Source organism: Heterodontus francisci, chromosome 14, assembly GCF_036365525.1.
Source record: "Heterodontus francisci isolate sHetFra1 chromosome 14, sHetFra1.hap1, whole genome shotgun sequence".
NCBI classification, from domain to species: domain Eukaryota; kingdom Metazoa; phylum Chordata; class Chondrichthyes; order Heterodontiformes; family Heterodontidae; genus Heterodontus; species Heterodontus francisci.
This window is the reverse complement of record NC_090384.1, coordinates 45921401-45992629: the sequence shown is the minus strand read 5'-3', so window position 1 is coordinate 45992629 and position 71229 is coordinate 45921401. Positions and strand designations below refer to the sequence as shown.

At 45.5% G+C, this 71229-nt stretch overlaps 2 protein-coding genes across 5 annotated transcripts; both read right to left on the bottom strand.

The window, feature by feature from the left end:
* Positions 1–1096: 1096 nt before the first annotated feature.
* Positions 1097–10926, bottom strand: LOC137377013 (transmembrane protein 80-like). 4 transcript variants are annotated; one of them, XM_068046134.1, is made up of 6 exons: positions 10857–10907; positions 8887–8903; positions 5946–6039; positions 5760–5852; positions 3181–3382; positions 1599–1695 (listed from the first exon to the last, which is right to left on the bottom strand). In XM_068046134.1, exons 1-6 carry the CDS (start codon positions 10882–10884, stop codon positions 1683–1685), a joined length of 447 nt encoding a protein of 148 aa, XP_067902235.1. In that variant the 5' UTR covers positions 10885–10907; the 3' UTR covers positions 1599–1682. The 4 variants fall into 4 exon arrangements, with proteins under 4 accessions (XP_067902233.1, XP_067902234.1, XP_067902235.1 ...); XM_068046132.1 differs by lacking the exon at positions 3181–3382 and having other exon boundaries at positions 1097–1695; XM_068046136.1 differs by lacking the exon at positions 1599–1695 and having other exon boundaries at positions 3177–3382.
* Positions 10927–41399: 30473 nt separating this feature from the next.
* Positions 41400–70990, bottom strand: LOC137377290 (transmembrane protein 216-like). Its single transcript, XM_068046847.1, has 7 exons — positions 70895–70990; positions 70654–70794; positions 61413–61429; positions 61000–61093; positions 58673–58765; positions 45149–45350; positions 41400–43719 (listed from the first exon to the last, which is right to left on the bottom strand). Exons 2-7 carry the CDS (start codon positions 70661–70663, stop codon positions 43701–43703), a joined length of 435 nt encoding a protein of 144 aa, XP_067902948.1. The 5' UTR covers positions 70664–70794; positions 70895–70990; the 3' UTR covers positions 41400–43700.
* Between the last annotated feature and the right edge of the window lie 239 nt (positions 70991–71229).

The following is a 71229-nucleotide window of genomic DNA, read 5'->3' as shown; positions in this document are numbered from 1 at the left end:
TTGGCTAGCTGAAAGAAGTCAGAGGGTGGTGGTTGATGGCAAATGTTCATCCTGGAGTTTAGTTACTAGTGGTGTACCGCAAGGTTCTGTTTTGGGGCCACTGCTGTTTGTCATTTTTATAAACGACCTGGATGAGGGTGTAGAAGGGTGGGTTAGTAAATTTGCGGATGACACGAAGGTCGGTGGAGTTGTGGATAGTGTCGAAGGGTGTTGTAGGGTACAGAGGGACATAGATAGGCTGCAGAGCTGGGCTGAGAGATGGCAAATGGAGTTTAATGCGGAGAAGTGTGAGGTGATTCACTTTGGAAGGAGTAACAGCAATGCAGAGTACTGGGCTAATGGGAAGATTCTTGGTAGTGTAGATGAGCAGAGAGATCTTGGTATCCAGGTACATAAATCCCTGAAAGTTGCTACCCAGGTTATTAGGGCTGTTAAGAAGGCATATGGTGTGTTAGCCTTTATTAGTAGGGGGATCGAGTTTCAGAGCCACGGGGTCATGATGCAGCTGTACAAAACTCTGGTGAGGCCGCACCTGGAGTATTGCGTGCAGTTCTGGTCACCGCATTATAGGAAGGATGTCGAAGCTTTGGAAAGGGTGCAGAGGAGATTTACTAGGATGTTGCCTGGTATGGAAGGAAGGTCTTACGAGGAAAGGCTGAGGGACTTGGGGTTGTTTTCGTTAGAGAGAAGGAGGAGGAGAGGTGACTTAATAGAGACATACAAGATAATCAGAGGGTTAGATAGGGTGGATAGTGAGAGTCTTTTTCCTCGGATGAGGATGGCAAACACGAGGGGACATAGCTTTAAGTTGAGGGGTGAAAGATATAGGACAGATGTCAGAGGTAGTTTCTTTACGCAGAGAGTAGTAGGGGCGTGGAACGCCCTGCCTGCAACAGTAGTAGACTCGCCAACTTTAAGGGCATTTAAGTGGTCATTGGATAGACATATGGATGTAAATGGAATAGTGGAGGTCAGATGATCGGCGCAACATCGAGGGCCGAAGGGCCTGTACTGCGCTGTAATATTCTAATTCTAATTCTAATTCTAAAAGTGCATCTCACTATAGAACAGCCAGAAATAAAAACAGATTTGTGTATAATATAAATGCTTTTATTGTGATACAAATATTATAAAATTGCTACAACTCATGATCTGAAGCATCTTTAAAGATTTATGATATATCCCCCTCAGGAAATTACATTTTCCTCCAACAGGGCTGAATTTAGGAATAATCTTGGAGTCAATCTTCTCAGCCACTTGACAGCACAATGTCTTGTCATTCATTGCAGAGCACAAAGCTCGCAGGTTCAACTTCCATTCCACCTGCGCAGCCCAGCTGCCAATCTGAACAGCATTGAGTGCAGGATACACTGTCTCTCAGGGGACAGTGCAATTCAGAGTAATGAGTTAATGCAGGGTAGTCTCTGGCATCTCTTGCTGGTGGACTACAGGGGGCAATAGCAGCAGCAAGAGGGCAGCCTGTGGATCCTTGGCTGCAGACATCAGATAAAGTAGACAAAAGGGAAGAAATACAAAGGGGAAACTTACCCAAAATTCCCCTACAAAAATAAAAAGTAAATAATAAAAAGTTGTTGTTTGATCCTCTTGACAAAACTGCAAAGAACTCCAGATGATGGGAATGTCTTGCTGATCCAAACAAATAATGTATCATTCCAGTCACTTCATGTGTAAAACCTGAGCAAAATATAAGATTAAGAAAAATTATAATATACCTGCCTTTGCACAGCACTGCCAATATCAAACAAAAGAGAGAGTCTAGTCTAGTTCAAGACAATATACGCACAAGTAAGAATTTATTAGATAACAGCCATTTGATAAAAACAAGAAATGCTGGAAATACTCAGCAGGTCTGGCTGCATCTGTGGAGCGAGAAGCAGAGTTAACGTCTCAGGTCAGTGACCCTTCTTCAGAAGAAGGTTCTGAAGAAGGATCACTGACTTGAAACGTTAACTCTGCTTCTCGCTCCACAGATGCTGCCAGACCTGCTGTGTATTTCCAGCATTTCTTGTTTTTATTTTCAGATTTCCAGCATCTATAGTATTTTGCTTTTATTTTAGCCATTCGATAAACCTGGGCTGAATTCAACTTCACATCCGAGCACTCAAAGGATACTATCTAACACTGCACCACTTGGTTTCCATTCAATAGTTATTTTTTTGCTAATTTCCTCTTCTGCTGCAGGCATTGACTCCTGTTGGATAAGGTTCCAAGGCAATCGTCTAGTAGCACATCCAAGATAGTGTTTGTTGGCTATTGAGTATAATGTGGATCTGTGGGTTAGACTGAGCAATTACTTTCTGGGATGAGTTTTAATCCAGCCAATGAGGAATGAATTTCTTTGGTGGCTACTGGCTATTACGGCTTTATGCAAAATGTGTTTGGCTGGCCATAATCTGATTTCTAGTAGACATATGTCCACAACATAAAATTGCACCTAATTCAATAAAAATTGATACTTTCACTCCAAGAGGCCAACAGTTGCTTGGTGTGAGAAATAGGAATATGTTACAGGCGGGTATGCTTGGTTCTGAGGCTGAAGCACATTTCTGGGCTGAATTAGAGGTTTCATTTTGTAGCTAACCTATCTTAAAACCAACCTAAGAGTACTTGATGGATTATTGAGGAAGATTTACTCTGCATTTAACCATTCTATACACAACCTGTGAGTATTGTATCTAACCATTCTACATCCAACCTTGGATTGTTTCTGAAGCAGTGTTGATAGTATTTATTCAACATCTAATAATCTGTACCTCACATTGAATGCTCAAAATGGAAGCTTTCTATTCACCAACACTACACCCTTCACCTAAAGCACAAAAATTAACTGCATTTTAAAAATGTTTGCGGGATACTCATGTGCAGTTTCCACCAGGCATCACTGGATTGTGATCAGGAGAGGGAACCCTGTCTGATGTCAACTGTAACACTTATACTACCCATACTGAGTTGAACATCTGAGAGGGATTGAACCTGATCTGTATGGTTCAATTACACACTTCCTTTACTAACTGTGTCAGTTACAGGATTCCAACAGGTATTTTAAACTTCCAAAGGTGTATCCTCAGAAAAAAGTGACAGGTAATAGCTATCAATGCTGTACCTGTGTCATTGACTTCAGGATTTAAAATTAGTGCCAAGGCAAATTGATCAAATTACCTGGCAAAAGCTGAAACAGCAATTATGTCCAATATCCCTTCCAATCCATAGATTACCAGCAGAATGGCATTGATTATTACATCTGCTTTCAGCACATAGGTCTGCCACAACAAGAAGTACAGGGAAAGCATCACACTTGGAATTGTCAGGATCAGGCTAGTTACAATTGGAACTGCCTCTTCAGTCAGGTTACCTTCAAAACCTGTGGAAAGGACAGAGAATCAAACCAGCTTTAACACCAAACGCTGGAGACGCATTAAATTCAAGGTCACACACACAAACTTAATTGTATGCAATACCTGAAGCATCCATATAGCCTAATGTAGTACTAAGACATATAGACCAGAAGGCCTCAGGTTCAAGTTATGTCTGTGCTAACTTAGCTGATTTCAACCAGGGCAGTATTCGCGTCTGAGGTGAGGAGAAATTACTTCAGCCAAAGCATTGCAATTCTTTGGAATTCTCTACCCCAGAGGGTTGTGGATGCTCCCTCATTGAATGCATTTAAAGCTGGGATGGACAGATTTTTGGTGTCTCAGGGAATCAAGGCATATGGCGAGCAGGTGAGAAAGTGGAGTTGAAGCCTAAGATCAGCCATGATCGTATGGAGCAGTCTCGATAGGCCATATGGTCTACTCCTCCTATTTCTTGTATACTGAAGAAGCTTTTCAGCATCTACTGATAATATACTGCATAGTCCCCATTTGATCTGCATCAGAGTCCTTTTAGTCTGTTTGATGCCTCCTGTGTTGGAATTCTAAGTCTACTATCTTTTCTGATCTTTCCTTTGTATCTCTTGGCAAGGGTGAAGTAATGATGTGATTCCTCAGGACTGCTTTATGGTTTCCGACAGTTGTACACCTTCCCTAAGTACTGCATCATGACAGGATGGGGATGAGTGCCCACTTCTATGACCCAAGAAGGACTGACATCCAGTTGATTCACCAGCCAAGCTCAGCTCCTCTATGAGGGCCAAATAAGGTCCTTCCACCTGTTAGCTAAAAAATGTCATTTCTCCACGCGTAACCAATAATTCTATAACCTGATGAGGCATTACCTCCATGTCCAGAGAAAAGACAGAAAGCGTAAAGCAAGATTTAAGCTTTCCATTAAAGGAGGAGAAGTGGTGAGAGGAATGGAAAGAGGTCCTGAACACTACCAGATGAAGTAAAATGGAAAAAGGCAATACCATACAGCACAAGTTCAAGCCCCAGAACTTTATGTTTCTGTACCAGATAATTTTGATCCAGAAGGGCACACTCCGACACGAACTCTGCTCATGCATTAACTCATTCAGCACAGACCAGAAGAATAGTGACTGGTCTAGCGCTTCAACAAAACAAAATGCAATGCTTGCTGGGTCTACACAATAGAGAGTGAAGGCACCCCCTCCCTGCCCCTCAATGAGCAGGCTAACACAACTCTCACTACCAGTGCAAGAAGGTATATTATTTTCCCTTCCCTGCAACCCTCCCAAAACAAACATGGCTGCAGAACATGTGGGATAAAATGAGTATTGATGGGCATCACTGACAATAAAGGACAATGACCTGAACTAGCATAACTACTCGAATGCAGGGACTTTTTCCCCAGACCTGAGAGCTAACTAATCCCCAGAAGCCAAGACCAAACAAATTGCTTCAATTCTTGACTGCATTTCTTCCAGGGCAGGTACACTCATGCAAGAAACCCGGATATATCAATGCACTCCACCTACTGGTATTGTGAAATCAAATGTACAATGGTTTCATAAAAAAACTTAATTGAATTCTCAAAAGTGTACCTTTGAGAAATTTTTTAAAAGACACTTCTCTTTTAACTGTCAGATGTTAAATGCTTCATTGTTTTCTTGTTTGAATTTATAATTAATTTATAAAACTGGCTGCTTGAAATAAAGTTTATTTTTTGAAAAAGGTAAAAAAATTGTGTACTTGGTTAGGAAATGTATAATGATAATCAAAGCCACGGATCTAGTTTCCACAGAACATTGGACAAATATATGGAACTTGATCCCAAAAACACTGCTAAAAATCCCAGAGCAACATGTAACAAAAACATAATTTGACTTATTCAGTTACCGTTGCCCTGATAATTCACTGTTACATGGCATAACATAACTATTTTTATAAACAATGAATAATGCAATAGTAAATATGCTAATATTTATATTAAGTATTTTATTTAATGCATATCTATCACACCTCAAAGCATCAAAATTTGTAAGCATCACACTGTCACACATACAAACATGCGTCAAACATCCACCTGATTGGCTCAAATGTAATATTTATAAAATAGCAACAATTTACCTTTTAAAAAGAAAAAGTGCAAAAAAAGAAATTTAACCCTGCTGTCCTTCAAACATAGATAACCTACACTCTCCCTAAGGGAAGGAACCAATCTAGGGAAACTGCAACAAAACCATTAACTTCAAAATGCCCTCAGGGTTCCTGTGTAGTAGCCTTAAAAGACAGGTCAGGTTAAACACACGCCAACTGTGCTCAAATTGTAGGCTACCCATGGTAAAACCACAGAGGATCGGATAGCATGGTACAATATAATTTAATGCAGCATCTTACCTAGGTATAGTCTTATCACTTCCAGGATTACCATGAGAATCAGAAGAATCAGATCAAGGGCCAGATTACCATCTGGGAAACTGAACACCTGACCTGAAACATATAAAAAAAAATTCCTGGACACAATGTTTTAAATGTCAGGATTATAAATAGAAATAGCAAAATAGTTACAAGTATAAAACTTACTTTTGTAGATAACCATTAGCATAGTGGCAGGAAAATAAAAAGTATAATAGAACACATTGAAATAGTAAACTATCTGTAAAGGGATAGAGGAAAGCTGTTGCGATCTGGTTAAGGAATATTGCTGCAACAAAAACAATGAATATCATCATATTGGGCAGTTTTAGAGGATCAAGTATCCTGAGTCCTCACCCAGGGTTTCTGAACAGCGATTTTTGAAAATTATTAACAAATAAACTGGATAACAGAAGTCTGATTTTTAAAAACGAGTCCATTTTATTCCAACTAATTTCTGTTTTACGACAAGGGGAAAAGTCTCTGCTGCACATTACGTGCATTGAAATCATAAATGTGAGTGTAAAGAATGAATTTATGAACTCACTGCACACAGAAGAAGTCTCACCCAATGCAGAATTTAGTGATTGATGTCTTTCGGTTTCTGCTGAATCTTCATCACCAAAAGGCAAAAAATCAGGAAGTCAGGTAAAGCCACGATTCCATCATTGCGGACTGAGCGGAGGTGTTCCGCAAAGTGCTCGTGCAAGCAAGACCCCGAGCTTCCGGTTCCTTGCCATTTTAATTCACCACCGTGCTCTCATGCCCATATTTCTGGACTTGGCCTGCTGTGAACATCAATGCAAGCTTGAAGAACAGCACCTCATCTTCCAATAAGGCACTCAACAGCTTTCTGGATTCAACATTGAGTTCAACAATTTCAGAGCATGACTGCCTTTTTTTAATCTTATTTATTTTAACATTGTGCCTGTCTTAAACTTGTTTTTCATGTCTTTGCTTTTGGACAGAGCTGTTCACTATTCTGCCATTAACATTCCCTCTGGACTAATGCTTTGTCTTTTACTACAACTATTAGCACTCCCTTAGCCTTTTTTCTGTGACATCTCTTGTTATTTAATCTCTCCTGCCCTCTGCCCATTCACACACCTTCCCTTTGTTCTTCTTCCCCCTTTTCACTTGCTCGAAGCTGATTACTACATTTCTAACCTTTGCCAGTTCTGTTGAAAGGTCACAGACCTGAAACATTAACTGTTTCTCTCCACAGATGATGCCAGACCTGCTGAGTATTCCCAGCACTTTCTATTTTTATTTTAGATTTCCAGCATCTGCCGTATTTTGCTTTTATTACATCAAATGACCCTACTGGAAAGTGCATCAGTTAAGGACAGGATTGGGTTGACTGTGTTACCCTCCATAGTCAAACAGTCTCCTGCCACTCACCACAAGGGATCAATCACTTGCATTTATATAGCTCCTTTAAGTAAATGTTCTAAGGCCCTTCCCATAGATGAAACAAATTACAGGCAGCAAAATAGTTAGATGAGATAGTAAAAGGAATGGGTAAAAAGATAGATATTGAGGAGGCCCTTAAAGGCAGGAGAGATGTAGTGAACCAGAATGGCTTAGTGAGGGTGTTCTATAGAATAAGGCTAAGACAACTGTAGGCTCTGTCATTGATGGCAGAGCAGAGAGGGGAGAGGTTGCACAGGCAGTCAGAGTGACTGAAGGGTTTGAGGGGAGGGGGAGGGGGAGGGGAAGGGGGGGGGGAGGGGAAGGGGGGGGGGAGGGGAAGGGGGGGAGGGGGAGGGGGAGGGGGGGAGGGGAAGGGGGGGGGAGGGGAAGGGGGGGAGGGGGGGGGAGGGGAAGGGGGGGAGGGGAGGGGGGGAAGGGGGGGAGGGGAGGGGGAGGGGGGGGAGCGGAAGGGGAGGGGGAGGGGAAGAGGGGGAGGGGAAGAGGGGGAGGGGAAGAGGGGAAGGGAAGGGAAGGGAAGGGGGGGAGGGGAAGGGGAGGGAAGGGAAGGGGGGGAGGGGAAGGGGGGGAGGGGAAGGGAAGGGGGGAGGGGAAGGGAAGGGGGGAGGGGAAGGGAAGGGGGGAGGGGAGGGGAAGGGGGGAGGGGAGGGGAAGGGGGGGAGGGGAGGGGAGGGGAAGGGAAGGGAAGGAGGGAAGGGGGGAAGGGAAGGGGGGAGGGGAGGGGAAGGGAAGGGGGGAGGGGAGGGGAAGGGAAGGGGGGAGGGGAGGGGAAGGGGGGAGGGGAGGGGAGGGGAAGGGGGGGAGGGGGAGGGGAAGGGGGGGAGGGTGAGGGGAAGGGGGGGTGAGGGGAAGGGGGGGTGAGGGGAAGGGGGTGAGGGGGAGGGGGGGAAGGGGGTGAGGGGAAGGGAGTGGGGGGAAGGAAAAGCTGCAGGTGGTTGCAGAGATGGGTTGGTGGTTGACAAAGGAGGTTGTAAGCGAGAACGAGGATTTTGAATTCGAATGCATTGGAAAACACAGAATCAATAGATGTCAACGTGGACAAGGGTAATGAATAAGAGGGCCTTAGAATGAGACAAGATGCGGGTGGCAGAGTTTTGAGCAAACTGCAGGTGTGTAGGTTGGAGCCAGTGAGGGGAATATTGGAGAACAAAAGTATTAGTAAGGGTTCTACTTGTATTGGGGATGTGTTAAGGAAGGGCAGAGGTAGGCAATGTTGTAGAAAAGGAAGTAAGCAGCCTTGACAATAGGTATGGGATTTGTAGCTCAGCTCAAAATCAAACAGGATACTGAGGTTGCACACAAATGAAGAATAATCCATTTGAGCAAGATGCTGGAGGACTGCTGTTACCCTTGAACCCATGCAGGAGTTAGCAAGAAAGGAGTGATAACTGAGAGAAAAAAGCCTTTGTACTACTTAAAGATGTGTTGAGTCATGAAAATACAAAGTGGAAGACTGGAAGACAAAACGTAGTCTCTCTGAAGAACTCCTCCTTCACTCACTCACAAGTAGAATCATCAAACACCCTCATCATCTCTCAAATGTTACCTGCCCTTTGTACATTGCGGAATAAATCTTGTATTGCAATTCCTAGCTTTGAGAGAGCTGAATTGGACTGGATTGGAAGGTGACACAGCTCCTGAAACTGGGTGGCACAGTAAATTTTATTCCAAAGGATACAACAGTAGCAGATTTCACTGTAAAGAAAAATAAGGCAATTAATGATACTACATTAAAGAGTTACATTTAATTTACTTTGGTTAAGGGAAATTAAAGGGAAAAGAAATAACTTGAACTGATATCCAGTACGCTCTCAGTGTTTTTAATTTATCATCTCAAATTGTTCACCCTCTACCAGCACCAGTAGAAGACCTATAAGCATTTGACTACACCCTAATGTTATTTCAGCTCAAAATGCTCTCCAGTCATGGCGTAAGTTTGACTGTGCAGATTTCCTTCAAATTGCACTGCCTAGTATTTTTTTACAGTTCAAGTCAATATAGTATAAAAATCTTGCTGAACTCTTGCTTTTTTCTTGAGCTTTCTCATACATTTTCTTCAGGCAAATTATTCCCAGGCTTCTTTCAGAGGCACTCTGCAAACATCCTGAGCAATTTTCTCTGAATTTACCTTTTTGTATATTGGGAAAGAGTTCATCTTTGCTTGCAACTTCCTTCCAATTGCAAGGCTCATATCAGGAAATTACAGGTGAAGAGGGTTTGGAGTAGAGCCATAGAGTCATTTATAACACAGAAGGAGGCCATTCAGCCTATCAAGTCCATGCCAGCACTCCATGGAGCTATCCAGTCAGTCCCACTCCCCCGCTCGATCCCATAGCACTGCAAGTTTATTTCTTATGTGCCCATCCAATTTCCTATTGAAATCATTAATTGTCTCCGCTTCCACCACCCTTGTGGGCAGCGAGTTCCACTCACAGCGTAAAAAAGTTCTTCCTCATATTCCCCCTGCATTACTTGCCCAAAATCTTCAAACTGTGTCCCCTAGTCCTTGTACTATTAATTAATCAGATTCAAAAAAGCTACACTTCAATAAAAATATATTTGATAGACACTTCTTGGAGGTCGATCATCCAGAAGAGCCATACACCAAAATAAAAGCAAAATATTGCGGATGTTGGAAATCTGGAATAAAAACAGAAATACTCAGCAGATCTGGCAGCATCTGATGAAAGGTCAGACCTGAAACGTTAACTCTGTTTCTCTCTCCACAGATGTTGCCAGACCTGCTGAGTATTTCCAGCACTTTCTATTTTTATTTGAGCCATATTCCAATTTCATCAAAGTGATTTCACATGTATGACTCAATGATGATTTTCAAATTAATTTGTGCCATGTGTTTGGTAAATAAAACTTGCTGAACACTTTTTCCAATGAAGACAATGCCCCATTAATGTCAAATTTGCAGTATATCGTGCACTGGATTCTTTAATGCAGGGAATGAGATTCAATGAGTAAAACAAAAAGGCTATGAATTACTTAAACACAGCGAAAGCTTGCTCAGATGATTCAGCTGGAAAAAGCAACAAGTAACTGAGCACTAAATCTCAGAAGATTCCAAATTCAATTCTCAGTCTGTACTGAGGCAACTAACCTAAGTTGAGATTCTGCACCCTCAGTATCCTGAGCTAGGAAAAGGGAATAAGCATTAATCACGATTCCCACTCCAGTTCTTTTTCAATTGACTCCTGTTGCAAAGTGTAGACCTTGGGTAAGCTATGATGTCTTTCAACGTCCAGCAATTTAATGAAACGCACCATATTGGCTCACACACTGGAGAGATACCAGAGAGTTGCTAATAGGAGCTATTACCCAGCAAGAGTCAGTGTCTTAAGGATAGGATTGGCGATATCGAAGGGGGAAAAAACAGTCGTCCGCTTTAAAATGAGTCTCCATTTAAAAATTACAGTTGGACAAAGCCTTAAAGCGCTTCAAGCAATTCATTTTATAATGTGCAGCGACTAACATGTAAGCGAACTTTCGGCTCCGTAAAATTAAAAGCAACTTTCTCTGTGGGTGCGGCTTGCACTAAGATCTCTTACAAGCCCCAATTTTTAAACTCTTATTGTAAAGTTATTTGGGGAGATAAAAAGCACTTTGGTTGCGATAGCAACGCGTCCATTGCTGCCTCACCTTTCCGTAAAACCATCCCTTCCGACATGTGGCGGTCCTCCAGTATCCCGTCATTCCCTGCATGACTAATTCAGGGCACGACTGCACCTCCACAGGCTAGCGACCCCTCCGGCCAGGAGGAGGACAATACTTTTCACCTGTAAAGATGAGGAAAATGCTTCTGTCCTTGTTTCAGGACTTTAAACTCAACAGTTTGTTGACGGAAACAGTTGAATATCTACTAATGATAAAAGGAAGGCTGGAAATTTGTAATAAGTACAGAATATGCCGGCGATAAACAGGTTGCTCAGCACCTTCATGTGACCAAGTGTCTCCACCGAAATCTTTGATCTATTGGGCATTTTCCATAGAAGATACAACACAGAAACAGGTCATTCCTTTTATTAGATATATTGATGATGATAGCGGGGCAACCCAACTGGCTTATGCCGATGTTTATGCTCCACACAAGCTTTCATTTAGCCCAAAGCCTTCTTCCAGTCTACTACAGTTAGCCCTATCAGTGTATCGTTTTCTATTCCTTTCTCTCATAGAATCATAGAATGTTTAGAGCACAGAAGGAAGCTATTCGGCCTGTCATGTCTGTGCCAGCTCTCTGCAAGTGCAACTCACCTAGTCCCACTTCCCTGTCTTTTCCTCATAACCCTGCAATTTTTTTCTCCAGGTTTATCTAGCTTCTGGGCATCTTAACATTGATTTAGGAATGAAGACTCGCCAAAACTAACATAAGCAAAATAACAGTAAGGAAGAAAATAGAAAGAAAAGACTTGCATTTAAGTAGCACCTTTCATTACCACAGAACGTTCCAAAGTGCTTTACAGCCCATGAAGTCACTTTTGTAATGTAGGAAATATGGCAGCCAATTTGTGCACAGCAAGCTCCCACAAACAGCAATATGATAATGACCAGATAATCTGTAATTGTGATGTTGATTGAGAAATAAAGATGCAAGGACATCTGGGATAATTTTTCATGTTTATTAACAGCCAATTAAGTACTTTTGCAGTGTAATGTAAGAAACACAGCAGACAATTTGCACACAGCAAATTCCCAAAATTAGCAATGTGATAATGATGAAATCATCTACTTTAGTGATCTTGGTTGAGGATAAATATTGGCCAGGGTATTGGAGAGAACTCTCCTGCTCTTCTTTGAATAGTAGCATGGGATCTTTTACATCTACCTGAAAGGGCAGTTGAGGCCTCAGTTTAACACCATCCAAAAAGTGGCAATCTGACAGTGCAATCCCTCGGTAATGCATAAGTATCAGCCTAGAATATATGTGTCTGTTCTCCCTATTATTAAAAGTCTTGCATGTAGCATGCACTTCCTGTCCACAAACTTTTCTTCCTATAGTGATAGTTTTCTGTCACCTTTGTTATGACCAAGGCAAGAGGAGTGCACTGCCTTCCTCTAGTTCCACTTCTTCACAGGTCACAACATATATTTAAATGTTTACCTAGTTACTGATATGGCCAATTATATACTCTAATTTTTATTTCAGAATAAAATTGACCAACCAGATTTCTTTAATAACCAACAAAATTATCAATTTATTATAAAACAAGACATATTTAGTAAAGATACAAAGCATCGGGCGGCACAGTGGCACAGTGGTTAGCACCGCAGCCTCACAGCTCCAGGGACCCGGGTTTGATTCTGGGTACTGCCTGTACAGAGTTTGCAAGTTCTCCCTGTGTCTGCATGGGTTTTCGCTGGGTGCTCCGGTTTCCTCCCACATCCAAAGACTTGCAGGTGATAGGTAAATTGGCTGTTGTAAATTGCCCCTAGTGTAGGGAGGTGATAGGGAATATGGGATTACTGTAGGGTTAGAGTAAATTGGTGGTTGTTGGTTGGCACAGACTCGGTGGGCCGAAGGGCCTGTTTCAATGCTGTATCTCTAAATAAAAAAATAAATAAAAAATTAACACACAGATTGAAATATAAAAGTACCCTTCTAACTAAGCCCAACACGCATCCACATGCACACACTGGTTATAGAAAAAATAAAGAAGTTTTCTCTGCAGAGATCTTTTTTCAAAAAAAGACAAAAAAAAAACTTTGGCCAAATACTTGTTAATTCTTGAAGGAAAAGGATAAGATATGGAATGATATCTGTTGTCCCTTTCCTGGCATCCCAAATGCACGTAGACAGCTGTCACTGGGATCTTTTTGGAGCAGTTTTCAGGTGACGTCTAGGATTAGTCTGGCAGGCTTTCCAGAAGAAATACAGCATCAGGGGTTTCAGCTACCACACACTAGATTTTCAGGATTGCTCAGAGAGGTGGAGAAAGGATGAACTGGTCTTCTGTTTTTGCAGGCTGACCCCCAACTGACTCAAAGCAATATCAAAATGAAACCAAATCTTGACCACCACTGTAAACAACTCCCCTAGTCACCAAGGCTCTTGTTGTTTATTTAGCTTAAGGCATGTGACATCCAGTAAGGGTTGTTTGTTTAAAGAAAGTTCGTCCCAAAGTCCTTCCAAGAACTTTTTTCCAAAAAAAACAAAGTCCAGCATCTATGGAATCACTTCAGTCCTCCAAATGAATCCATTACTGCAATGAGAAGCTTTTTTATGTTGTCTGATGCAACATAAATGAGATGCGTGGAATTCAGTTGATTGAAGATCTCAAAACAGGTTTATTAAACAGTATACAATACAGAGCTATCTATTTGCAGGTCTTGCCTCTTAGTGTTCCAGCTACAGTCAGACTGACATGTAGTCACAAGACTACGTCCAGCACTTAGCTGATTATCATACTAAGATCTTAAAGGTACATTACTTTTAAAGGCAATCACACAACACCCCCCTTCTTTCCAAAGATAAGCCTTGTATGCTAAAAGTAAAAACACATGAAATTAGATATCATAATTATTTACACACGGCTAGAGATTATAAACTTAACAAGAATAGAGGTTCAAAAGTCTATAGGTCACCTTGGTAGTTTGACAACTCATGCTCAGGGACTTTGAGCATCATCTGTTGCTGTTCTTTCTGAAATTTCTCAATCTCTGCACTCAGTTTCTGTTGTTCTGCCTTCAGCCTGCTAACATACTCTGTTGTTTTTCTCAAGCTGACCGCTTTTGGGGCCTTGTCATCCTTGGAAAGTTCAGGCACCTCATCTCGAAGAGCCCATAGACATTGCTTCAATTCTTTCCTCCTCTGCCTCTTCAGGACATTGCATGTCCTTCGCCTCTTCTCATCCTCTGTGTCTGAAGGCTTGGGGGCTCAAGGTCGAGGACTTGTTGGGGGAAGGGTACTTGGTCTCATGGAGATACCTGTCCATTTTGGCTCATTGTGGTGCTGCCAGTTCTCTGGATAGCAGAAGTGAAGGCTCAGCATAGCTGTGCTGTTGATGGGTTTCCAGTCTACATCGTTTGATGCTGGTGGGAGTTTGCGAGTGGGTTCCGGTTCTTGGAGATTTTCCCTTGGCAATGCTCTCGTGAATAGTGTTACGACCAAGGCGGGGGGCAACGCACTATCAATTCAGTCCCATCACTCCACAGGTCGCAGCATATTATTAAAATTTTCCCACCCAACCGGAAAACAGCCAAATTAAACACTCTAGTAAGCCCAGAATAAAACAGATCAAACCAGGTATCTTTAGGCAACAACAAATTAACTATTTATTAAAACTAAATCTTAAACACTATTAAGAAAAACCTATGTCTAAAGACCTTATAACTTCTTATTTTAATCTAACTCCCCCATTCACACACATAAACTCAAAAATCACAGTTAACCGGTTTCTTCTAAAAAATGTTTTTAAAAATTAGCTGTTTCTTAAGAATAAATAAATAAGTATTTGTGGGTTACATTCCTAATGGGTGAAATATTCTAATGTGAAAATAATCAATCAATACTCATAAGTCTCCACGCGGATTTGATGAAGTGCTCTGTTCCTAATAGGCATTCAAAACACTTAGGCTGCAGCAGGCATCAAACAGTTCTTTCAATGATGAGCACTCAATAGGTCAACTTGAATTTTAAACCTGACAGTCTTTCAGTTGAAACTTTACTTTGAATTCCAGCAAACAATCAGTCAAGAGAAATTCAATCTTGAGGCAAATACTTCCTGGCTTGGAAGTAAAGAAAAGGAGTTTGGCTACCTTCAGCGATACAATTGATCTCTTAAAAAAGGGCTTTTTTTAGGCAATTAACTTGGCTTCTAGTTCCTTGTAGAATTTCTGCTGAGAGAGAAAAGACAGCTCTTTCTTTCAGAACACTTTCTGGTGAGTCTCTCAAAACAAACTCGTTCAGACCAGTTTTGCCAGTTTTACACACAGTCAAATTGAAACATTATACCATGTGACCTCTCTCCCTCCTGCTGTGGTCTAGAGACAGCTGCAGCTGGCACCCTGTGCTCAGTCTTAAAGGCACACTGTTTTCAAACAGAGTTTTAAAGGCACACACTTTTTTAATCCGAGGAGAAAAATAATTACAGTTCCATGACAATAGTTATAATGCTGAGACCCTTACACACTGGTAGTTCTGCCACTGCTGGTCCACTCATGTCTACTAGGTAGAATGTTTATGTTTTCCATGCCGACTTGCCATATTTGCATTACATTGTTAATGTGCCACTGCAAGGGATGGGTGACCCGTTGTAAGCAGATAACTTGGCAGTTGTTGGTTGCATCATAGACTTCCAACGACTCCGGTACATATCTCTGAGGATTCAGACTGGTAGGATATTTGCACTAGCGCCAGTGTCAATCTTGACCTTGAGTGTGTGTTTGCCATCTTTCTTTAGGCACGTAATGTTGATGGTGGTGAAAACCTGGACTTCATCAACATGATGTGTCAGGTTCACAATGTGGAATGCTTGTTCATCTTCTGACTGAGACTTACTTCTCTCTCGGTCTTGTCTCAGGTCTGTTTTGCTGTGGACCTCGTGTATCAGCTTCCATTTACGCATGTCTCTGGCACTTTCTTTGCTGCTGTTCCCTGTTTACTGTTTGCCTGTGTTCTACCGTGGCTTCTGGCTGCGTCTTTGGAGTCAGAATTCCTGCATAGGCAGGCCCAAGTGGCCTTTTACACCACACGCCTTGCACAGGTCACAAAATACAGGTCAATTTTGCCGTGAGTGGGATAAATCGCACTTACCGCACAGCTTGCTTGCTCTTTTCGACCTGGTTTTGGTGCCGATACTGTTGGCTGCATCTAGTGCTTATAGGTGCTGTTGTCCAACCACAATGGCTTCGTATTTCCTGCCATCTTCTAGCAGTGTATCACCTTTCTTTTTCCCAAGAGGTCTTTCTGGAATGCTTCAATGGGTGTCGATACAATCATTAGCTCCATTATTTGGTCTGACAGCTCAGCTTCTGAGAAATTGCATTCGTTGCCCTTCCATGGCATCTGCTGACAAACTGATCTATTGATTCCTGTGGCTGTTGCCTGTAGGACATCAATTCCAGGCGGCAAATTCAAAAATTCACTCTCAATCTGAGTTGATCTTCCAGCACTTTCCATATCTTTGTGGGATCTTTCTGCTGTTCATCAGATAAGCCTGAGATATTGATTCTGTGTAATCCCTCATTTCCAATTGAAATCATTATTTTTAGAGCTTGCTTCTCTGGTTCTACCATCACTTGGCCTGTGAAGCATAATTGCATTCTCTGTTGGACCAGGTTGAATTCGGATAGGATATCCAAGGTTTTCCAGTACATGCTGGGAAATAATTTGGTATCCATGTTCCTGCTGTTCTTGTGCTTTAAACTTGCTTTAAGACTCTACTTGTTTCCTCTTTAAGAAACTTTCTTGGCTGATTTGATTGACAGCAGCAGCTTGTCTGTTTATCCAGCTTCCAGCACTAAGCCTGTTGGTTTACACAGCTGTGCTATAAGTATTTCAAGTGCTTTTTTTTTGCTAGGGTTGGTTCATGCAGCAGATCAATAGGTAATTCTTCAGGGTTGAGCGGTTTTAATTTTTTTTTAACTCAAGCTGAGCGACTGAAAACTCTTCAGCATTGGGTTTCATTTTAGGCTGCGTTTGCTGACAATGCAACCACTAGGTGGCGCAGTACTTGCACATGTGCAAATGCAGCCTCACGCACTGAAACATCACTGTCTGTGATGTTTTTGGCAGCTGCCGGTAGTAAAGATGGCACTGCTCAATTTATCACAAAAACAAATGAAACTCAAATGCCCACAGTGACTGCAATCGCTGTCACCATCCCAACCCCAACAGTACCCCGCTCCTTCCTGCCATCACACTTCTCTGCTCTGCTGCCTCCCGCACGCGTCTGCTCGCCACTTGCTCCACACCTCGCCACTTATCCCCCCACGGCCACTTGCTCCTCACTTCACCATCCCCCTCCCCCACCTGTGGGCCACTCACTCCTGACCTCGCCGCTCCTCCCCTCTGCTCTGCCTCTGCTCCCCGCTCTTTTTATTTATTCATTCATGGGATGTGGGCATCACTGGCCAGGCCAGCATTTATTGCCCATCCCTAATTGCCCTTGAGAGGTGGTGGTGAGCTGCCTTCTTGAACCGCTACAGTCCATTTGGGGTAGGTATACCCACAGTGCTGTTAGGAAGGGAGTTCCAGGATTTTGACCCAGCGACAGTGAAGGAACGGCGATATCGTTCCAAGTCAGGATGGTGTGTGACTTGGAGGGGAACTTGTCGGTGGTGGTGTTCCCATGTATTTGCTGCCCTTGTCCTTCTAGTTGGTAGAGGTCACGGGGTTGGAAGGTGCTGTCTAAGGAGCCTTGGTGCATTGCTGCAGTGCATCTTGTAGATGGTACACACTGCTGCTACAGTGCGTCAGCAGTGAAGGGAGTGAATGTTTGTAGATGGGGTGCCAATCAAGCGGGCTGCTTTTTCCTGGATGATGTCGAGCTTCTTGAGTGTTGTTGGAGTTGTTGCTCTCTCCTGCTTCTGCTCCCCGCTCCATCCCACTGCAGTCTTCCCCCCACCCCCCCCCCCACTCCCTTGCCTATCTTAACACTCTCTCACTCCCCTGCTTCCCCCCTGCGGGGAAGAAAGGTTGCGATCGCGAGAGGGAGTGGGGACCAGAAGCGGGAGGGAGCAGGGACCAGAAGCCAGAGGGAGTGGGGAGCAGAAGAAGGAGTGGGCGGGGAAGCAGAGGCAGAACAAACAGGAAGAAGCGGCGAGGCCTGGAGTGAGTGGCCCACAGGTAGGTGGGGGGGGGAGGGGGGGTGAAGCAGGGAGCGAACGGCCGAGGGAGGAGAAGCGGGCGAGACAGGGAGCGAGCGGCGAACAGACATTGCCGTATACGATGACATCTTTGCGCGCCAACACGAATTAGTCCTGTGGCAAGCCGGGTGCTGACGTAGGCTGTGTCTGGGCAGCACCAAACTGACAGCAAGGTCCATTCTGCGCTTATGCGAAGCTGGGAGTGCTCTGATGACATCAGCGCTGGGTTGCGTTGTCAGGAGTCACTTAGTTCTTTTTATAGCTGTAACTGCATGCTGCGTGAACGGAGGATTCCTGCATTTTTCACTGTTGGACGCCTCCCGTAATGGCGTCTATCACGATCAACCTAAGAAAGGAATTGGGTCTTCCCCATATTTTGTACTCTCCCAGGGAGCCTTTGGGAGAAAAAGAAATCAATCTTTTAAGGACTACAAGGCTTCTGTTTTTAAAAACTGGGGTTCCTCTACAGACAGTAGACTGACCACCCGATCACCGTGATTGAGTTGCAGCCTGTCGTTTAGAACTCTGTCTTCTGCAGTTGGAGGTGAGTTTTTTCTTTCCCTGTTTGGGCCAGTACTTTTTGAACTTTCCCTCTTTCAGCTGTCAGTAATTTTTAAAGCTGTTTTCCTGTGGTCTTCAAACTTGGATTTTTTCATCTCACCACAGCTGCCCCCATGCAATGAGAAGCTTCTTTATGTTGTCTGATGCAACATAAATGAGATGCATAGAGTTCAGTTGATTGAAGATCTCAAAACAGGTTTATTGAACAGCTAACAACTATATACAGTAGAGAGCTGTCTATTTGCAGGCCTTGTCTCTTGGTGTTCTAGTTACAGAGTCAGACTGGCATGAAGTCACATGACTACATCCCGGCACCTAGCTCATTATCATACTAAGATCTTAAAGGTTCATTACACTGAAAGGCAATCACACAACAATCTCTACAATCTTCAAGCACGAGGCCTCAAAAAAATATTTAAAAATTGAAGCACTTTCATAACACCTCCATCCTTGGAGGAATGAAATACCATTTTTAAATTCATTTCATTACAAAGACTGGAAGAAACAGAAGATGACAAAATATTAAAACACATTTACACACTTATTCTCATTTACTCTTTACCTGTAACTAATACAGTTCTGCTTTGTACCATCCTTGCACTCAGATAACTCAAAGCAAAGTTAAATTCTAGACAAAGCATCAGCAATTACATTATTTTTCCCCGCAATGTGCATAATCTGTAAGTGATAGGGCTGCAAATAGTAAACTCCATTGAAATAATCTGGCATTCTGGTTTTTGAATTTTTCCACAAAGGCTAGGGAGTTTTGTTCTGTATATATCAGTGTCTCTCTGTAGTCGTGGTGGACATATACTTCAAAATGCTTAAGAGCTAGTAGTAAGCCCAGGGTTGCTTTTTCCACTGTTGTGTATCTCTTTTTCCACTGTTGAGTATCTCTTTTGGTGTCAATTTAGCTTTTTGGAAAGGTATTCCACCGGCCTTTCTATGCCTGATTCATCATCTTGTAATCGGACTGCACCGACCCCCAGGTCACTCGCATGAAGGACTTAATGAAATTTGGGGCAACCAACACTGGTTCATTAATCAAAATGGCTTTCAGCCTCTCAAAAGATGCTTGGCATTCTCCTGACCATACTTGGCTTTGTTTCTGTAGCAAATCCGATCAATGGAGCAGCTATAGTGTTAAAATTTGGTACAAACTTGCGTTAGAAACCACACATCCCCAAAAACCTCATGATTTCTCATTTAGTTTTACGGGTGAGGAACTCCATCAATGCTTGTACTTTTGCTGTTCTTGGCAACGCTGGTCCTTGCCTTACTATATGCCTTCGGTAGGTTACCCACACTTTTGCAAATTCACTTTTGGCAAGGTTTACCACCAAATCAGCTAATTGTAATTTTCTAAATAGAGCTTCTTCTTGTTCCAAATGGTCCTTCCAAGTGTCACTGTATACCAGCACATCATCAAGGTAAACCAACAAGGAACACTGGCTACCATTTGGTTCATTAGTCTCTGAAAAGTTGCTGGGCCCTTGTGTTCACCCAAATGGCATCATTCAGCTTTGGAAAAGACCATCTGGTATGACAAAGGCCAATATTTCTTTAGCTTGGAGTGTTAACGGAACTTGCCAGTATCCCTTTAACAAATTTGTTTTGATAAGAAACATGGCACTGCCAACTTTGTCAATACAATCTTCCAAGCGAGGAATTAGGTAGGAGTCTGCCTTTGTTACTGCATTAACCTTTGTGTAGTGTATTACAAATTAAGTTGAACTGTCAGGCTTAGGCACAAACACGACTGGGGAACTCCAGCTGCTTTGACTGGGTTCAATTAGGTGGTTTTTCAACAAGTACTGGATTGAAGATATGAGGGGAGAACTGGCTAAGGTTAATTGGGTAAATAGCCGGGAAGGTATGGCAGCAAATGAACAGTGGGAAATATTTAAAGAAACAATTCAAAGGGTTCAACAAAAGTACGTTTCATTCAAAAACAAAAACTCATCCAGAAAGACCGATCCATGGCTCACTCAAGAAGTTAAGGAGAGTATTAGACTAAAAGAAGAGGCTTACAATGTTGCAAAAAATAGTAGCAAGGCTGAGGATTGGGAGTGTTTTAGAAACCAGCAAAGGGCCACCAAAAAGTTGATAAAAAGGGAAAACATAGAATGAGACTAAACTAGCCAGCAATATAAAAACAGATTGTAAGAGCTTTTATTAGTGCATAAAAAGGAAGAGATTAGCTAAAGTAGACATTGGTCCCTTAGAGGCAAAGACAGGAGAAATCATCGTGGGGAATGAGGAAATGGCAGAGGCATTGAACAAATATTTTGTGTCTGTTTCCACAGTAGGAGACACAAGTTCCATACCAGAAATAGGCTGTAACCTAAAGGCTAAAATGTGAGGAAATTAAGGAAATTGATATCAACCGAGAAAAAGTATTGAAGAAACTTGAGGGACTAAAATCTGACAAGTCCCCAGGACCAGATGGCCTACACCCTTGGGTTCTAAAAGAGATAGCTGCAGAGATAGTGGATGCGCTAGCTATATTTTTCCAGAATTCCTTAGATTCAGGAATGGTCCCGTCAGATTGGAAGTTGGCAAATATTACACCACTTTTCAAGGAAGGAAGGAGTGAGAAAACAGTGAATTACAGGCCTGTTAGCCTAACATCAGTCGTTGGAAAGATGCTGGAAACTATTATCAAAGAAATCTTTAAAATGCACTTGGAAAAGTATAGCATGATTAGAACAAGTCAGCATGGTTTTACTAAAGGCAAATCCTGTTTGACAAATTGATTTGAATTTTTTGAGGATGTAACTAGTAGAGTAGACAAAGGAGAACCAGTAGGTGTAGTATACCTGGATTTCCAAAAGGCATTCCATAAGGTGACACTAGAAGATTCATGGGTAAGATAAGGGCTCATGGTATTGGGGGTATTATACTAGCATGGATAGAGGATTGGTTAACAGTCAGGAAGCACAGAGTGGGCATTAATGGGGCATTTTCAAGTTGGCAGTCAGTGAATAGTGGGGTGCCACAAGGATCAGTGCTGGGGCCTCAGCTATTTACACTCTTATCTTAATGACTTGGATGAAGAGATAGAGAGTAATGTATCTGTGTTTGCTGATGATACAAAGCTCGGTGGAAAGGTAAACTGCGGGGAGGACATAGAAAGACTGCAAAGAAATATAGACAGGTTAAGTGGGTTGGCAATAAGATGGCAAATGGAGTATAATGTAGGCAAGTGTGAAGTTGTTCACTTTTGTCATAAAAATAGAAAAGCAGAATATTTTTTAAAAGGTGTTAAACTGGTGTTGATGTTCAGAGAGACTTGGGTGTACTCGTACAAGGAACACACAAAGTTAACATGCAGGTACAGCAGGCTATTAGGAAGGTAAATAGCATGTCAGCTTTATTGCAAAGGAATTGAAGTACAGGAATAAAGAAGTCTTACTAAAATTGTACAGGGCTTTGGCAAGACCGCACCTGGAATACTGTGTGCAGTTTTGGTCTCCACATTTAAGAAAGGATATACCTGCACTGGAGGCAGTGCAGCAAAGATTTACTGGATTGGTCCCTGCGATGAGGAGTTGTCTGATGATGAGAGGCGAGTAAATTGGGCTTATATTCTCTGGGGTTTAGAAGAATGAGAGGTGATCTAATTGTGACATACAAGATTCTGAAAGGGCTTGAGAGGGTAGAAGGTGAGAGATTGTTTCCACCGGTCAGGGAATATATAACACGGGGGCATAGTCTCAGGATAAAGGACCGATCATTCAGGACTGAGATGAGGAGAAATTACTTCACTCAAAGGGTTGTGTATCTTTGGAATTCTCTACCCAAGAGGGTTGTGGATGCTACATTGTTGAACACAATTAAGGCCGGGATAGATAGATTTTTGGTCTTGCAGAGAATCAAAGGATATTGGGAATGGGGCAGGAAAGTGGAATTGAAACCCAAGATCAGCTATGATTGTATTAAATGGCGGCGCAGGCTCAATGGGCCATATGGTCTACTTCTGCTCCTATTTCATGTATTCTGCTTTCACCTGGGCCTGTTTTTCTGGACTTAAACAATAAGGATGCTGTTTTATGGTAGAGGATTCTTCCACATCCACATCATGTTTGGCTAAGATTGTACATCCTAGTTTATCCCTACAGACTCCTCTAAATGCCGTGAGTAGCCTTGGCCGGTTTTCTTGTTGTTCTGCATCTAAATATGAAAGCATAGTGTCTAATCTCCCTAACAATTCAATATTAGCTTATTGGGTAGTAGGAGGTTCAATTTGAGAATTGTCTAGCCTCCCCCCTCCTCCTTCTGCCTCATTCTCACTATCTCTTTCATCCTTCACTGTCCCTACTATTTGTGCTTGCTTATCCCCCTCCCAGCGGTGATATTGTTTCAACATATTGATGTGACACAGCCGATTCTTTTTCCGGCAATCTGCGGTGTCAATCAAATAATTTACTTTACCAATCCTTTTGTTATGACCAGGTGAGAGAGAGTTCTAGGGTTCCCTTTCAGCCTTCACCTGGTTTTACTGTAACAGGGTTTAATTTTAAACATACCGTGTTTTTAGCTCGCCCTTGGTGAATCCTTATTCACCGTTTTCCAATTATAAGGCAAAGAAACCAGCACAAACAGGCTTTCATAGGTTTAAAGAAAAAAAGTAGAAATTTATTAAACTTAAACTCTAATTCAGTTGACGCCTACGGATACACGACTTGCCCACACTAGCATGCATAGGCGATACACACATGCAGATAGAGACAGAGCAGAAGAAATAAAATGGAAAAGTTTGAGGCAATATCTGAAGAGTGGTTGTTACGGTTCTTCAAGCTCACTGTAGAGTTCTTGATTGTAGGTAGATGTTGCTTTTCGTTGGGGCCCAGTATTCTCCTTAAACCTTGTTCGCTGTAAGAGAATTTTCTCTCTTGGGGTTCATGTGTCTTCAGTGGCTTATGAGAAGGAGATGGGAGCAGACAGGAGAGAGATCTTCTCAGTCCAGCAGCAAACAGCTTTCTGCCCAAACTGTTGGTACAAATTTTAAAAAACTCAGGATGCCCAGCAGCTTAGTCATGTGACTAGCTGGTTTGACCATGTCCGTTTGTGTATTCGGCCCTCTTAGCAGTCAACCTGAAATGCGAGCTCCCCCACCTTCAATGTCTGGTGAACAAACGTCCATTGTGAGTTGAATGTCAGAGAATGGCTGCTTCGTCCTTCCAAACCCCATCTGTTAATATGCAAATATTTTTTCCAGCCATGGCTGATCTGTTCAACAAGTCCTCCCCTCACTCCAGTGACAGTTTGAAATCAATGTTCATGACAAAGTTAATGTGCCTCATTCTTGACAGGTGGGGGCCTAGCATGACACTTTTGACTACTCTATATGGTCCACTGAACCGTGTGTTCAGCTGTTCACCCTGTAAAGGCAATAATACTCATTCCCTGGTTGAAATGTTCGAGTTTTGGCATTCTTGTCTCCCCATTTCTTCCTGGTTGTTTGGGAAGCTTTAAGGTGTTCCTGAGCCACTTTGCAGGCTCTTGTGAGCCGCTCCTGGAACACAGATACATAATCTAACATGGAAGATTCATCACTCTTTTCTAAAACTTTTTCTTTAATTAGTTTTAGAGGACCTCTTACCTCATGTCCATAAACTAATTCAAAAGGACTAAAACCAGTAGGCTCATTAGGTGAATCCCTAGTGGCAAACAAAAGAAATTCTAGCCCTTTGTCTCAATCATGAGGTTATTCATGACAGTATGCCCTGATCATCATTTTGAGAGTCTGATGGTACCGTTCTAAAGTCCCTTGTGTCCGTGGGTGACAGGCTGAAGACTTTAACTATATTAAACACATTACCCATAACTTGCTGAAAAATTTGAGACATAAAATTGGAACCTTGAACCAACTGAATCTCAATCGGTAATCCATATCTAGTAAATAACTTTTCTACCACTACCTTAGCAGAAATTGTTCTCAGGGAAATGGCCTATGAGAACCCAGTATCCATATCCATAATAGTGAGTATTTTTTGATGTCCCCCTTTTGGTTCCCCAAAAATTGGCATGGGGATTAGAGGTGCTAGTGTTACAGCACGTTGCAGTTTTCCCACAATCCAGCTCCATGTCCTGGTAAAGACCTGGCCAGTAACAATGTTGACTTATACGTGATTGGGTCTTCTGGAACCTCACATGTTCCACCATAGGAATATCATGGGCTATCCTTAGTATTTCCCGACAATACTTGGACGGGTACCACTATCTGATGTACTACCATCCATTCTTTGTCCATAGGTCTATGAGGAGGTCTCCACTTCCTCATCAGAATCCCATTTTTAATATAGTAGCCTTCCAGAACTCCCTTTGCCTCAGCTTCTGTTAGATCTGATTGTGCCACTTTATTTAACTCTGTATCGGCTTGCTAAGCCTTGATCAGAGAAGACTTATTGAACATTTCCTTCGGATTATCCAAATCTCCAAAGAAAGTTTCAGATATTCAGCTATCTGTCTATGATGCCAATTTGACCTCCGACAATGGAACTTGTTTATTCACTACACCTGAAGGAACAATTCCTGGAAACTTTTCCTGCAACTGCTCTGTCTCTTTGACTTCACTTGGTCTTTCTGTGACTACTGGAGAAGCTACTACCTTCGTTCCAGCCAAATCATTCCCCAGGAGTAGGTCAACTCTGTCTACAGGCAAACTATAGACAGCTCCGACAGTAATCGTTCCAGACATTAGGTCACACTCCAGGTGCACCCGATACAAAGGTACGGATATATATTCCCCGCCAATAGCATTCATGAAAACCATGGCATTCAATGCGCTCTCTGGTGGAAAGGTTATGCCATTCCCCAGCCGAAGAGTTTGGGTGGCTCCTGTATCCCCAAGTACAACTATAGGGTTACCTGCCTCATTTGAAGGATCAGGAGTTATTTTTCTTTTTAACAAGAATTCCCTATAACTCTCAGGTATCCTGTTCACGCCCCCGCACTCACAGCAGTTTTTGTACTTGGCCTTACAGCTGCAGTCAGAGCTACAGACTGATCTGTTGCACTCTCAGTCAGGGCCCCTTTCTCTGCATTGGCCTTGTAAATCCCATGGGTTTACCCTGCAACTTCCAGCCTTCTGCATGAAGGTGTCCCACCTTGTGGCAATGGAAACACTTAGGCTTTCAGACCTCACTTTCACCCTCAGCATCTTCTTTTCTGGCCTGAGGAGGAGATCCCAGGGTGTTCCCAGCTATCCCTTCTTGTCCCTGGCTACTTGCCTTCCTTTCATCCTACCACCTTCTATCCTTCTTGGGGTTGTGGGGGTGACGGACAAAGGATTTAGGCTTGTAAAGAAGTTCGTGATCATCAGCAATCTCATACCTGTCTGGCTGTTGAAACCCTCCGGTTCTCTACATGGGTTCGTACAAACGGAAGAAGTGAATTTTTAAATTCTTTCAGGAGAATTATTTCCATAAGGGTTTCATATGTGGCCTCTACCTTTAGTGCCCGCATCTAACAATCAAAATTAATTTGCTTTACCCTCTCAAATTTTATACAAGTCGGCCCAGGCTGTTTCCAGAGGTTCCGAAATTTCTGCGTGTAAACTTCAGGGACTAACTCATAAGCAGTGAGCATAGCCTTTTTTGCCATCTCATAATCTGCAGAAGCCTCCACAGAAAGCATGGCATAAACTTCATGAGTTCTGCCCTTCAACCTGCTTTGCATAAGCAGTGTACAGCTTACCTTCAGCCACTTCATCTGTCTAGCTGTCTTTTCAAAAGAAATGAAAAATGCCTCTACGTCCCTTTCCTCAAACTTCGAAGGGCTTGCACAAATTTAAACAGCTCTCCACTGGGTCCTGGGTTGAAGTCAGATGCTTCCTCCTCAGAACTTTCACTGAAGTCAAGGCCAACCTTATGTTTTTGTTCCAGTTTTTTCAAGTTGAATTCCCTTTTTCGCTCCCTTTTTCTCTGCTGCCTCTCCTCTTTCCTTTTGAAATGCTCTTTTTACTTTTCCTTTCCTTCTTCCTTTTGCCTTTTCCTCTATTTCTTCCTTTTTCCCTTTCATGTTTTTTCATTTCTTTTTCCTGTTCAATCTGCTGCACCTGCAACCTAATCCTAGCTAATTCAACTGAACCAACATCTGGATTGCCTTTTCCTTCTTCCAATTTCAAATGCTGTGCTATTACTTCAATTCTGATTGCTTTCTTAGCTCCTGGTTTTAACTTTAATTTCAACTTTTCCACCAATGCTTTTAGCCGAGTCTTGGTTAAGATTTGCAAATCACTCAAGGATAAATCCTCCCACTCCAGAAAGGTCGCAGCAACTGACAAAGCCATTCCGGTAGTGTAAACCTTACTCTGATGCACAAGAAACCTGGTGTTTTCCTTTTCCCCTTTTCAGTTATTATTACCCCACTTACAATTGCATGCCAGTGGCTTTGGGTTATCCTGGATGAGCCCCCAATTATATGTTACGACCGAAACGGGAGGACTGCACTGTCTTTCTCTCATTCCACTTCTCCTCAGGTCACAACATATATTTAAATGTTTACCCAGTTACCAATACAGCCAATTATAAAATCTATTTTCATTTCAGAATAAAATCCAGGTTTTTTTAATGAACAAAATTAACAATTTATTCTCAAATAAGACGTATTCAGTAAAGATGCAAAGCATTAACACACAAATTGAAATATAAAAGTTCCCTTCTAACTTAGCCAACAAACCCACGCACACACACCAGTTAAAGAAAAAAATAAAGAAGTTTTCTTTCGGAGATTATTTTACAAAAAAGACAAAAAAAAAACTTTGGCCAAATACTTGTTAATTCTTGAAGGAAAAGGATAAGATATGGAATGATATCAGTTATCCCTCTTCTGGCATCCCAAATACACATAGACAGCTGTCACTGGGATCTTTTTGGAGCAGTTCTCTTCAGGCGATGTCTAGGATTAGTCTGGCAGGCTTTCCAGGAGAAATGCGGCATCAGGGGTTTCAGCTATCACACACTGGATTCTCAGGGTTTCTCAGAGAGGTGGAGAAAGAATGAACTGGTCTTCTCTTTCAGCAGGCTGACCCCCCCAACTGACTCAAAACAATATTCAAAATGAAACCAACTCTTGACCACCATAAATCTTGACATGTCACTTCGCTGTAAACATCTCCCCTAGTCACCAAGGCTCCTCTTGTTTATTTAGCTTAAGGCATGTGACATCCAGTAAAAGTTTGTTGTTAAAACAAAGTTCAAGTCCCAAAGTTCTTCCAATGACTTTAAAAAAAAATCCAAGTCCGGCATCTATGGAATCACTTCAGTCCTGCAATGAATCCATCACTACAATCTTCAACCACGAATCCTCAAAAAAATTATTTTTAAAATAGAAGCACTTTCATAATACCTTTTATGTCATCATTTACAATGGAAAAGCCCTAAAAGCAGTCAACATCAAATCATTGAAAAACACCAATAATTATCACACAGTAGTTAAACGGCCCTATGGAGCACTGTGGTTTTAGGTTTCCCACAAATGGTGGCAGTGTGGCATGTCACACAGCTCAACCCGCCATTTTACGCTTAAAACTCAAATTCCAAATGTGTTTCCTGTTTTTCACCCAACAAAGGAGGCACCTGAGAAACCCATGCTTGTGTGCAGGCAACCCCCTACCACACTGACCCATTTGTGGATGGCCAATTTCAGGCCTTGAGCCACAACTATGGTACCACCATTTTTAGGAATGTTTGCAAGTACTTAGGCTCACATTATCTATATTATATGTAGTATTAACTCTTGAAGGGCCATAATAAACTAAATAAAATTTTTATCGCAAATATTGGAAACTTTTAGTTTTTTAAATTTACCTTTACAGACAGCAAATTATTTGCAAGCTCGAAGTTATCTGCCGGTGAAGCTGACAAAAGTCATCTATTAACTGTGTGGTAGTAGAGGTATCGAAGATAGGAAGGGGATATTAATACAGCAGAACCCAATTCTCCATTAATTTATTGATTTGTTTGGTATGCTTGCTGCTCTATAAAGTTCTAATTTCTTGGCATGCCTGCTGATCTATCAATTTATTTAGTTGCCACTTGTCCAATTATTTGCTGGAATCCACTGCTATGTTAATTTATCAATTTTTGCTTTTTGCCCCATTAATGTTTTTATACACTGCTGTACTGCTTTATTAATTTACTGGCGTTTTTTGCTCTATAAATTTGTTCATTCAGTGGTGGCCAGTATATTGACTTATGAATTCATTGATGCCTTCTTAGCTCTGTTGTAATATTCATCAGTAATCTTTCATTGTCAGTAAATAGTGATGCATGTGCTTTGTACTGGTTAATGCAAACTTAATCTTCCTGTTGTAATTGCTTATAATGTAAAAATAAAACACATTTTGCTGTTATTTAAAGTTGTCCAGTTTATTCCATTAATTTTCAATCTCCATTTTATTCTAGCAGTAGCTCTTCCTGTCATACTGTCAACACATTCATGAGAAAATTAAAATAAACATTTTCAGTACTGGCCAGGTTTTGACTTCTTGTATCACTCTTACTTCCTATGTAATGATTTAGTAACGTCTGTGTCGCTTTTTCTCATACTTACTCCTAACAATAAACGAAACTATGCATTCTTACCTTTCAGTCTTCCCATCAGTAACTGTTACTTTTGCACATTGTTTCCCATATCTCTACTTGAGGTGACACTGCAAGTACACTTTATTTGCAAACTTTTATATTTTAAACTTTAGAAAGCAAGATTTCCTTTTTCAGCCTTCCCCGCTAACTGTTCACTTGCTGACTCCTCTCACTGTCTCTGCTAAATTTTAAAAATGCTAATATTTTTATTTTTGGGCCTGCATCTCTCTCTCTCTCTCAAGATCATGACTTCCTCCCACACTACCCCCTCCCCACCCACACCCTCAACCCCCCTCCTGCCTCTGCTTCCTTTTCCATGGCCTGCAGCCTTCCACCCCATACCCCACTCCCATCTCTGTCGGACCACTCTCTCTCCCTTGGCCTGTGGCTTCCTTCTTCCAAATTTGCTTTATCCCTCTGCTGTCTCCAGCCCCAGCTATCTGACCTTTGTTGATTTTACGAACATTTACTTTGCAAACCATTTGGAAAAGTAAACTGTCAGTGAAGCCAACAAAGATCAGTCAGTGCCACAAGAAGCAAGTTAATAAACGTAATGAAAAATGTTGGTGAGAGGACCAATAATGGGAGGCAGGATTCAGCTGCAAGCATTAAAGAAAGAAAATATTATTGATATTATTGCTATTACGGAAATGTGGTTGAGGGATGGGCAGGACTGGCAGCTCAATGTTCCGGAGTACCGATCTTTCCGGCATGACAGAGGTGGAGGTAAGAGAGGAGGGGGAGTTGCACTATTGATTAGGGAGGACATCACGGCAGTACTTAGAGAGGATATCCCGGGGGGAATGTCCAGCGAGGCCATATGGGTAGAACTTAGAAATAAGAAAGGGGTGATCACTTTGATGGGAATTATACTATAGGCCCCCCAATAGTCAGAGGGAAGTGGAGGAGCATATATGTAGGGAAATCACAGATAGGTGTAGGAATTATAGAGTTGTAATAGTAGGTGATTTTAACTTCCCTAATATTGACTGGGACTGCCTTAGTGCAAAGGGATCAGATGGGGAAGAATTTGTTAAGTGCGTCCAGGATAGTTTTCTGAAGCAGTATGTGGATAGCCCTACTAGAGAAGGGGCTACACTCGACCTCCTGTTAGGAAATGAGGATGGGCAGGTGGTTGATGTGTCAGTGGGGGAGCACTTTGGGACCAGTGACCATAACTCTATTAGCTTCAAGATAGTTATGGAAAAGGATAGGACTGGTCCTCAGGTTGAAGTCCTAAATTGGGGGAAGGCTAATTTCGATGGCATCAGACAGGAACTCTCAAAAGTTGAATGGGAGAGGCTGTTTACAGGTAAAGGGACGCCTGGCGAGTGGGAGGCTTTTAAAAGTGAGATAGGGAGAGTTCAGGGCCGGAATGTTCCTGTTAGATGGAAGGGCAAGGCTGGCAAGTTTAGGGAACCTTGGTTGATGAGGGATATTGAGGGTCTGGTCAGGACAAAGAAGGAGCCATATGTCAGGTATAGGCAGCTGGGATCGAGCGAGTCCCTCGAGGAGTATAGGGGATGTAGGACAACACTTAAGAAGGAAATTAGGAGGGCGAAAAGGGGCCATGAGATTTCCCTGGCAAAGATAAAGGAGAATCCTAAAAGATTCTATAAGTATATTAAGAGTAAAAGGGTAGCTAGGGAGAGGGTAGGTCCCCTTAAGGATCAGTGTGGCAATCTATGTGTGGAGCCACAGGAAATGGGCGAGGTCTTAAATGAATATTTCTCATCCGTATTTACCATGGAGAAGGTCATGGAAGCTAGTGAGTTCAAGGGAGGGAACACCGATATCCTGGAGCATATCAACATTACAAAGGAGGAGGGGTTGGAGGTTTTGAAGTGTATTAGGTAGATAAATCCCCAGGGCCTGACCAGGTGTATCATAGGATGCTATGGGAAGCAAGGGAGGAGATTGCTAGGGTTCTGGCAGAGATGTTTGTATCATCGTTAGCCACGGGTGAGGTACCGGAAGACTGGAGGATAGCTAATGGTGTGCCTTTATTTAAGAAGGGCAGCAGGGATAAGCCAGGGAACTACAGGCCGGTGAGCCTTACATCAGTGGTGGGAAAGTTATTGGAAGGGATTCTGAGAGACAGGATTTATATGCATCTGGAAAGGCATGGTCTGATTAGGGATAGTCAACATGGCTTTGTGCGTGGGAAATCATGTCTCACGAATTTGATTGAGTTTTTTGAGAAGGTGACCGAGAGGATTGATGAGGGCAGGACGATGGACGTTGTCTACATGGACTTTAGCAAGGCCTTTGACAAGGTCCCGCATGGTAGGCTGGTCCAGAAGGTTCGAACACATGGGATCCAGGGTGAGCTAGCAAATTGGATACAAAATTGGCTTGGTGATAGGAGGCAGAGGGTGGTAGTGGAGGGTTGTTTTTCAGATTGGAGGCCGGTGACCAATGGTGTGCCGCAGGGATCAGTGCTGGGCCCTCTGTTGTTTGTCATATATATTAATGATTTGGATGTGGATGTAAGGGGCATGATTAGTAAGTTTGCAGATGACACCAAAATTGGTGGTATATTGGACAGTGAAGAAGGTTGTCTAAGGTTACAACAGGATATAGATCAACTGGGAAAGTGGGCAAGGGATTGGCAAATGGAATTTAACGCAGACAAGTGTGAAGTGATGCATTTTGGGAAGTTAAACCAGGGCAGGACATATACAATGAATGGCAGGGCCATGGGGAGTGTTGTTGAGCAGAGACACCTTGGGGTGCAAGTACATAGTTCCCTGAAAGTGGCAACACAGGTAGACAGGGTGGTGAAGATGGCATATGGCATTATTGCCTTCATCGGCCGAGGCATTGAGTACAAGAGTTGGGACGTCATGTTACAGTTGTACATAATGTTAGTTAGGCCGCATTTGGAGTACTGTGTGCAGTTCTGGTCGCCGCACTATGGGAAAGATGTGATTAAGCTAGAGGGTGCAGAAAAGATTCACAAGGATGTTGCCTGGTTTGGAGGGCTTGAGTTATAAAGAGAGATTGGATAGGTTGGGTCTGTTTTCCTGGAGCGAAGGAGGCTGAGAGGGGACATGATAGAGATATATAAAATTATGAGAGGCATTGATAGGGTAGATAGCCAGAGTCTGTTTCCCATGGTAGGGGTGACTAAAACAAGAGGGCATAGATTTAAGGTGAGAGGGAGGAGATTTAAAGGGGATCAAAGGGGTAAATTTTTCACACAAAGAATAGTGGGTATCTGGAATGAGCTGCCTGAGGAGGTGGTGGAGGCAGGAACAGTAGCGACATTTAAGAGGCATCTGGACAGGTACTTGAATGAGCAAGGCATAGAGGGATATGGAATTAATGCAGGCAGATGGGATTAGTATAGATAGGCATTATGGTCGGCATGGACGTGGTGGGCTGAAGGGCCTGTTTCTATGCTGTACGACTCTATGACTCTATGAAAATGAAGCTAACTCACAATGTCTAGTTTAGCGCGAGATATAGAAAGGTGTTTGACCTGAGGAGGGAAAAGGAGAAGCTGGAGCTGGGGTGGCACAGTGGTTAGCACTGCAGCCTCACAGCTCCAGCAACCCGGGTTCAGTTCTGGGTATTGCCTGTACGGAGTTTGCAAGTTCTGCCTGTGACCGCGTGGGTTTCCGCTGGGTGCTCCAGTTTCCTCCCCACAGCCAAAGACCTACAGGTTGATAGGTAAATTGGCCATTGTAAATTGCCCCGAGTGTAGGTAGGTGGTAGGGAATATGGGATTAATGTAGGATTAGTATAAATGGGTGGTTGTTGGTCGGCACAGACTCGGTGGGCCGAAGGGCCTGTTTCAGTGCCTTATCACTCTAATTGATATGTAAAGGGTGGAACTGTGGGCCATCTCTGAATCTAGACAATTCCATCAAATGTAGCTTCCTTATTTGTCTGCATATGTTCCCTATGCTTGTGAAATTATTTTTCTTAGAAGCTCACATAAGACTTCTGGATGGTAGAATTTGACAGATTACTCAAAGTCTATGCGGCTCATCCATAACCCTTTTTGCACAAGCGCATTCCAACACACCGTGCATATCGTTTCTGGCAGTCGTACTGGTTCAGAGCACACTGTTCAACATTTAAATGTCACAGTGCAAACTACTTACATATTTCACAAGAAGTGTGCCCTTCAGATTATCTGTAATAAAAATGTAGAAAAAGGGAAGGTTGCTTCTGTGTATTAGTGACATCACGAGAAATCTGTAAGCTGATTGGTTGGTAAGTAACAGCTCTTATTGCCTGTAAATAACTTTTAAAAAATCAGAAAAAAAGTTCTTTTCTTTTTAAATCCTCAAATAGCTACCTTGTGAGTGGTAAGGTTGGTACTAGTAAGGTTTCAGTTAGTGTAATTTAATAATAATTAATAATTAATTAGAATTGTGCTATTTGGACAGAGAGTAAGACTGTGAGTTGTGTGTGATGGATTTTACTGACTAAGGGAAGGAGTTGCTCTTTTGTCTCTTGCTTTTCTTTTTGCTTTTTTAGCCTCCACGGTACAGGGGAAGAAGCTGATTGGCAAGTAATTGTCTATATACGGAGAAGGGCAGCGGCGGCGGGAGATAAAAACCAGCGGCAGACAGCCCCTTCTACCTGTCTCTACCTGTCAGAGCCGAAGTGTGACGTCACAGGAAAACAGGAAGGTGATTGGTGGGTATCTCTTCCGTGTCTCTTTTGGTTGGCCAAGTGCTTTAAATCAACAGACATTATAACAGCTGAAGAGTACAGTTAAGAAATGCACTTTTAAAATATTTAACATCCAAAGTAATTAATTAAATAGAATAGAGACGGCAGGCGATGTGTCGCAGCTGTAGTATGTGGGAGCTGGTGGACACCAGTGCGATCCATGGTGACCACATCTGCAGCAAGTGTTGGCTGCTCGAGGACCTTTGGCTCAGAGTTGATGAGCTGGAGTCCAAGCTGCGGACACTGCGACACATCAGGGAGGGGAAGAGTTACCTGGACACTGTGTTTCAGGAGACAGTCACACCCCTTAGATTAATTACATCAAATTTGGACCGTGGTCAGGGACAGGAGGGCGTGACTGTGAGTGAGGCAGGTATGGGGATCCATAATTTAGCTTCGGAGGAGCCGAAGCCAGCGCCCTTATCCAATAGGTACGAGGTTGTGTGGCATTATCACTGTGCTAAATGGGATAGATTTCGAACAGATCTAGCAATGCAAAACTGGGCATCCATGAGGCGCTGTGGGCCATCAGCAGCAGCAGAATTATACTCAACCACAATCTGTAACCTGGCATATCCCCCACTCCACCATTGCCATCAAGCCAGGAGACCAACCCTGGTTCAATGAAGAGTGCAGGAGGGCATGCCAGGAGCAGCACCAGGCATACCTCAAAATGAGGCGTCAACCTGGTGAAGCTACAACCCAGGACTACTTGCATGCCGAACTGCGTAAGCAACATGCGATAGACAGAGCTAAGCGATCCCATAACCAACGGATCAGATCTAAGCTCTGCAGTACTGCCACATCCAGCCGTGAATGGTGGTGGACAATTAAACAACTAACTGGAGGAGGTGGCTCCACAAATATCCCCATCCTCAATGATGGGGGAGCCCAGCACATCAGTGCGAAAGATAAGGCTGAAGCATTTGCAACAATCTTCAGCCAGAAGTGCCGAGTTGATGATCCATCTCGGCCTCCTCCTGAAGTCTCCAGCATCACAGATGCCAGACTTCAGCCAATTCGATTCACTCCGCGTGATATCAACAATTGACTGAAGGCACTGAATACTGCAAAAGCTATGGGCCCTGACAATATTCTGGCAATAGTACTGAAGACCTGTGCTACGGAACTTTCCGCGCCCCAAGCCAAGCTGTTCTAGTACAGCTACAACACTGGCATCTAGCCTGCAATGTGAAAAATTGCCCAGGTATGTCCTGTACACAAAAAGCAGGACAAGTCCAACCCAGCCAAATACCGCACCATCAGCCTACTCTCAATCATCAGTAAAGTGATGGAAGGTGTCATCAACAGTGCCATCAAGCGGCACTTGCTTGGCAATAACCTGCTCAGTGACGCTCAGTTTGGGTTCCGCCAGGGCCACTCAGCTCCTGACCTCATTACAGCCTTGGTTCAAACAGGGACAAAAGAGCTGAACTCAAGAGGTGAGGTGAGAGTGACTGCCCTTGACATCAAGGCAGCATTTGACCGAGTATGGCATCAAGGAGCACTAGCAAAACTGAGGTCAATGGGAATCAGGGGGAAAACCCTCCACTAGCTGGAGTCATACCTAGCACAAAGGTTGTGGTTGTTGGAGGTCAATCATCTGAGCTCCAGGACATCACTGCAGGAGTTCCTCAGGGTAGTGTCCTAGGCCCAACCATCTTCAGCTGCTTCATCAATGACCTTCCTTCAAATCATAAGGTCAGAAGTGGGGATGTTCACTGATGATTGCACAATGTTCAGCACCATTCGTGACTCCTCCGTGTAGAAATGCAGCAAGATCTGGACAATATCCAGGCGTGGGCTGATAAGTGGCAAGTAACATTCGCACCACACAACTGCCAGGCAATGACCATCTCCAACAAGAGAGAATCTAACCATCTCCCCTTGGCATTCAACGGCATTACCATCGCTGAATCCCCCACTATCAACGTCCTAGGAGCTACCATTGACCAGAAACTGAACTGGAGTAGCCATATAAATAGAGTGGCTACAAGAGCAGGTCAGAGGCTAGGAATCCTGAGGCAATTAACTCACCTCCTGACTCCCCAAAGCCTGTCCACCATCTACAAGGCACAAGTCAGGAGTGTGATGGAATACTCTCCACTTGCCTGGATGGGTGCAGCTCCAACAACACTCAAGAAGCTCGACACCATCCAGGACAAAGCAGCCCGCTTGATTGGCACCCCACCTACAAACATTCACTCCCTCCACCATCGATGCAGAGTGGCAGCACTGTGTACCATCTACAAGATGCACTGCAGCAATGCACCAAGGCTCCTTAGACAGCACCTTCCAAACCCGTGACCTCTAACAACTAGAAGGACAAGGGCAGCAAATACATGGGAACACTACCACCTGCAAGTTCCCCAAGTCACACACCATCCTGACTTGGAACTATATCGCCGTTCCTTCACTGTCGCTGGGTCAAAATCCTGGAACTCCCTTCCTAACAGCACTATGGGTATACCTACCCCAAATGGACTGCAGCGGATCAAGAAGGCAGCTCACCACCACCTTCTCAAGGGCAATTAGGGATGGACAATAAATGCTGGCCTGGCCAGTGACGCCTACATCCCATGAATGAATTAAAAAAAAGGTTCTTGCTCCCGGTGTGGACGAGGGCACAGGCTGCAGGGAGGATGAGCGAACTGATCACAGCACCATGGTTCAAAGCACCATTCAAGTGGGAGGAGAAAAGAGAAATGTAATAGTAATAGGGGATAGCATAGTTAGAGAAATAGATACTGTTCTCTGCAGCAAAAACAGCGAGTCCCGAAGGCTGTGTTGCCTACCCGGTGCCAAGGTTAAGGACATCTTTTCTGGGCTAGAGAGGAACTTGGAGTGGGAGGGGAAGGAACTAGTTGTCATGTTCCACGTAGGTACCAATGACATAGGTAGGACTAGGAATGAGGTTCTGCTGAGGGACTATGAGCAGCTCGGGGCTAAATTAAAAAGCAGAACCACAAAGGTAATAATCTCCAGATTACTACCTGAGCCTTGTGCAAATTAGCGTAGAGTAAATAAGATTAGGGAGGGAAAAGCGTGGCTCAAAGATTGGTGTGGGAGAAATGGATTCTGATTCATGGGACACTGGCACCAGAACTGGGGAAGGAGAGAGCTGTTCCGTTGGGACAGGATCCATTTGAACCATGCTGGGACCAGTGTCCTGGTCAATCATATAACTAGGGTTGTAGATAGAACTTCAAACTAATTAATTGGGGGGGGGGGGGGGTTCAGTTGAAGGGAAGTTTAAAAAATCAAAAAGAAACGAGAGAGCAGAGGTGAAGGGAAGTGAAGAGGCGAACAGTAATCAAAGTGTGACAGGAAGGGACAGAAAATATAGTATAAAATATATATAACAGTGCAGCAGAAATTAGTACCAGAATGAGTAATAATGGCAAGAAGTTAAAGCTTAAGGCTCTTTATCTGAATGCACGCAGCATTTGTAACAAGATAGAAGAGTTGACGGCACAAATAGAAATTAATGAGTATGACTTGATAGCTATTACAGAGGGTGACCAAGACTGGGAACTCAATATTCAAGGGTATTCTACATTTCAGAAAAATAGACAAAAAGGAAAAGGAGGTGGAGTCGTGCAGTGGTGAGTCGTGATATAGGTGATATAGATCATGATGTGGAATCAGTTTGGGTGGAAATAAGGAATAGCAAGGGGAAGAAGTCATGGGTGGGAGCTGTCTATAGGCCCCCGAAGAGTTGCCTTACTGTAGGACAAAGTATAAATCGGGAAATAACAGGCGTATAAGAAGGGCGCTACAATTGTCAGGGGTGATTTTAATCTGCATATTGACCGGACAAATCAAATTGGCAGAGGTAACATGGACGACGAATTTGTAGAGTGCATCAGGGATTGTTACTTAAAGCAATACGTTGCAGAACCTACCCAGGAACAGGCTATTTTAGATCTAGTAATGTGTAATGAGGTAGGATTAATAAGAGATAGTGTGGTTAAGGATCCTCTAGGGGGTAGCAATTACAACATGGTAGAATTTCAAATTCAGTTTGAGGGCGAGTAACTTGGGTCTTAAACCAGTGTCCTCAACATAAACAAGGGCAATTACTGAGGTTTGAAGCAAGAGTTGTCTAAAGCGGGCTGGGAAAATAGACTAAGGGGAAGGTCAGTGAATGAGCATTGGCAGATATTTCATAATGCTCAGCAAAAATTTATCCCGGTCAAAAAGGACTCGATGAGAAGGATGAACCACCCGTGGTTAACAAAGATGGTCAAAGACAGTATTCAATCAAAAACTAAGGCATACAAAGTAGTGAAAACTAGTGGTAGGCCAGAGGATTGGGAATTTTTTTTTTTAGGAACCAGCAGCGGATGACTAAAAAGCTAATAAAGAGGGAGAAAATTGATTATGAAAGTAAATTGGCAAGAAACATAAAAACAAACAGCAAGAGCTTCTACGAGTATATAAAAAAGAGAGCAGCTAAAGTGAGCATGGGCCCCTTAGAGGGTACGACTGGAGAATTAATAACGGGGAACAGGGAAATGGCAGATAATTTAAACCAATATTTTGCATTGGTCTTCACAGTGGAGGACACTATAAACATCCCACAGATATCAGATAAGCAAGGAGCTAATGGGAGGAAAGATCTTGCAACAGTCTCTATCACGAATGACAAAGCATTTGACAAACTAATGGGACTAAAGGCAGACAAGTCGCCAGGACCTGATGGCCTACATCCAAGGGTTTTAAAGGAAGTGGCTACAGAGATAGTGGAGGCATTGGTTGAAATATTCCAGGATTCCAGGAGGGTCCCAGCGGATTGGAAAACCGCAAATGTGAAGCCCCTGTTCAAGAAGGGAGGGAGACAAAAAGCAGTTAGGCCACTCAGCCTAACCTCGGTCTTTGGGAAAATGCTAGAGTCCATTATTAAGGAAGAAATAGCAAGACATTTAGAAAGGCTTAACGTAATCAAACAGGGTCAACATGGCTTTGTGAAAGGGAAATCATAGAGTCATAGAGAGATAAAGCACCGAAACGGGCCCTTCGGCCCAACAAGTCCGCGCCGACCATCAACCACCCATTTATACTAATCCTTCATTAATCCCATTTTTTCCCTCTCACATCCCAACCTTCCCTCAATTCTTCTACCACCATCTACACTAGGAGCAATTTTACAATGGCCAATTTACCTATCAACCCGCAAGTCTTTGGCATGTGGGAGGAAACCGGAGCACCCGGAGGAAACCCACACAGTCACAGGGAGAACTAGTAAACGCTGCACAGGCAGTACCCAGAACCGAACCCAGGTCGCTGGAGCTATGAGGCTGCGGTGCTAACCACTGCGCCACTCTTGCTATAGTTCTTTGAGGATATAACAAGCAGAGTTGATAAAGGGCAACAGGTAGATGTAGTGTATTTAGATTTCCAGAAGGCATTCGATAAGGTGCCACATAAACGATTATTGCACAAGATAGGAGCTCACGGTTTTGGGGGTAATGTATTAGCATGGATTGAGGATTGGTTAACTCACAGAAGACTGAGTGTCGGGATTAATGGGTCTTTTTCAGGTTGGAAAGACATAACTAGTGGAGCGCCACAAGGATCAGTCCTAGGGCCTCAATTATTTACTATCTATATTAATGACTTGGAGGAGGGGACAGAGTGTAATATATCCAGATTTGCTGACGATACAAAAATAGGTGGGAAGCCATGTTGTGATGAGGACATAAGGAATCTGCAAGGGGATATAGATAGGTTGAGTGAGTGAGCAAAAACTTGGCAGATGGAGTTTAATGTAGGAAAGTGTGAGGTCATGCACTTTGGTAGGAAGAATCAAAAGGCAGATTATTATTTAAATGGAGAGAGTGTTCAAAAAGTGCAGGACAGAGGGATCTGGGTGTTCTTGTGCATGAAACACAAAAGGTTAACATGCAGGTGCAGCAAGTAATTAAGGCGGCAAATGGAATTTTGGTCTTTATTGCTTGGGGGTTAGAGTTTAAAAATAGGGAAGTCTTGTTACAACTGTACAGGGTGTTGGTGAGGTCGCACCTGGGGTACTGTGTACAATTTTGGTCCCCATATTTAAAGAAAGGATATACCGGCATTGGAGGCAGTTCAAAAGAGATTCACTAGGCTGATTCCAGGGATGAAGGGGTTGACTTTAAAAAGAATGGCTAAACAGGTTAGGCCTTTATTCATTAGAGTTTAGAAGAATGAGGGGTGGTCTTATTGAAACGTACAAGATTCTGAGGGGCCTTGATCGGGTAGATGTTGAGATGATGTTTCCACTATTGGGGGAATCTCGAACTAGGGGACATAGTTACAGAATAAGGGGATGCTCATTTAACACTGAGATGCAAAGGAATTTCTTCTCTCAGAGGGTAGTGAATGTCTGGAATTCTCTACCCAAGAGTGTTGTGGAGGCTAGATCACTAAAAGTATTTAAAGAGGTAGATAGGTTTTTGAAATATCGGGGAGTTGAGGGCTATGAGTAGCTGACACGAAAGAGGAGTTGAGGTCTGGGGTAGATCAGTCATGATCTTATGAATGGCGGGGCATGCTTGAGGGGCCAAATGGCCTACTCCTGCTCCTATTCCTTACGTTCTTATAGTAATGCTACCTCCCTGAGGATGCTGCAGCTCAATGTTTCATTAGTGATAAGAAAATACACTTATACACACAAGTTACTGTACATCACAGTATATATACATTTTTGAGTGTATATCATAAAATTCTATGAAATCTGTTAATCCAGTTGTACTTCTCAGCACAAGCTGGTTGGGGAGTCTAGGACTAGAGGGTATAGTTTAAGAATTAGAGTGAGACCTTTCAGGAGTGAAATAAGGAAACGTTTCTACGCACGAAGGACACAAAGAGCAACTGATGTTAGGTCAATTGTTAATTTTAAATCTGAGTTTGATAAGATTTTTCTTAACCAAAGATATTAAGAGATATGGGCCAAAGGCAGGCATACGGAGTTAGTCACAGATCTGCCATGACCTCACTGAATGGTTGAACAGGCTGGAAGGGCTAAACGGCCTACTCCTGTTCCTATGTATATTAGCACAGTGCAAGCTTCAATCAGCAGTATTCCAAGCAGGGGCTCCAGGTATGGTACTCAGATTTTTTTCGTTGAAAACAAAAGCTTTGATTTTATAAAAAATAAACTTTAATTTTGCTGAGAAGCAAGTTCCTTCAAATGAGGACACTTTAAAAAAAGCTGCTACAAACATAATTAACATATAAACGGCACAAGATAAAGTTTCAAGATAATCTGCTAATATAAAATCACACTCCTTTCCACAAATGCAACAAGCTGTTTCTGTGATTAAGCAAGTTAGCACAGTTAGAAAGGTATATACTGTGCACATAAAATATACAGAGAAGTTTCTAGTCATACATGCAAATTTCTATCACACTTTTAAAAAAAAAGTATAAAATAGTTATTCCCTGCTGGTTTCAAAAAAACTTCCCAGCAACAAAAAATACCCTTTAATGACCCGACAGCGTGCCTAACAGCAATTATTCTCTTTCTGACCACACAATGTGCCTGTGACAAGAATTTCTGTATTATATTTTTAATATGATTTTACATAAACAGGATAGATCTGACTGTAGTATTTACCACATTTTGGCTGATACTACAATTAAATGGTAATTCTTAATTGTAGACCCATTAAAACTGCCACAAGGATGCTTTTTCAATTCACAGAACACTAGCCTTCCCTATAGCTATTTGCTGTGAACACAAGTTAAATTACTGAGAGAAAAATAAACCCGATCAACTGATGGCAGCTAAAGTGGGATAAATATCATCTGTAGACCAAACAGGCTGTATAAATTTTAAGTTGAAGTAAATTATCAGAACAAATAGAAGTAACTAAGAGCACCAAAGTTTAGAACGATGTTGACAGTGAATTAGAATTATCTCATTAGTAGCAGCATGAAGTTGAAATATATAGGCTGAAAAAAAGAGGGGAAAAATGAACGGCACAGGTACAAGGAGGATATGATAATATGACAAGCAAAAAGAGGAAGAAAAAGGAGAAACAGAATCAGTGTGGTCAAGTTGACAGAGTGAGCCTCAATCATCAGTGAATGGGAATCCAGTTGATACAGCCCATAACTTATAACTAAACAATTTCATAAAATTTGGATTAACACTAGATTTGAGGGAAAGGTACGACAGCTGATTAAATGCATTTGATTATTAGCAAGCCATCACAGGTGGCAGAACGAACTTGGGCCAGTACCATAACTCAGGTGTCTTCACAAGTATTTCTGATGGAAAGTAAGGATTATGATGTAGTAAAATTACTGATTCTCACTACGTTTGAGATTCTGATACTGGTACCCCCATATCCTAGATCAATTGCTAATTTTAAAACTGAGATTAATAGATTTTTGTTAGCCAAATGTATGAAGGGATATGGGGCAAAGGCGAGTATATGGAGTTAGATCGAAGATCAGCTATGATCTCACTGAATGGTGGAACAGGCTTGAGGGGCTAAATGGCCTACCCTTGATTCTGTGTTCCTATGATCTGTTTCTAAGCCCTCATTCATGGCATTTTGGCAGGAAATGAAGCACCCTTTGCCAAATGTGTGGTTGGACTGTCAATTTTGGACAGGTGTACAGCAAGTTTGAGTTTTAGTGTCATTGCAGTGTGAAGCACTGCTGGTTAATGATTTAAATGTTAAAATATTGTTCGCCTGTGCTGTTACTAGAGGCCAAGGTGGAACTGGAACACAGAGCTAAACCTGTGTGGGATCAGCATAGCTGTTCCAGTGAATGCAGGCAGCTTTGTACAAGGACAGGAAGCTTCACCAACCTGAACCAGATCAGTAGTCCAGATAATCCAAAGACAGGAGAGTTGTTGAATTAACTCAGAACACAACAGAAGCACATAGAGAGGTAGAAAGTCACTTGGTATTTGGCTGCTCAAGGGCCAGATCAAGTTACACACATTTCCCTTTAGTGGAATAATACATTGTGCATTACCTGATATTACCTGCTCTTACTCAAACACTGTATCCTCCGATTTACCATGAGCAATATTAAGATCCACTAGTATATTAAATAAAACATATTAGCTGAGATCCCCTAATAGTTCAGTGGGTAAAATACATTGTATAATAATACCAATTCACAGAAACCAGAAAGATCTGATCTCTTGTCTTTGCTGAGTTAAGTGATCTCAGTGGGCAGCAGTAGTATGTACATCAGTTGATGTCAATGTCCTCAGAAAGTGAACAGGAAATCAGGCAGGTTTGCTGTTCTTGATTACCATCTTGTGACATTCACAAGAAAGTGTGCATTCATATAGATTTGCCTGTGGACCAAATCACACTTGGCTTTGATGCTTTCCACAACTGACACTCCATCTGGACTTACTAACACACACTGTCAAGGCTCACCAATGACGTATAGATATTTGGCCATAACCCCTGCATGAGTCAATGCCTACAGAAGATGTGAAAGCAAAGGGAGCAAATGAGGGTGGACACAGAATTAGAGAAAGTCATTTCCGTAAATATTACATTACTGTGCAAGGATGGAAGAACCAGAGAGGACAGCTCCAGGCTGCCCTCCTGCACCCAATGGGGCTGGCTCAAGAGTGCCCTTGACATCTAAACCATCTTTCCACTGTTGATGTCAGAGACAAAAGAACACAAAATTAGAATGTAACATACTTACAAAAGAAAAAAACACAATCTAGTGAATATGTAACTATAAAATACTGGAAATGTTATTCTTAAGACAACCACTTACAAAAACAACATAAAATGTGTTACAATTATCTTGCGGTCAGATTAGAGAGGCATTTCATCAGTGATGGAGCACGTTGCATTTCTTCAGATTCTCAGTCACTGATAACTGCACTAAGAAAACAAAATAAAATTTTAAATATTAGAACTGTCCTTCAGGTACCATAGATATTTACCAATTGAAATTAATTTAATATTTTAAATAGAGAATAGTAGAGGTAATAATCTAAAAACAAAAAGCGAGTTAGGTTAGATCCTCTAGAACAAACTTCCAGGATGTGGTGAGTGATAGAATCATGGAATCATTACAAGTCCTTTTATAGGGCACTTGACATGTTCCTGAGAGAAGAAAACATGGTCAGCTGTACGAAGGAATTATTTGGTTAATTTAAATTGTGAATCATAATGCGCAACTCTGGACTCCTGAAACTTGCTTGACTGCATTAGTGAATCAGAGAAGAAATGCCCAAAGGTTTGTGTGAATTGGCCAGAGGTTTTTTTTTCTGTTTTTCGCTTTTCCCTGGAGAGGACATTATTATTGGGCAGATGTTCAGTGTGCAAGGTTACACTGCTCACTGGATGGAACAAGCTTAATGGGTCTGAAGATCTTGTTCTTTTCCTATTCTTGTACAATACAATGAATTTTATCTTTCTCTGCATCTACATAACCTGATAGAGCAGTGCGGTGGAGGTTTCCTTTTCACCTAAAATCAGGCTATTCTTATAATGCTTTTAAATTCAAAATTTCTTTATTTAACTTTCTAGCTCTTCCTCTTTCTTGCATTCTCAATTTTGAAATCAAAATTTATTGCAGTGTCCGAATATACCTCTCTTCTCAGGACTCAAAACTACAGAACGTGTTGCCTCCCTCAATCTTTCTTTCCTCACTAATATACAAAAGCTTCACAAAAGCCAAATTCTGCCTAATCACCATTTTTTTTTCTTTTCCTCATACTGTCGTCAAGCTTGGTGTTGAGACTTTCAACCCTTTACATAGGTTTTTTTCATAACTGAAGAAACGGTTAGCCTTCATGATGACTCAATGCAGAATATGATTCTAATAAGGTTTTAAATTCAATCCTTCTCTGTGTTCAGTTAGCTTATCTCAACAGGGGAGTAGGTAGGCCTCTGGTCTAGAAGAGGAAAACAATTAGCCAGGGTTGCCGCTCCTGATTACTATCCAGTATTCCCGAATGAATGTTGGACTAGGACAGAAATGAGTTCAGTTATGATGCCAAAGGAAAACTAGCCTGCTGACACCAACTGACTAGTCTCCCATATGAGGAATGGTCACTGACTAAGGTACTGGAAGCTTGCCACTGGCCAAGGCTATGTAACCCAGCAAACATCAATATTTTTACAAGGAGGAAGGGTGGAATGGGCTCCAATTGTGGGGGAGAAATACTTCAAAATTTCAATGTCACTTTCAAACCAGTATCAAAATTTATATTCATGAGATTTACACAATCAAATGCAAACAAGGTACAATCATTTAATCATGACTAACATCTAGAAATCTAAAAGGATATATTGTTCTCCTCACCTTGAGAAGCTCATCAAAGCCACAGTGCACAGAAACATTTCAAAGGCATAAAACACTAATAATATTGCATTGATGGTCACTTCCAGCCTCATAACGTAGGTCTGCAGCAGCATATAGTAAATAGCCATTATTGTAGATGGTCCAAGAAGTACCAGACTAATAGTGAGAGGCACCTTACGCTGGGATAGATTCCCCTTAGAACCTAAGGTGGAATTAACAAAAGTGTTAGATGGAATTCATAATACATTCACCCCTTCACGCCCAAAAATGACTCCTTGCCATAACACTGTTCCAGCCCTCTGGTACCTCACCCAAGTGGCCACTCTTCATTTATGATCCTAGAAAGTGAGTGCTGTCTGACTCTTGAACCACAGAAGGTAATACAGCCAAACCTGAATTTGTCTTCACCTAATTCACAGAGACTCACAGCTTATTTCCCTATACCACTGCTTTTCCCATCCAAACGTTCCACAGAGGTCAACCTCTGGAATCTTATCCCCAGCTCTCTCTGCCGGTGAACTGCTTCCTTCTTATCAAGTCCAGTCACTCACTCCATGCTCTACCACATTCCAGTTCAGTTTCACCATGGAAATTTCTTCTATTATTCTGACTCTTCTCCACATAGCAATTCTACCCCCTTTCATTCCTTTCACCTATTCGTCAAGATCCTTCTCTTCTCCTGCTCACAGGCATCTTCCTGGTCACATTCTACTGTCTCTTGCCAGACCTTGATCTCTCTTTCTACAAGACAATTCTAATGGAAGATTTCAACCAACAGAATTTCTATATGTAAACTTACACCTGCACCTACATGCACTTCTCCAATTTTTCAATGGGTTGAACTGATGAATAGTCAGGTAAGATGAGGTCATTGACAAATCAAGAAGCTGGTTTATTTTACTACTTTTTTTCTTCATTCATGGGATGTGGGCATTGCTGGCTAGGCCAGCATTTATTGCCCATCCCTAATTGTGATGAGAAGGTGGTGGTTTTTAGTTTAGATTTAGTTTAGAGATACAGCACTGAAACAGGCCCTTCGGCCCACCGAGTCTGTGCCGATCATCAACCACCCATTTATACTAATCCTACACTAATCCCATATTCCTACCACATCCCCACCTGTCCCTATATTTCCCTACCACCTACCTATACTAGGGGCAATTTATAATGGCCAATTTACCTACCAACCTGCAAGTCTTTTGGCTTGTGGGAGGAAACCGGAGCACCCGGAGAAAACCCACGCACACACAGGGAGAACTTGCAAACTCCACACAGGCAGTACCCAGAATTGAATCCGGGTCGCTGGAGCTGTGAGGCTGCGGTGCTAACCACTGCGCCGCCCCACTGCGCCACTGTGGTGAGCTACCTTCTTGAACCGCTATAGTCCACGTGGGGTAGGTACACCCACAGTGCTGTTAGGAAGGGAGTTCCAGGATTTTGAACCAACGACAGTGAAGGAACAGCGATATAGTTCCAAGTCAGGATGATGTGGGGCATGGAGGGGAACTTGCAGGTGGTGGTGTTCCCAGGCATCTGCTGCCCTTGTCTTTCTAGGTGGTAGAGGTCGCGGGTTTGGAAGGTGCTAAGGAGCCTTGGTGCGTTGCTGCAGTGCACTCTTGTAGATGGTACACACTGCTATCACTGTGTGTCGGTGATGGAGGGAGTGAATGTTTGTGGATGGGGTGCCAATCAAGCGGGCTGCTTTGTTCTGAACGGTGTTGAGCTTCTTGAGTGTTGTTGGAGCTGCACCCATCCAGGCAAGTGGAGAGTATTTGATCACACTCCTCACTTGTGCCTTGTAGTTGGTGGACAGGCTTTGGGGAGTCAGGAGGTGAGTTATTTGCCGCAGGATTCCTAGCCTCTGACCTGCTCTTGTAGCCACTCTATTTATATGGCTACTCCAGTTCAGTTTCTGGTCAATGGTAACCCCCAGGATGTTGATAGTGGGGGATTCAGCGATCATAATGCCATTGAATGTCAAGGGGATATGTATATGACTGAACAAAAGCAGCAATTCAAACTTTAAAAAAAAACTCCTACAATGCTTCCCATAAAAGGCAAAATAACAAAAACATGCTTTGCTATCCAGAAAAATTAATATATTCACGTTTTGTTTTCTTTCGGGCCAGCTTCTGACTAGAAAAACAGATGTGATATATCTTAATTCCCGTCTCAGGCCAAGACTTGCTTAGATGCAAACTTTATTAGACCCTGAACATGCATTTTTCTCTTGCTTTTGTTAATTCTGATCCCAGGATATGGAATTCAACCAGACTATCCTAGCAACAACAACTGCTGACTCTCAAACGAATCAAGCCAACTCAACAAGGATAGGCCCAAAATAACTTTCATTGGCTGAAGCATGTGACTGCATTAGGGATGCCACGAGAGGCAAACTCACATCTTAACTTGGTTATGTGAAGTAAGAAGGAAAGACTCGCATTTCTCCAGCTTACACAACTTCGGCACATCCCAAAGCGATTTATAGCCAATGAAGTAATTTATAAGTGTAGTCATTGTTGTAATGTAGGAAACACGGCAAACAATTTGCTCATAGCAAGAATCCACAAACAGCAATGTGGTAACGACCAGGTCATCTGTTTGTGATCTTGGTTGAGAACCGCGAAGAACTCCTCTGCTCTTCCTTGAAATAATGCCATGGCATCTCTTACATCCGCCTGAGGGGACAGATAGGACCTTGATTTAACATTTCATCCTAAAGGTGATCTCTCCAACAGTGCAGTGCTCCATCAGTACTGCATTGAAGTTTCAAACTGGATTATATGGCTCAAATCTCTGCAATAGTACTTGAACCATTATCCTTCTGACTCAGAGGCGAGAGTGCTAAAACTGAGCCATAGCTGAGACTGACCCAGATGTAATGGGAAATATTACTGGGAACAGTAGTACCTCAGGATAAAAGCGAGCTTCACTCTGCTTGAAAATAAAAACAAAATACTGCAGATGCTGGAAACCTGAAATAAAATCAGAAAGTGCTGGAAATACTCAACAGATCTGGCATTACTCAAGAGAGTGTTAATGGCAATTGTCTAATGCTTTGTCTTTTACTACAACTATTAGCACTCCCTTTGCCTTTGTCCCATGACATGTGTCATTTAATCTCTCCTGCCCTCTGCCCTATTGCACACCTTCCATTTTGTTCTTCTTTCCTCCCTCCACCCTTTCACTTACTCAAAGCCCATTACATTTCTAACCTTTGCCAGTTCTGATGAAAGGTCATCGATCCGAAAGGTTAACTCTGTTTCTCTCTCCACAGATGCTACCAGACCTGCTGAGTATTTCCTGCACTTTGTTTTTATTTTTAACTTTGGTTCGATCTGGGATAAACCAATACCTGGGTATACAACTTTAAAAGGGTCAACGTCAAGGAATGAGGTAAAGAATTAAACAAGTTGACTGGGGCTTGGGGAAAACCAAGTGGGGATGGGAGGGGAGGAGTTATACTCCATCTTGACTGGATGCCCATGCTCCATCAAGTTGATTTTAAGATCCATGGTCTTATCTTACCTCAGCTATCTCTCTAGCTGCAAGTCCTGGTGCGCACCCTCCTCTCTGCTGACACCAGCTTTTTCCTTTTCCTTGGGCCCTGCTCCCTTTACTCCAGCAGTGTCCAGCCCTTCAATCACTATTGCCCCTGCCTTCAGGAACTTCTGCCCTCTGCATCTCCACGTTCATTTCCAGCTTTCAAAAGCCTTCTCAAGATTCTTGGACTAAGCATTTGTCCTCCCCACCCTGCTCTTCCCTTCCTCATTTATGCCTGGTGTTCACTTTTTGCTCACTGCTGTGTAAGTTGCTCTGAGATATTTCTGCTACAAAAGTGGAGTTGCTGCTGCAGGTTGTACCTTCACCCACTAGACAGCTGCATATACTTAAAAAAAAGAATATATTTCCACTTTAGTTTTCTTCCCAGGCTGACAAGCAACAGAGCAGAAAGATCTGGGGAAACTGCTACACTAGATGTGAGCCTGCAATGGAAGAGTGGATATAAAACAAGGAGATTTTTCCTGCCCTTTGCTTCTTGGAGCTGCTCTATAGTACAAACAGGGTACTTTGATGAATTATGAGACATCAAATTCTGAGGCATACTGTGTACTAGGATTCAGCATAAATAGGTCCATAGCTATCAGCTGCCCCTTGGCAACATCATGCAAAAACACAGCATAGGTTTTCACAAATATGCTGATGGCACGCGGCTCAACCTCACTACCATCTCTTTCGACTCCCCCCACTGTCGCTAAATTGTCCGACAGCTTGTCCAATATCCAGTATTGAATGACCAGAAATTTCCTCCAATTAAATATTGGAATACTGAAACCATTGTCTCTGGTCTCCGCTACAAACTTAATCTCTCTTCCATGTAACTATCTGAGGCTGAACCAGACTGTGCACAACTTTGGTGTCATATTTGACCCAGAGATGAGCTACCGACAACATACCCGTGCCATCACTATGACTGTCTATTTCCACCTCCGTAACAATGCCTGACTCGGCCCCTGCCTCAGCTCAGCTGCTGCTGAAGCCATTATCCATGCCTTTGTTACATCCAGACTTGACTATCCAACACTTTCCTGATCGTCATCTCACATTCTTCCCTCTGTAAACTTGGTCATCCAAAACTCTGCTGCCTGTGTGCTACTCACATCACATTGTTTATCCATCAGCCCTGTGCTCACTGAACTACATTGGTCCCCGATTAAACAATGCCTGGATTTTAAAATTCTCAGTCTTGTTTTCAAATCCCTCCTCATCTTTAATCTCCTCCAGCCCCATAATCCTCCCAAATATCTGCACTCACATAATTCTGACCTCTTAAGCATCCCTGATTTTAATTGCTCCACCACTGGTGGCCATGTCTTTAACTGCCTAGGCCCCAAGTTCTGGAGTTCCTTCCCTAAACCTCTCGACCTCTCTTTCCTCCTTTAAGATGCCCTTTAAAACCTGTTTGACCAAATTTAGGGGCATCTGCCCTAATATCACCTTTAGTGGCTTGGAGCTTTAAAATGCTCTTGTAAAGCACTTTTTTTATTAAATAAACTATATAAATGCAGGTTGTTGTATCTGCAAAATTTCTGAATTAATTTACAACAACTTGTATTTATATAGCATCTTTAACATAGCAAAAGATTCCAAGCTCCGCAAGAGTATTATAAAATGAAATTTGAAAACTAAGCCACCATATATTGGAGCGATCTGCAGCTACTAACCACATTGGCGGGTGGCAGATAGCAGAATAACCTCCAAATATGGAGGCTAGCTGTAAGATAAGTAGGACCTCCCTTGGCCAATAAGCAGTCACAGACTGCAGCGGCAGGGTGTTTAGGATAGGGTGAAGTAGAGGGTGGTGCCTCTAAGTCATGGAAAACCCCCATAAACCTACTCTACAGCACCCTGTGACACAGTGAGGAAGGACCACCGTTCAATAAGTCCTACCACAACAAAATCCTTCAACGGTGGATCAGCTGATGGCTGTGAAGATGGACGAAAGGTTGCAGCAAGGCCTTATCTTCAATTATACAGGCTCGCATGATCATTGAAACCAGGCAATGCCCCTCCAGGACAGTGTAGGACCTGCTGTGCAACAAGCCCCCCATTCTAAAAGGCACCACACATAGGCCTTTCTACAGTTAAATTTCTTCAAGTCATTTGGTGATCAGCTAGTGGCAACGAGGGCAGGATCATGACATCTTTGAGCTTTTAGTCACAACCAGACACAAAGGCAGCAGTTACCAATTAAACGCTCCACTCTTAATCGAGGCAGAAGAATGATTCGGTGTTTGTAGCTGTGTCTGAGAAACCCTCTTCAGGATTAGCTCTTCTCACCCCACTAGGGGAAGGGACTAGAAAAGGTGCCCTAAAAATAGCCTGCCTCACTCCAAACCCAGCTGGAAAACCACATCCAGCCGGGTCACCCATCAGTGGTCAAAACTCACAAAAGCTATCAAGATAGGATCTTGAAATATCAGGTCACTAATGGATAATTCAGAATGACCCAAGAGACGAACAACAATAGTAGCCCATGAGGTCCGACACCTAGACACTGACATAGTACCCTTAGCAAGACCCATAGAGCAGATGGCGATGGCTATACTTTCTTCTGGAAAGGGAAATCACAACAAAAATGCAGAATTCATGGAGTCGGCATTGCCCTCAAAAATGACCACATGAAGAGATGCCATCAACCTCCTGTTGGGATCAATGACACTCAATCTTAAGCTCAAAGGCAATCAATTGTCATACACATCAGTGTTTATGCACTTAGCTTGGACTCAGAGGACAAAGTGAAAGGAAGATTCCAACCTGGCAGTTGTACCATCACAGTCAAAGATTATACTTCCCAGTGATTTCAATGCCAGGGTGGGAGACACCATGTCCTCTGGACGAAAACCATTTGGAAAGCGCGGAGTTGGAAAATCAAAACCCAATGTGTATACCTCCTTACCCTGTACGCTGAATAGAATCTTGTGGTCACCAACACCCTCTTCTGCCAAAAGTAAAATGCTTCAAGACATCCTGGCAACATCCAAGATTAAAGCACAGGCACTTAATAGACTATGCGATAGTCAGGCATCGAAAATATATGCACATTACACATACTATGGTTACGGCCAACAAATGCTGGACAGATCACCGACTCATTCGCTCAGTATTGGCGCTTGAGGCAGTCCCCAAAAGGCACTGACAGCTGCGACAGTTACAGAGAAAGTTCAAAGTCTTTGGCCTGTCAAATGACATCAAGCTCAAGGAATTTCAAGAACAAATCAATTGGAAACTACAGGAACGGGTGGTCACCCCATTAAGCAATGTCCAAGATGACTGGCAATCATTGAAATCACTGCTCACAGATGCCAAGAAATCCCCGAACACACCACTAAAAAACATCAAGTCTGTTTTAATGAGAACTAATCGATTGTAAGATGACAGCATTCTAAACTTGGCATCAGGATTCAAACTCCACAGAAAGAAGCTCCCCACCAGACAGCCAAAGCTGAAATTCAAAGAAGGATCTGCAATTTGAAGAACAAAGGTGGACAGAGAAGGCTGAAACAAGTCAACTCCTTGCTGACATGCATGACATTCATGCCTTTCACAAGGCAACCAAAAAGATCTATGGACCCTCAACACACAGATTAACACTGGCAAGAGCCAAAAATGACAAGACTCTCCTTAAAGACAAGAACAGTATCAACACCCACTGGAAAGAGCACTTTGTAGAACTACTCAAACAGAACTCCACAGTGGACATGCACCTGCTGGAGAACCTCCCACAATATACAATCAGAAGTGAGCTAGACGATAATCCAATGCTTGACGAAGTGATAACTGCTGTCAACCAGATGAAAAACAAGAAAGCTTCTAGTCCTGACAATATCTCTACGGAAGTACAGAAACACGAGGAGACATACTGATCTCTCAGATAGGTGCCCTATTTGTGAAGCTCTGGCAGAATAAAGAAATTTCATTCCAAGTGACCTTAAAGACTCCATGATGATCACAAGCTTCAAGAAAGAAGAGAAGTCAAACTGTAGCAACCACAGGGGCATAACACTGCTCTCACTCCTGGCAAAGTATTAATTAGGTTACTTCTTAACTGCCTCTTGCCAAATGCAGAAGAGGCCCTTCCAGAGTCCCAGCGTGGCTTCCGACTCACCACAGAAGCAACTGTCATGATCTTCACAGTGCAGCAACTTCAGGAAAAGTGCAAAGAGCAGAACATCCCTTTATACATGGCTTTCTTCGATCTCTCAAAAGCCTTTGATTCAGGTTAATCGAACTGCTCTTTGGAAGGCGCTATGGTAGGGTTGTCCAACATATGGCCCATGGGACAGAATCTGGCCTGCCAAAGGACTACATCCAGCCTGTCAACCTGCTTATGGCTTGGCTCTGATTGACGGCTCCCCTGTATGTCAGGTGGAGGGGGTAGACAGGGCCTGTGTCAGACAGGTAGGGGACCTTGTCTGTGATTGGTCACTTCCTGTGACAGACAGGGGCTGCTCGGGCAGCGTTAGCGCTGATTGGTGGAATGCAGCAAAGGCACCCTGGGATCGGTCACCCCTGTTGCTTTCACGTGGTTCATTTATGTCCCATAACTTGCACACTGGGCAGGTTCCTGCCTCAGTTCACCCCAACTTAAATAAAACAGGCACGGTAATTATCCAGTTGTGGGAATGGCTGCTGCGGGGAACACAGAACGGCGGGGGCAGGGAGAGGCGGCGGCGGTGGGGGGGGGGGGGGGGGGGGGAGAAAGAGAGAGACGGGAGGAGGGATAGAGAGAGATGTGGGAGGGAAGCGAGAGAGAGAAGGGGGAGAGAGGACAAGGAAGGAGGGGGTGAGAAAGACAGAGAAAGAGAGGTGAGAGAAACAGAGAGAAGGTGGGGGCGGAGAAAGAGGAAAGAGACACAGAGATGAGGGGGAAGAGAGAACCAGGAGACTGAGTTACTTATTTATGGCACAGAAGGAGTCCATTCGGTCCATGCTGGCTTTCCACTGAGCTATGCAGTCAGTCCCATTTGCAGGCTTGATCCACATAGCCCTGCGAGTCTATTTATCTCAGGCAGCCAACCAACGTCTTCTTGGCGTCATTGACCGTCTCCGCTTCTACCACCCTTGTGGCCATTGAGTTCCAGATCATTACCACTTGCTACATTAAAAAGTGCTCCCTCATATTCTCCCTGCATCTTTTGCCCAAAACTTTGAATCTCTGTCCCCCAGTCCTAGAGATGGTGGAAGCCGGGGGAAGGGTGGTGGGAGGGGGGTGCAAGAGAGAGCACAGGGAGAGTGGGGGGGAAGAGAGATCAATGATCTCTCCTGACAGATGGAAATCTATCCAGAATACTCCGCATCGCTACATCAAGTGTGCAGGCAGAGACTGACTACTTATGTAAGCAAAACTATGCCAGGTATGGGACTAAATCAGTTTTCAATATAATGACAAGAAAGTAAGTCAATAAATTAGTCTCCTCATTTAAAGCTTCCTCACAAAAATGCACATTTGTTGTTGTTTTGATAGTAGGATAAATTAATACTTTTGTTTTTCCGAAATTTGCTCACTAGCACCCTATGTCGGGCAAAAATTGTAATGTGGCCCTCCCATGCAAAAAGGTTTGACATCCCTGTGCTACAGCGATATGGATGCCCAGCTAAGTTCATAATCATCATCCATCGCCTACATGACAGTACTATGCTATGGGTCCACTACAGACCCCTTCACTGTCAAAACAGACGTCAAACAGGGGTGTGTCATTGCACCAACACAATCTCAATCTTTCTTGCAGTTAACGACAGACAAGCTCCCTGAAAGTGCGGTAATAACTTAGTACACTGATGGTAAACTCTTCAACCTCAACTGGCTGACGGTCAAAACCAAGACAAAAAACACTTCCGCAACAGAACTACAGTATGCTAACAATGCACAAGTTAGTGCTTACTCTAAAGAAGAACTACAACAGATAGTTGACGCATTCACCGAAGCCTACAAGAGCATGCGACTTGCCTTGAACACCAGAAAGACCAAAGTCCTCTATCAACCCACTCCCAAATGTATCAAATCCAATGCCCTCAATTGAGATTCATGGTGAAGTGTTGGACGTGTCCCTCACTTCTCATATCTTGGAAGCTATCTATCCCAAGAAACTGACAGACATTTATGAAGAGATACACCACCTAATCCACTGTGCTAGCTCAGCCTCTGGTAAGTTTTTCAGAATCATGATATCAGACCTGACACTAAACTCAAAGTCCATCAGTCAGTGGTTCTCCCCATGCTTCTCTACAGTGCTGAAGCTTGGACAACTTAAGAGACTCCATATCAAGACCCAAGAACAACAGCATCAATGCTGTCTTAGAAGGATCTTCCAATTCAAATGGGAGGACAAAAGAACATCTCACATCAGCTGAGATGGATGGGTCATGTCATCAGATTGCCTGACTGAAGACTGCCCATACAAATGCTCTACTCACAGCTACGTGAGGGAGCCATTTCACACGGGGACTGGAGAAAACGTTTCAAAGCCAATCTCAAAGCCTCCATGAAGATCTGCTTTATTAACATCAAAGCATTAGCAAATGCACCATCGCGACCAAGATGGCGATCCATCATCAAAAATGGTGTCAAGACCTTCCAATCAACAAGAGCAGCCACTGAGAGACAGCAGCAAGCGAGACGGAAAGAGAGGGCAGCTGCTCGAGCCAACAGTCTGCCACCAAACTCTATTGGCCGATAAACAATGTCCTCACTGTTGGAGAGCCTACCTGGCTCATAAGCCATCTGTGAGCCCACAGACAACAGTAACATCTCACTTCCACTCCACCAGCAAGGAAGAAGCATCTTCAACATGAGAGATTGCTAATATGACCAAACTTTTGGCCATTTGGCCTGAGAACTAGGTTTTAAGGAGCGTCTCAAAGGAGGAAATAGAGGTAGACAGGCAGAGAAGTAGAGAGGCAGAGAAAGTTTAGGTAGGAATTCCAGAGCTTAGGGACTTGGCAGCTGAAGGCACGGCCTTCAATAGTGAAGTAATTAAAATTAGAGAAGCGCAGATATCTCAGAGTGTTATGGGGCTGAAGGAGATTACTGGGATAGGGAGGTGAGACCGTAGAGGGATTTGAAAACAAGAATAAGAATTTTAAAATCTAGGCATTGCTGAACCAGGATTCAATGTAGGTCAGTGAGCACAGGGGTGATGGATGAATGGGACTTGACACAAGCTGGGACATGTGCAGCAGAGTTTGGGATGGCCTCAAGCTCACGGAGGGTAGAATGTGGGAGGCCAGCCAGGAGTGCTTTAGAATAGTCAAGTCTGGAAGAAACAAAGGCATGGAGGAGGGTTTTAGCAGCAGATAAGCTGAAACAGGGGCGATGTTGCAAAGATGGAAATAGGCGGTCTTAGAAGTGCCACAGAAATGCAAACAGCAAGTCCTCTCAGAGTCAAAGGTTTCAAACAGTCTGGGTCATCCTCAGACAGTTACCAGGAGAAAGATGGAACCGGTAGCTAGGTAATGGCGTTTGGAGCAGGGGCTAAAGACAATGGCTTCAGTCTTCCCAAAATTTAATTGGAGGAAATTTATGCTCACTGGATGTCAGACAAGCAGACTGACAGTTTAGAAACAGTGAAGAGGTTGAGGGAAGTGGTGCTGAGGTAGAGCTGGGCTTCGTTAGCATACATGTGAAAACTAATGCTGTGCTTTCAGATGATGTCGCCGAGGACAGCATGTAGATGAGAAATAGGAGGGGACCAAGGATAGATTCTTGGAGGACGTCAGAGGTAACGAATGCAGTCCCACCAGCTAAACAGTGGTGGAGAGGCATTGGAAGAAGAAGTGGTCAACCACGTCAAAGGCTCGACAGGTCGAAATGAATGAGGAGTGGTAGTTTGTCACAGTTACACAGGATGTCATTTGTGACTTTGTTAAGAGTCCTTTCGGTACTGTGTCAGGGGTGGAAACCTGATTGAAGGGATTCAAACACAGAGCTCCAGGAAAGATGGGCACAGATTTGGAAGGGACAACACATTCAAGGACTTTAGAGAGGGATGGAAGGTTGGAGATAGGGTAGTAGATTTGCAAGGACAGAATGGTAAAGAGTTGGGTTTTTTGAGGAGAGGTGTGATGACGGCAGATTTTAAGGAGAAGGGAGACAGAACCTGAGAAGAAAGAACCATTAACAGTATCACCCAACATGGGAGCCCGTAAGGGAAGTTGGGTGGTCAGCAGTTGTGGGAATAGGGTCAAGGAAGCAGGAGACGGGTGATAAGGACACGGTGAGCTTGGAAAGGGAAAATGGAAGAAAGGAGAGAAACTTGAGGAAAATGTAAGTTTAGGGCTAGGGCATTGGGAACCTGAGAGGAAGTTTGGCCCAAGGGAGGGAATCAGCAGAGGCAGCTGATTGAATGGTCTCAATCTTAGTGAAAAAGTCGTCCATGAACTCATCACACATTATTGGAGGTGAGGGCAGAGGAAACAGGGGAGAGGGGATTCAGAGGATGGTTTGCAGTAGAGAAAAGAAGCCAGGTTATCACTGCATTTCAGGATGATCCTGGAATAGTGTTTTATGTGGTTCAGCCAGATTGGACAGTGAATGACTAAATCAGTTGTCTGTCATATCCGTTCAAGTCTTTGTCCCTTGGACTGTAGCAAGCAGAGATGGAAGGCTGTACTGGGGGAACAGCTAGGGTGAGTAGAATAATGTTTTTAATGGGAGGTAGGACATCAAAAGTGGCGAGTGATGGTGCAGTTGAGCAGATCGGTAGCTGCAGAAATGTTATGTTGAATGGGGGGCCAAAGGCTAGGCAGTGGGATTTTGAATGTGCAGTTGTAAGTGAATTGGGAAAAATATTTTTCCAGATGCAAATACAGAAGGAAGTAGAGTTGGGAGGGGGAAGGGGAGTGTGCATGGAGAATGATAGAAGGAAGTGATTAGAGATGGCCTTATCCGTGATTAATACAGTGGGAGTAGCGAGGCCATGTGAGATGGCAAAGTCAAGATGGCTACCACGAATATGGGTTGGGGAGTTTACATGGATTAAGGAAGGATAGGAAGGCAGTGAAATCAGAGGAGAGAGAGCATGATGAATTAAGATGGAGGTTGAAATCACCAAGGATGAGAAGTCACTTGGTACAGAAGCTGTGCGAGGAATGAAGGAAGGTATCTCGGTGAGAAAATTCTTATGTCACTTGGGTGGACAGTAGAGAACGAGGATGTTAAATGAGAGCTGAGAAGGGTGGAAAAAAGTGAGATGCTCAAAGGAGGAGAAAGTGCCAGGAGTAAGGGGGACATCTAAAGAGTGTGCAGGAACAGAGGGGCAGCAAGACATATCGAGAGAGTGGTTAGTAAAGCATATGGGATCTTGGGCTTCATAAATAGAGGCATACTGAATAAAAAGCAGGGAAGTTATGCTAAACCTTTCTAAAGCTCTGGTTAGGCCCCAACTACAGTACTGCGTCCAGTTCTGGTCACTACACTTTAGGAAGAATGTGAGGGTCCTTGAGGAGATTTACCAGAATGGTTCCAGAGATGGAGGATTATAGTTACAAGGTTAGGTTGGAAAAGCTGGGGTTGTTCTCCCTGGAGCAAAGGAGATTGAGGGGAGATTTGATCAAGATGTACAAGATAAGGACAGGCTCAGATCAGTTAGACAAGGAAAAACTGTTCCCATGAACAAATGGTACAAGGACTAGGGGACACAGATTGAAGGTTTTGGGCCAGAGACGCCAGGAAGAACTTTTTTTATGTAGTGAGCGGTAGTGATCTGGAGCTCGCTGCCCACAACAGTGGTGGAAGCAGAGACAATCAATGATTTCAAAAGGAAATTGGATGGACACGTGAAGGAAACAAACCTGCAGAGCTACATGGATTGAGCAGGGGAGTAAGACTGACTAGACTGCTTCACGGAGAGCCAGTGAGGACTCGATCGACCGAACGGCCTCCTTCTATGCCGTAAATGACTCTCCGAGATCAAGGTATGACTTGCTGATAAGAGCCACACCACCACTGTGACAATTACTTACCAAAAAATATCCTCATTATTTCAACTCCAAGGTACAGAAAGAGCATCACTAGATCCAAAGCCAGATTTGCAGAGGTATAGGGCAAGAGCAGACCTACAATATACAAAGCAGAAAAACATTACAGTTTGGGCTAAAATAGATTTATACAAAGCACATTGTTGGTATAGGATAAGCCCAGACCTACTACAGGGGAAACATATTAATGATACAAAGAACGATCAAATCAACAGCAGCTGTCTATTACCAGTACAGGCAGACTGTTGTCCAAGAGAATGGGAGATCCAGTTGTTATGACTCACGGTTCTCCAGATATTTTTTATTGTGCCCAACACAAACGTTTTGAAAGACAAGTCAGAAGCTCCAATTAATTGAAGTGAGGTCCTTGTCTTTGGTCCTGCCAAAATCTCCATTTCCTAGGCACTGACTCCACTCCCCTCCGAGGCTGAACCAGATTGTTTTCAACCTTGGTGTCCTATTTGATCCTGAGCTGAGTTTCCAACTCTGTATCCAATCTCCAAGACCGCCTACTTCCACTTCCATAATGTCACCCATCTCCACCCCTGCCTGAGCCCATCTGCTGCTAAAACCCTTATCCTTGCTTTTGTTACCTCCTGACTCGACTATTCCAATGCTCTCCGTGCCAGGCTCTCATCTTCAACCCTCTGTAACCTTGAGCTTATCAAAAATCTTACTGCCCATACTCTAACTCATACCAAGCCTTGTTCCACTGATCACTAGATCTACATTGGTTCCCAGTCCAACAGTGTCTGAATTTTAAAATTTTCATCCTTGTTTTCAATTCCCTCCATGGTCTTGCCCCTGTCTATCACTGTACCCTCCTTTAGCCCTACAACCCTGAGAACTCTGCATTCCTCTATTTTTGGCTTCTTGCACATCCCTGACTTTATTAGCCCACCATTGGCTGTTGTTCCTTCAGCTGTCTAAGGCCTAATCTCTAGAATTCCCTTCCTAAATCTCTCCACCTCCCTCTCTCCTCCTTTAAAACACTCCTTACCACCTGTCCTAATATTTACTTGTGGCTCAGTGTCATATTTTGACAACACTCTTGTGAAGCAGCTTGGGACGTTTTACTACGTTAAAGTGCTGTTATTGTTGTTGTATCTATAAACCCTGTTGAAATACATCTGCGCTTTCAGAAGTTAACCTACCAGACTGAGGCATTTAACTTAGACAATGAATAATCAGCTCCATAACACATGCACAGAGGCAGTGACAGTCACCTGTGCTGAATCTGGTGGAGCTATCCTGGTCAGATTATATCTTGGATACAAAGCCGAGTGATAGACCAGTTATTTCTGGCACTTGGGTGAGACACAACCTTTCTTATACTATAAAATTTTCTCCTCCCTTCTCTCCTAAAACAGTTGATTCCTTGACAGGTCTAGTACCATGCGTGCCATCCAATACCTCACCTTGATGGGCATTATCCACAACTGAACTTTCATAGGAAGTGGAGTCTATTCAATTGAAGGGCACCACAACCAAGACTGGTGCTATCATCTGAACACATGCAAACTCCAGGGATTTCTAGATAACAATTAGAAATAGGAATGCTAACTATCCTGGCTGAGATTAGCAATTTTAGTATAGAGCATATATAAAACATGAGATCCATAATTATACCTAAGTCGCTCACTGCATAAGCTTGTTGAGTCATCAGGGTCGATGCCATTTGTCTGGCTTTCTTCTAAAATTAAAACGATCAAAACAACAACACTGAAACCCTAAAATAGAAGCAAAATACTGCAGATACTGGAAATCTGAAATAAAAACAAAAAGTGCTGGAAAATACTCAGCAGGTCTGGTCTGGCAGCATCTGGGGAAAGAGAAGCAAAGCTAATGTTTCAGGTCAGTGACCTTTCATCAGATTCTGACGAAACATTAACTTTGCTTCCCTCTCCACAGATGCTGCCAGACCTAAGTATTTTCCAGCACTTTTTGTTTATATAACACTGAAACCCTAGTTTAGCTTTAAATACTTCAAAGACCTGGTTCTATAGGTTTATACAATCAATGGTGTGGCATCGAGCTGTACAGACTGCAACAGTTCAAGAAGGCAGCTCACCGCCACCTTCTCAAGGACAATGAAGGATGGGCAACAAATGCTGGCCTTGCCAGCAACATCCACTTAAGAGAGGCATGGAGAGCACTGATAAAATTGTAACCCAGCAGAATCACTGGATAATCTACTTTATCACTAATAACAAAATAATGTGATCTACATTGTTCTGTTGCCACAGATTAAACATGCAGATACAGAGAAAACAGATTTAAAATGTACTCACAAAACAGAATTCAAAACCTACTTTTGTATATGAAAAGAAGGATCTCTGCCACAAAGTATGCTGCATAGTACCAGCTGTTGAGTAGCAGCAGAATTTCCAGTGGAGTCAAGGAGAGCTGACGAAAAACATTAAGGAAACACCATATATGCAAATCTTTATTAATTGCAGCTTTATTTCAAAAGAATTTCAGTGTTGTTCCCAGCGATTAAAAATAAGGTTTCTCTTAATGCGGTTGACAATTCAGTTCAAAGTATGAGCTGCTTTGTATTGTGGACTCAAGTCAACCAGGTTCAAACAACCTAAAACTAATTTCAGCTAGATCCATAGGTCTCAGAAGTGAAGAACGATACTTCAATTCTCATTTGTTGCACTCAATTGTATTTGCATTCTCAAAAGAGTAAATTTTGCACCACCTTTAATTTACAAAAGGATACTATTGGAGGAGGCTTTCCTGCAAAACAAGACAAAAATCATTAAAAACTGTTGCACATATGGCTCCTGGAACTGCTCAATTTGAAAATACACCATTTGATTTGGCACTGAGTCAGGCAGACCAGGAAGGTCCAGATTTGATCTGTGCTGGCAGATGTCAGTCAAGCGATAGTAAGGGTACTGCAATTATTTTTGGGGAGAAGGAAATCAACTAATCCTGATATAGTGATCACCACTAAAACATGCCCAAGTGGACAGAATTCAGGCTGAACTATGTTGCTCATGGTAAACTGGCCTGCCAACGCCTTTTGTCTCAGTTCACAGACCAAGGTTGTCCAATTCTACACATTTTCATGTGCAGTTAAACTGCTGATTGGATGAGTGCCTCCATTTGTTGCTAGTTTATTGGGTATGTCACAGCCAAGTGGTAAGGGATGTGGGTGGTTCCCACTGTTCAACTCCCAACAGATTGCACCAAGTGTTTTTGTTCGGGTTTTAATTTCTTTTTTATTTGTTAAATAAACAGACAGGTTTTCTTGTAGGTTTAAAACAGAAAATTGTTTATTTATTGAGCAATATTCATTCCCAAAATTGTCACAACAGCACACACATACACACAAAAAGAGATAGAGAGGAAAAAGACTAAGTGATTTGAAGTGAGGTAGGTTTTCAGGATTCTCAGTAAACCTTTTAAAGCTGCAGGCATGGATTGTTTGTAGATTTCTCTACTGGTTGAAATTTCAGTCTGGAGACAGGGGAGCACTTTCAGTTCTCTGCTGCACAAGTGTAAGTGTAGAGCTCACAGCAGGGCACCTTCATTGGCTTGCTGGATTTCTCCCAGCTCTCAGCTGGACAGGCTATTGTGATTTTTTCCTGGGTTTCTCTCTCTCTCCAGACAGCTACTTTTAAGGTCAAAACAGTCTCACATCTTGTCTTTGTTAAGAGACATAAATTTCCCTCCCTGTGGTGACCCACAATGCCCCAGGATGTCCCTCCTTAAATAAGGAGACCAAAACTGTACACAGTATTCTAGGTGTGGTCTCACCAATGCCCTGTACAGTTGTAGCAAGACTCCCTACTTTTATACTTCATTCCCCTTGTAACAAAGGCCAAAATTCCATTTGCCATCCTAATTACTTGCTGTACGTGCATGGTAACTTTTTTGAGATTCATGTACTTGTATCTATATTATCCACTATTTAGATGCAGCACCACTTCACAGCCTCCAAAAAGGCCGGGGGTCCGGGAGTACATGAAGCCCTGCACTCACTGGCAACCAGATTTCCCACAGCCACCCCGTCCGGACCACCTGGAATTCCTCCCCACCAATTGCTGGCTGCCCAGACCTCCTCCCCCACATCACCATACCCCGGCTATCCAGACCTTCCCCTCCCACCAGGACCTCCCTCCTCCTCCTCCCACCAAAACCCCAAGCCTGGACCTCCTCCTCCTCCAACCAACACCCCCCCACCCCGGCCGCAAAACCCCCAGCCCTGACTTCCTCCTTCTACCCCCCACCAGCCTCCCAAAACCCCCAGCCCGGACCAGGGCCTCCTCTAACTCCTCCTCCCCACCACTCCCAGTCTGGACCTCCTCCACCACCCCCCCAAACAAAAGCCCCAGCCCAGACATCCTCCTCCCCCACCACCACACAAAAACACCCAGCCCAGACCTCCTCCCCCCACCCCAACAAAAACCCCAGCTCGGACCTCCTCCCCCACAACAAAAACCCCAGCTCGGACCTCCTCCCCCACAACAAAAACCCCAGCTCGGACCTCCTCCCCCACAACAAAAACCCCAGCTCGGACCTCCTCCCCCACAACAAAAACCCCAGCTCGGACCTCCTCCCCCACAACAAAAACCCCAGCTCGGACCTCCTCCCCCACAACAAAAACCCCAGCTCGGACCTCCTCCCCCACAACAAAAACCCCAGCTCGGACCTCCTCCCCCACAACAAAAACCCCAGCTCGGACCTCCTCCCCCACAACAAAAACCCCAGCTCGGACCTCCTCCCCCACAACAAAAACCCCAGCTCGGACCTCCTCCCCCACAACAAAAACCCCAGCTCGGACCTCCACCTCCACAACAAAACCCCCAGCCCGGACTTCCTCCTGCCCCCCACAAACTCCCAACCTGGACCTCCTTGCCACTCCCCCAACCAGGACTTCCTCCTCTCCCAACCCCCGCAACAACACCCAGCCTTACGATTTCCTCCACCATCTTCTCCACCCTCCTCTTGCCCCCTCCCCTTTCTCCACCTTCCCCGTCTGCTCCCCTCATCCTCTCTCATGTCCTCCTCCTCCTCTCCTCCCCCGCCTCTACCCCTCCTCCCCTCCCCCATCTCTTCCCTCCTACCCCCTGCCCCTCCCCTTCCATCCTACCCCCTGCCCCTCCCCTCCGACCCACCTCCCCTCCCCCCATCCCTTGTCTCCTCCCCTCCCCCCATCCCTCCCCTTCTTGACCCCTCCTCCCCATTCCATCCCCCTCCTCTTCCCCTCCCTCTTCTCTTCGCCTCCCCCCTCTTCTCCTCCCCTCCCCACATCCCCCTCCCTTCCCCTCCCCTTCTCGTCCCCCCACCCCACCCCTCCCCTTCTCGTCCCTCACCCCACCCTCCCCTTCTCGTCCCCTCCCCCCTCGTCCCCCTCCCCTCCCCCCTACCCCTTCTCGTCTCCCCTTTCCCCCCTGCCCCTTCTCCCCTCGTCCCCCTCCCCTCCCCTTTCCCCCTACCCCTTCTCGTCTCCCCTTTCCCCCTACCCCTTCTCATCTCCCCTTTCCCCCCTGCCCCTTCTCCCCTCTCGTCTCCCCTTTCCCCCCTGCCCCTTCTCCCCTCTCGTCTCCCCTTTCCCCCTACCCCTTCTCCCCTCTCGTCTCCCCTTTCCCCCTACCCCTTCTCCCCTCTCGTCTCCCCTTTCCCCCTACCCCTTCTCCCCTCTCGTCTCCCCTTTCCCCCTACCCCTTCTCCCCTCTCGTCTCCCCTTTCCCCCCTACCCCTTCTCCCCTCTCGTCTCCCCTTTCCCTCCTACCCCTTCTCCCCTCTCGTCTCCCCTTTCCCTCCTACCCCTTCTCGTCTCCCCTTTCCCCCCACCCCTTCTCCCCTCTCGTCTCCCCTTTACCCCCACCCCTTCTCCCCTCTCGTCTCCCCTTTCCCCCCTACCCCTTCTCCCCTTTCCCCCCTACCCCTTCTCCGCTCCCGTCTCCCCCTTCTCCCCCTTTCCCCTCTCGTTTCCCCTTTCCCCCTCCCCCTTCTCCCCTCTCGTTTCCCCTTTCCCCCTTCTCCCCTCTCGTTTCCCCTTTCCCCCTCCCCCCTCTCATTTCCCCTTTCCCCCTCCCCCCTCTCATTTCCCCTTTCCCCCTCCCCCTCTCATTTCCCCTTTCCCCTCTCCCCCTTCTCCCCTCTCGTTTCCCCTTTCCCCCCTCCCCCTTCTCCCCTCTCGTTTCCCCTTTCCCCCCTCCCCTTCTCGTTTCCCCTTTCCCCCTCCCCCTTCTCCCCTTTCCCCCCTCCCCCTTCTCCCCTTTCCCCCCTCCCCCTTCTCCCCTCTCGTTTTCCCTTTCCCCCCTCCCCCTTCTCCCCTCTCGTTTTCCCTTTCCCCCCTCCCCCTTCTCCCCTCTCGTTTCCCCTTTCCCCCCTTCCCCTCTTCTCCCCTCTCGTCTCCCCTTTCCCCCCTACCCCTTCTCCCCTCTCGTTTCCCCTTTCCCCCCTTCCCCTTCCCCTCTTCTCCCCTCTCGTCTCCCCTTTCCCCCTACCCCTCTCTCGTTTCCCCTTTCCCCCTACCCCTTCTCCCCTCTCCCCCCTACCCCTTCTCCCCTCTCGACTCCCCTTTCCCCCCACCCCTTCTCCCCTTTCCCTCCTACCGCTTCTCCCCTCTCGTCTCCCCTTTCCCTCCTACCCCTTCTCCCCTCTCGTCTCCCCTTTCCCCCCTACCCCTTCTCCCCTCTCGTCTCCCCTTTCCCCCCTACCCCTTCTCCGCTCTCGTCTCCCCCTTCTCCCCTCTCGTTTCCCCTTTCCCCTTCTCCCCTCTCGTTTCCCCTTTCCCCCTCCCCCTTCTCCCCTCTCGTTTCCCCTTTCCCCCCTCCCCCTTCTCCCCTCTCGTTTCCCCTTTCCCCCCTCCCCCTTCTCCCCTCTCGTTTCCCCTTTCCCCCCTCCCCCTTCTCCCCTCTCGTTTCCCCTTTCCCCCCTCCCCCTTCTCCCCTCTCGTTTCCCCTTTCCCCCCTCCGCTTCTCCCCTCTCGTTTCCCCTTTTCCCCCTCCGCTTCTCCCCTCTCGTTTCCCCTTTCCCCCCTCCGCTTCTCCCCTCTCATTTCCCCTTTCCCCCCTACCCCTTCTCCCCTCTCGTCTCCCCTTTCCCCCTACCCCTTCTCCCCTCTCGTCTCCCCTTTCCCACCTACCTCTTCTCCCCTCTCGTCTCCCCTTTCCCTCGTACCCCTTCTCCCCTCTCCTCTCCCCTTTCCCTCCTACCCCTTCTCCCCTCTCGTCTCCCCTTTCCCCCTACCCCTTCTCCCCTCTCGTCTCCCCTTTCCCACCTACCTCTTCTCCCCTCTCGTCTCCCCTTTCCCTCGTACCCCTTCTCCCCTCTCCTCTCCCCTTTCCCTCCTACCCCTTCTCCCCTCTCGTCTCCCCTTTCCCCCTACCCCCCTCTCGTTTCCCCTTTCCTCCCTACCCCTTCTCCCCTCTCGTCTCCCCTTTCCCTCCTACCCCTTCTCCCCTTTCCCCCTACCCCTTCTCCCCTCTCGTCTCCCCTTTCCCCCCCTACCCCTTCTCCCCTCTCCCCCCTACCCCTTCTCCCCTCTCGTCTCCCCTTTCCCCCCTACCCCTTCTCCCCTCTCGTCTCCCCTTTCCCCCCTACCCCTTCTCCCCTCTCGTCTCCCCTTTCCCCCCTACCCCTTCTCCCCTCTCGTCTCCCCTTTCCCACCTACCCCTTCTCCCCTCTCGTCTCCCCTTTCCCACCTACCCCTTCTCCCCTCTCGTCTCCCCTTTCCCCCTACCCCTTCTCCCCTCTCGTCTCCCCTTTCCCACCTACCCCTTCTCCCCTCTCGTCTCCCCTTTCCCCCTACCCCTTCTCCCCTCTCGTCTCCCCTTTCCCCCCTACCACTTCTCCCCTCTCGTCTCCCCTTTCCCCCCTACCCCTTCTCCCCTCTCGTCTCCCCTTTCCCTGCTACCCCCCTCTCGTCTCCCCTTTCCCTGCTACCCCCCTCTCGTTTCCCCTTTCCCCCCTCTCGTTTCCCCTTTCCCCCTACCCCTTCTCCCCTCTCGTCTCCCCTTTCCCTCCTACCCCTTCTCTCCTCTCGTCTCCCCTTTCCCCCTACCCCCCTCTCGTTTCCCCTTTCCCCCTACCCCTTCTCCCCTCTCGTCTCCCCTTTCCCCCTACCCCTTCTCCCCTCTCTTCTCCCCTTTCCCCCCTACCCCTTCTCCCCTCTCGTCTCCCCTTTCCCCCTACCCCTTCTCCCTTCTCTTCTCCCCTTTCCCCCCTACCCCTTCTCCCCTCTCGTCTCCCCTTTCCCCCTACCCCCATCTCGTTTCCCCTTTCCCCCTACCCCTTCTCCCCTCTCGTCTCCCCTTTCCCCCTACCCCTTCTCCCCTCTCGTCTCCCCTTTCCCCCTACCCCCCTCTCGTCTCCCCTTTCCCCCTACCCCCCTCTCGTCTCCCCTTTCCCCCTACCCCCCTCTCGTCTCCCCTTTCCCCCTACCCCCCTCTCGTCTCCCCTTTCCCCCTACCCCCCTCTCGTCTCCCCTTTCCCCCTACCCCCCTCTCGTCTCCCCTTTCCCCCTACCCCCCTCTCGTCTCCCCTTTCCCCCTACCCCCCTCTCGTCTCCCCTTTCCCCCTACCCCCCTCTCGTCTCCCCTTTCCCCCCTACCCCTACCCCCCTCTCGTCTCCCCTTTCCCCCCTACCCCTTCTCCCCTCTCGTCTCCCCTTTCCCCCCTACCCCTTCTCCCCTCTCGTCTCCCCTTTCCCCCCTACCCCTTCTCCCCTCTCGTCTCCCCTTTCCCCCCTACCCCTTCTCCCCTCTCGTCTCCCCTTTCCCCCCTACCCCTTCTCCCCTCTCGTCTCCCCTTTCCCCCCTACCCCTTCTCCCCTCTCGTCTCCCCTTTCCCCCCTACCCCTTCTCCCCTCTCGTCTCCCCTTTCCCCCTACCCCCCTCTCGTCTCCCCTTTCCCCCTACCCCCCTCTCGTCTCCCCTTTCCCCCTACCCCCCTCTCGTCTCCCCTTTCCCCCTACCCCCCTCTCGTCTCCCCTTTCCCCCTACCCCCCTCTCGTCTCCCCTTTCCCCCTACCCCCCTCTCGTCTCCCCTTTCCCCCTACCCCCCTCTCGTCTCCCCTTTCCCCCCTACCCCTTCTCCCCTCTCGTCTCCCCTTTCCCCCCTACCCCTTCTCCCCTCTCGTCTCCCCTTTCCCCCCTACCCCTTCTCCCCTCTCGTCTCCCCTTTCCCCCCTACCCCTTCTCCCCTCTCGTCTCCCCTTTCCCCCCTACCCCTTCTCCCCTCTCGTCTCCCCTTTCCCCCCTACCCCTTCTCCCCTCTCGTCTCCCCTTTCCCCCCTACCCCTTCTCCCCTCTCGTCTCCCCTTTCCCCCTACCCCCCTCTCGTTTCCCCTTTCCCCCTACCCCCCTCTCGTTTCCCCTTTCCCCCTACCCCCCTCTCGTTTCCCCTTTCCCCCTACCCCCCTCTCGTTTCCCCTTTCCCCCTACCCCCCTCTCGTTTCCCCTTTCCCCCTACCCCCCTCTCGTTTCCCCTTTCCCCCTACCCCTTCTCCCCTCTCGTCTCCCCTTTCCCCCTACCCCCCTCTCGTTTCCCCTTTCCCCCTACCCCTTCTCCCCTCTCGTCTCCCCTTTCCCCCCACCCCTTCTCCCCTCTCGTCTCCCCTTTCCCCCTACCCCTTCTCCCCCGACCCCTTCTCCCCTCTCGTCTCCCCTTTCCCCCTACCCCTTCTCCCCTCTCGTCTCCCCTTTCCCCCCTACCCCTCTCGTCTCCCCTTTCCCCCCTACCCCTCTCGTCTCCCCTTTCCCCCCTACCCCTCTCGTCTCCCCTTTCCCCCCTACCCCTCTCGTCTCCCCTTTCCCCCCTACCCCTCTCGTCTCCCCTTTCCCCCCTACCCCTTCTCCCCTTTCCCCCTACCCCTTCTCCCCTCTCGTCTCCCCTTTCCCCCTACCCCTTCTCCCCTCTCGTCTCCCCTTTCCCCCCTACCCCTCTCGTCTCCCCTTTCCCCCCTACCCCTTCCCCCTACCCCTTCCCCCTACCCCTTCTCCCCTTTCCCCCCTACCCCTTCTCCCCACCCCTTCTCCCCTTTCCCCCCTACCCCTTTCCCCCCTACCCCTTCTCCCCTTTCCCCCCTACCCCTTCTCCCCTTTCCCCCCTACCCCTTTCCCCCCTACCCCTTCTCCCCTTTCCCCCCTACCCCTTCCCCCCTACCCCTTCTCCCCTTCTCCCCTTTCCCCCCTACCCCTACCCCTTCCCCCCTACCCCTTCTCCCCTTCCCCTTTCCCCCTACCCCTTCCCCTTCTCCCCTACCCCTTCTCCCCTACCCCTTTCCCCCCTACCCCTTCTCCCCTTTCCCCCCTACCCCTTCTCCCCTTTCCCCCCTACCCCTTCTCCCCTTTCCCCCCTACCCCTTCTCCCCTTTCCCCCCTACCCCTTCTCCCCTTTCCCCCCTACCCCTTCTCCCCTTTCCCCCTACCCCTTCTCCCCTTTCCCCCCTACCCCTTCTCCCCTTTCCCCCCTACCCCTTCTCCCCTTTCCCCCCTACCCCTTCTCCCCTTTCCCCCCTACCCCTTCTCCCCTACCCCTTTCCCCCCTACCCCTTCTCCCCTACCCCTTCTCCCCTACCCCTTTCCCCCCTACCCCTTTCCCCCCTACCCCTTTCCCCCCTACCCCTTTCCCCCCTACCCCTTTCCCCCCTACCCCTTCTCCCCTTTCCCCCCTACTCCCCTTTCCCCCTACTCCCCTTTCCCCCCTACCCCTTCTCCCCTTTCCCCCCTACCCCTTTCCCCCTACCCCTTCTCCCCTTTCCCCCCTACCCCTTCTCCCCTACCCCTTCTCCCCTACCCCTTCTCCCCTTTCCCCCCTACCCCTTCTCCCCCTTCCCCCCTACCCCTTCTCCCCCTTCCCCCCCTACCCCTTCTCCCCTACCCCTTTCCCCCTACCCCTTCTCCCCTTTCCCCCCTACCCCTTCTCCCCTACCCCTTCTCCCCTACCCCTTCTCCCCTTTCCCCCCTACCCCTTCTCCCCTACCCCTTCTCCCCTTTCCCCCCTACCCCTTCTCCCCCTTCCCCCCTACCCCTTCTCCCCCTTCCCCCCTACCCCTTCCCCCCTACCCCTTCTCCCCTTTCCCCCTACCCCTTCTCCCCTTTCCCCCCTACCCCTTCTCCCCTTTCCCCCCTACCCCTTCTCCCCTTTCCCCCCTACCCCTTCTCCCCTTTCCCCCCTACCCCTTCTCCCCTTTCCCCCCTACCCCTTCTCCCCTTTCCCCCCTACCCCTTCTCCCCTTTCCCCCCTACCCCTTCTCCCCTTTCCCCCCTACCCCTTCTCCCCTTTCCCCCCTACCCCTTCTCCCCTTTCCCCCCTACCCCTTCTCCCCTTTCCCCCCTACCCCTTCTCCCCTTTCCCCCTACCCCTTCTCCCCTTTCCCCCCTACCCCTTCTCCCCTTTCCCCCCTACCCCTTCTCCCCTTTCCCCCCTACCCCTTCTCCCCTTTCCCCCCTACCCCTTCTCCCCTCTCGTCTCCCCTTTCCCCCCTACCCCTTCTCCCCTCTCCCCCTTCCCCTTCTCCCCTTTCCCCCCTACCCCTTCTCCCCTTTCCCCCTACCCCTTCTCCCCTTTCCCCCCTACCCCTTCTCCCCTTTCCCCCCTACCCCTTCTCCCCTCTCGTCTCCCCTTTCCCCCCTACCCCTTCTCCCCTCTCCCCCTTCTCCCCTCTCGTCTCCCCTTTCCCCCCTACCCCTTCTCCCCTTTCCCCCCTACCCCTTCTCCCCTCTCGTCTCCCCTTTCCCCCTTACCCCTTCTCCCCTCTCGTCTCCCCTTTCCCCCCTACCCCTTCTCCCCTCTCGTCTCCCCTTTCCCCCTACCCCTTCTCATCTCCCCTTTCCCCCTACCCCTTCTCCCCTCTCGTCTCCCCTTTCCCTCCTACCCCTTCTCCCCCTACCCCTCTCTCGTCTCCCCTTTCCCCCCTACCCCTTCTCGTCTCCCCTTTCCCCCCTACCCCTTCTCCTCTTTCCCCCCTACCCCTTCTCCCCTCTCGTCTCCTCACTCACCTTTCGCCATTTGCAACCCCAGCAACGGTTTCCAGTGTCTTTACGTCACTTCCTGGTAACCAGTCCCGGCTCAGACACACGCTGGATCGACACTTTTGAACCGTTTAAATCTTCTAAGCCATGTTTATCTGCGGCCTGCAACTGAAAGAGGCGACATTTTAAAAAAAATCATACTGGGCAGAGTAGGACTCACACCGTCTACTACCCCAACAGGGGAATTGGGGGATGGCGGAGCTCTGACCATTTCCGAGTGCAGTACTGAAGTTGGTGACTTCTGTTCCCCAGTCATTGTTGAGCAAGCTGATCTGAGCCCGGTCTACAAGCAGCGCTGTTACTACCACCCAACGTTGCTGGGCTGGTATCTCAAGCTTCGAAGTATGATACAGCGCAGGAGGAGGTCATTCGGCCGTTAGTGTCTGTTCCGGCTTTTTGGTAGATCTTTCCAAGTAGTCTCAACCGCACCCCCTTCACTTCATCCTATCAATTTGCAACGCTTTGCTTTCACATATTTTTCCAGTTTCCGTTTATAAGTTATTATTGAATCTGCTTCCACCATTCTTTCAGGCAGTGCATTCC

What these genes read in the sequence shown, in the direction of transcription:
- LOC137377290 (XM_068046847.1), bottom strand. An exon ending in CCTTCTTTTCATATACAAAA is followed by an intron (nt 58,766 to 60,999) that starts GTAGGTTTTGAA and finishes TGTATATTGTAG; the next exon opens with GTCTGCTCTTGCCCTATACC. An exon ending in AATAATGAGGATATTTTTTG is followed by an intron (nt 45,351 to 58,672) that starts GTAAGTAATTGT and finishes ATTCCACCTTAG; the next exon opens with GTTCTAAGGGGAATCTATCC.
- LOC137377013 (XM_068046132.1), bottom strand. Translation starts at nt 10,884, where the DNA reads ATGTCGGAAGGGATGGTTTTACGGAAAG. An exon ending in GCTAATGGTTATCTACAAAA is followed by an intron (nt 5,853 to 5,945) that starts GTAAGTTTTATA and finishes TATATGTTTCAG; the next exon opens with GTCAGGTGTTCAGTTTCCCA. An exon ending in AGTGATAAGACTATACCTAG is followed by an intron (nt 1,696 to 5,759) that starts GTAAGATGCTGC and finishes TATTTTGCTCAG; the next exon opens with GTTTTACACATGAAGTGACT.